Here is a 72089-nt window from a genome sequence, read left to right on the forward strand (position 1 = left end):
TTCCACACTTCTTCCTGTTACAGTTAGAGCTGCAGTATTTCTGGTCAGGTGATCTCTTCCTGTTACAGATAGAGTTGTAGTATTTCTGGTCAGGTGATCTCTTCCTGTTACAGTTAGAGCTGCAGTATTTCTGGTCAGGTGATCTCTTCCTGTTACAGTTAGAGCTGCAGTATTTCTGGTCAGGTGATCTCGTCCTGTTACAGTTAGAGCTGCAGTATTTCTGGTCAGGTGATCTCTTCCTGTTACAGTTAGAGTTCTAGTATTTCTGGTCAAGTGATCCCTTCCTGTTACAGTTAGAGCTGCAGTATTTCTGGTCAGGTGATCTCTTCCTGTTACAGTTAGAGCTGCAGTATTTCTGGTCAGGTGATCTCTTCCTGTTACAGTTAGAGTTCTAGTATTTCTGGTCAGGTGATCTCTTCCTGTTACAGTTAGAGCTGCAGTATTTCTGGTCAGGTGATCTCTTCCTGTTACAGTTAGAGTTCTAGTATTTCTGGTCAGGTGATCCCTTCCTGTTACAGTTAGAGCTGCAGTATTTCTGGTCAGGTGATCTCTTCCTGTTACAGTTAAGAGTTCTAGTATTTCTGGTCAGGTGATCTCTTCCTGTTACAGTTAGAGCTGCAGTATTTCTGGTCAGGTGATCTCTGAGGCAGCACACAGACCATCACAAAATGGTGGTTCAAGGCAAAAGATGTAAAAGGGCAATATTTGCTTAAATATATATTCCAGTTTGGTAGGATTCTTTAATATGACACTTAATATGATCTAAACTGTTGCTTAAGTGTTCATTTTGGGGGTAAAGTTTTCCTTTACTCATGAACCTATGATTAAGTTTCTGCTGTGATATGAAACGTGCCTTAACAGAACAAAATAAATATACTTGATACACGTCTGTGTGGGGGAATGGTCCTTTGACAGCCTGCTCAACTACATTATGGTCAGCTGAAGGTTCAGGGTGGTGCACTTGAACCTCCTCCTATACTCGGTGAGTTAACTTGGTGACCTTTCTCTATTTTAGTTGCATATACAATTCAACCAAACTTGCACAATGACCTCTGCAAAGAAACTAAACGGCAAGAGCACGTGCAGGAATTTCATTGAGTTTAGCGGACTAAAGCCCAACGCTAGCAATGAGCAAGGCCTCTATCTTCCTAAAGCGCAAGTTTGATTCAGGATCTGTTAACGGCCGAGACGACTGGATTTTACATGCTGTGCGGTTCTAAATTTTGAAAATATTATTAGTAAAAGATTCTGCAGAAGTATTCTAATAAAAAACCTTAAAGAAACGGAATTACCAGAAATATCTAACAAATATGCATAACGCCACGGGTTACAGTCTTGAGAACACTCGCTACACGAAAACGTCAAATCTTCTTCTTCAAATACTAAAAAAGAAAAATAACGACTCCCAAATTGGAAAAGATTCGTTGCCTTGTGCAATCGGCAGAATTGATCTCTTCAAGCTCCGGTTTATATTCCACAAGAAAAAAAACCAAAACATAAGTGAGGTTGAGGCGTTTCGTTATTAAATAGCAGAAGCATCCATTAAAATATAAAAAGTACAATTGTTGTTCAGTAACATGGAGCCGGGCGCAGAGGCAGAATTTTGTTTCAGAGCTTTTTGTGTTTGTCCTTTTCGGAATTCACTTCCCCATTGCGCTGGGATTTTTCCTCTTGGTTTCTGTGCTGTTTTTGCTGTCGGATCTCTTTGTAGCGCAATGTGATATCTCTGGGGATGAGAAGTAGAAGGAATTACGTAGGCAGGTGATATCACGTTTGAAATTTTGAATTCTCAATTTGACCCTTGATAAATCTGCCCCTTAATGAGTCATGTAACAAAAATGGAAATAAACTGGAAATTCTACCAATTGAAATTTATTTAAACAAAAAAAAAAAATCTAATTTTATAAACTCAGACGAACTGAATTTGATTCAAATTTTAAAAACTCGATGTCATATAGGCTGCAAACAACTCCAAATTGATCCCTCTCCTAATGACAAACTGCAATTTGGCAGGTTGGTGAATAGTCAAATTCAAGTTCTTCAAGGGCAAGAGTATGATAAATCTGGAAAATCAAATTCAATTTTTTTAAAAAAATTTCTAATAGAATTTGAATAACTGCCTATTTGAATTTTAGTTTGACCATAAAAAAAATTAGAAAATTCGAATTTCGAACTCTCAATTCGACCCTTGATAAACCTGCACTTAGTGAGTCATATGACAAAAATGACATCAGAACTCACCGTTTATAACTGATGACATCAGAACTCACTGTTTATAAAAATATAATTTACAGGATATTCATGGCTTTTGTGTATTATATATAGTGAATAAAGTACCCCCTATTGTAAAATATAAGGATATTATAAGTTACCGAGGAGTTCCATGACCATTTAAAATTACGAGGTCGAAGGCCGAGTGCTTTTTTACAGATCATGGAACTGAGGTTTTTTCGAATATCCTCATATTTTTCAACAAGGGCTCTTTATTTATTATAGTTATAAAGGCACATTTAATCAAAGGTCGAATTTCAAATTCATGCGAGTTTCAAAAAACTTCCATAAATTGGAAATTCGACCAATCGAAATGTATTAAAAAAAAATAGAATTTTATAAACTCGGATGAATGCAATTGACCTGAAAACTCGAATTGAATTGGATTCAAATTTAAAAAACTGCAAACAACTCAAAATCGATCCCAGGACCTCTCCCATTGACTTAAACAGCAATTCGGGAGGTTTTAGGTGGCTAATAATCAAATTTGAGTCCTTATGATAAATATCGAATTAAATTTTTAAAAAAAAAACTCTAAATCGAATTTGAACAACTTCCTAGAAGACAGAATGAAGAGAAACAGATTCTGAGAGAGGAAAAAAGAAGATAAAGTTGATTATATCAGAAACTGTACAGAATTTTTTATTGATTGTACTTATAAAGTTGTTAATTTCAGTAGGCTAAGGCCAATATTTTCATTTTCGTGATCGTCCCTCTTTAATGTACCGTAGAACCCTTTACTGTACAAAGCAGATGTATGCCTTATTGTAAAAGCAAGCAAAAATAACTCTTACCTAATGAAGAAGCGCCACACTGTCCATGCAAGGACCAGGACGATACCCAGAATCCAACATTGCGTGACATAAAAGGGTAAAGGCAAAGTTAGGGTGTACGGGTCATATTTTACAACGATGAGAAACTCGCTCACTGTTATAGCAGCCACCATCCAGGCCTGCTGCCCCAGCTTTTTATGGAATTTCCTGAAATGCAAAAAGTTTATTTTCCCATAAGTTCAAATTTCTATGTGGATATTTACAATTTTTTTTTTTTTTTTCAAACAATTCTGTTTATTCCTTTTCCTGGCACTGCCTGGTTGCTTGCTGGAAAACGCTCAAAGGATAAGTAAACCTTAAAAACAAGTGAATGCAAAATTGATGAGGGGTCAATTCTAAGCACTTTTGTCATTTACAATCATTAATTATTTATTTATTCCAAGTTATTAAGAGATACATGTGCTGTTAATATGAATGAATTGTGTTACAACAGCGCCACCTGCTGGTCATTTTCCCACCAGTCTGACCAGCAAGTAGTCAAGGAAGTTGTCAGGAGAAAGAAAGAGGCTGCTCTGATGTTCTTCTGCTTAGGAAAGATGTGAGAAAGGTTTCTAATTGTTTTCCTAAGCAGAAGAACATCAGAGCAGCCTCTTTCTTTCTCCTGACAACTTCCTTGACTACTTGGTCACAACAAGAAAGTAAAATACCTTCCCACCACTAATTTGCAAAAACAAATTAGGATTCAGTTCAGGTTCAGTATTCAGGTGAATCATTCGCAAAGGATTTGGGGGTTCGGCCGAATCCAAAATAGTGGATTTGTTGCATCCCTAATTAAAAGTTATAATTCGAATTTTTAAAATCATGAGATTAGGGGGCACATTTACTAAACTCGAGTGAAGGATTGGAATGAAAAAAACGTCGAATTCCGAAGGTTTTTTTTGGCTACTTTGACCATTGAATTGGCTACTTCGACCTCGGATCAAACAATTTGAACTAAAAATCTTCGACTATTCGACCATTCGATAGTCGAATTACTGTCTCTTTAAAAAAAAAAAACTTCGACCACCTAAAACCTACCGAGCACCAATGTTAGCCTATGGGGAAGGTCCACATAGGCTTTCCTAGCAATTTGGGATCGAAGGAAAATCGTTCGATCGATGAATTAAAATCCTTCGAATCGTTCGATCGATCGAATTGCGGTAAATCCTTCGACTTAGATGGATTTAACTTCGATGGTCGAATATCGAGGGTTAATTAACCCTCGATATTCGACCAATAGTAAATGTGCCCCTAAAAGTAGGGATGCACCGAATCCATGATTCGGTTCGGGATTCAGCCAGGATTTGGCCTTTTTGAGCAGGATTCGGATTCAGTCGAATCCTTCTGCCCGACCGAACCGAATCCGAATTTGCATATGCAAATTAGGGGCGGGGAGGGAAATTGCGTGACTTTTTGTCACAAAGTAAAAAATGTTTTCCATTTCCCACCCCTAACTTGCATATGCAAATTAGGATTCAAATTCGTTTCAGTATTCGGCCGAATCTTTTGCGAGGCTTTGGGGGTTTGGCCGAATCCAAAATAGTGGATTCAGTGCATCCCTAATTAAAAGTTATAATTCGACTTTTTAAAGTCATAATTATGAGATAAAGTCATAAGTCACCAGAATTTTTTTTTTTTGCTGGCCCCAATGCTTTTCCGTAGTATTCAGCTTCAAAGATACAGGAGATAAAAATAATCCTGGGAAACATTCTGTTGTGTTACAAAGCAAGTTTGACAGATCTTACGTGTGGCTTTCCTGAATTGCTCCACAAGATGGCACTGCTGCTATGGTCTAACAACAATACAGGGGCACATTTACTTAGCTCGAGTGAAGGATTAGAATGAAAAATACTTCGAGTTTTGGCTACTTCGAATCGATCGATTCAAACTAAAAATCGTTCGACTATTCGATTGTCGAAGTACTGTCTCTTTAAAAAAAACTTCGACCACCTACTTCGCCCCTTAAAACCTACCTAGCACCAATGTTAGCCTATGGGGACCTTTCCCATAAGCTTTCTAGGCAATTTTTGATCGAAGGAAAATCGTTCGATCTATGGATTCAAATCCTTAGATTCGAAGGATTTAATTGTTCGATCGAACGATTTTTCCTTCGATCATTCGATGGAGGTAATTGTGGTAAATCCTTCGACTTCGATATTCTAAGTCGAAGGATTTTACTTCGATGGTCGAATTATCGTTGGTTAATTAACCCTCGATATTCGACCAATAGTAAATGTGCCCCTAAGTGTTCAGAAGCGAGTCCACGAACTTATAGAGTATAAAAAAAGGCAAGTTATGAAATGAATAAAATGAATGAGACACGAGTGAAACTTACAAGTCATCCATAAAGTCGTAGATCTCTCTCATGGCTACGCCTCCTACATTCACGAAAAAGACTAAGCGCAACAAGACCAAGTAGTGTTCTGGCGGCATCCACAGGACAAATTTCAGGTAAAAAGTATTGAGCTCGGCCAATAAAAACTAGGGAGGAAGAAGACAACATGGAGTTTAGGTTTCAGGTGTAGGCTCCTCCAGAAGTCTTTCCCACCATCAATCCCATATCACAATACATAAGAAGCAATGCTATATGTAATTTAGGGTCGGGGCAGATTCTGGGAGATTAGTCGCCAGTGACAAATCTCCCCTTCTTCGGGGAGACTAATCTCCCCAATCTGCCTTCCGCTGGCTAAATTGAAAATTGCCTGGGGGCAGGCACTCGGAGCGATTAGTTTTCCGAAGGCATCCTCACGAGGCAATTACAGGCGACTTCAGAAAACGAAACGCTCCAAGTGCCTGCCCCCAGGCGATTTTTATTTTAGCCAGCGGAAGGCAGATTAGGGAGATTAGTCGCTGCGAAGAAGAGGAGATTTGTCGCCTGGTGACTAATCTCCCCCTGAATCTGCTCGTGTGGCCAGACCCTTAAGGGGCAGATTAAGGGAACAGACGCAAGCTGTGATTCGGGGAGATTAGTAGCTAGACATGTTGTACATGATGTTTTGTGCTTCTGTACCAGCCCAAGGCAACCACAGCCCTTTAGCAGTAAAGATCTGTGTCTCCAAAGATGCCCCAGTAGCTCCCCATCTTCTTTTCTGCTGATTCACTGATTCACATGCTCTGTGCTGCTGTCACTTACTGAGCTTAGGGAGCCACTCACAATATACAGTACACATAGAATAGAAATGTCACAATATAAGGCTGATTAGTCATTAAAGGAGACCTAAACATTAAAAATGAATAGGGCTAAAAATGCTTTTATACTGAACTTATTGCACGAGGCTAAAGTTTGAGCTTGTCAATAGCAGCAATGATCCAGGACTTCAAACTTGTCACAGGGGGTCACCATCTTGGAAAGTGTCTGTGACACTCACATGCTCAGTGAGCTCTGATTGGCTGTTGAGAAGCTAAGCTTAGGGCTCGTCACTAATTGTCCAGCAGAAAATGAGCTTCAGTAGCTTTCCTTCTCCTTTAAGAAACGGTCTGAAAACTTAAAACTATGGCTAAACTGTCTGTGCACAGTCTCCGATAATTAGTATTTTCAACCATGAAATAGCAGCAGCCTCAGCCAATGTAGAAGACAACAGAAATCCGTTTGCAATGATAAAAATCACTGGCAAATTTCTTCAGGAGCCTTACGTCCAAATGGAAAATTGCACAGGGGAGTGAGGCTGTGGGACTGATTCTAGGAAGAATCAACAGGTATTTTCTAGGGATGCACCGGATCCAGGATTCGGTTCGGGATTCAGCCTTTTTTAGTAGTATTCGTATTTGGCCGAATCCTTCTGCCCAGCCGAAGTGAATACAAATTTGCATATGCAAATTAGGGTCAGGGAGGGAAATCCCGTGACTTTTTGTCACAAAACAAGGAAGTAATAAATGGATTCCCCTTCCCACCCCTAATTTGCAAATGCAAATTAGGATTCGGATTCGGTTCAGTATTTGGCCGAATCCAAAATAGTGGATTCGGTGCATCCCTAGTATTTTCTCAGGCAGCCAGTGAACTTACTACAAATATGATTCCACAAACTGCCAACCAGCGCCGAAGACTTGAGGCAGGTTTCCATTCAAACTTTACCCAACTATAAGGTGTGAATTGAAAGGCGATTCTCTTCATTTTACCCCTGTAAGAATACAAAATACATACGTGGGTGTTAGATTTGTCATTTGCTCACAAAACCAATGCTAATACATATATTTATGTAATCAGTTCCTAGCAAGCTTGTGAACGTTAGTCTGATTAGATTAGTCAGTGATCCCCAACCAGTAGCTCGTGTGCAACATGTTGCTCTCCAACCCCTTGGATGTTGCTCCCACTGGCCTTAAAGGATAAGTAAACCTTTGAAATAAGTGAATGTAAAATTGAAGAGAATGCTATTCTAAGAAATTTTGCAATGTACATTCATTATTTATTTTGTTTTTATTCCAAGCTATTAAGGGTTACATGTGCTGTTAATATGAATGAATTTTGTTACAACAGCGCCACCTGCTGGTCAGTTTCCCACCAGTCTGACCACCAAGTAGTCAAGGAAGTTGTCAGGTGAAAGAAAGAGGCTGCTCTGATGTTCTTCTGCTTAGGAAAGATGTGAGAAAGGTTTCTAATTTTATTCCTAAGCAGAAGAACATCAGAGCTGCCTCTTTCTTTCTCCTGACAACTTCCTTGACTACTTGGTGGTCAGACTGGTGGGAAACTGACCAGCAGGTGGCGCTATTGGAACAAAATTCATTCATATTAACAGCACATGTATCCCTTAATATCTTGGAATAAAAACAAAATAAATAATAAATGTACATTGCAAAATTTCTTAGAACGGACCCCTCATCAATTTTACACTGACTTATTTTAAAGGTTCACTTATCCTTTAAAGCAGGAGCTTATTTTTGAATTCGAGGCTTTGAGACAAGTTTTGGTTGCATAAAAACCAGACGTACTGCCAAACAGAGTCTCAATGTAGGTTTACAATCCACATAAGGGCTACTAAATGGCCAATCACAGCCCTTATTTGGCAGTCCATGAACATTTTTCATGCTCCCCAACTCCTTTTACTTCTGAATGTTGCTCACGGGTTCGAAAGGTTGGGGATCCCTGGATTAGATGGTCAAACAAATTGTAAAGCAGAGTTTCAGGCTGCAGCTGAAAAGGTCAAACCTGCAATGTAACACCCATCAGTCTTGGGGTGACAATATATTGAGCAGCTGTAAGGACGGTGTGTAGCTGAATAGTAAAAACAATAATACAGCTATGGGACCTGTTATCAGGAATGCTCGGGACCTGGGGTTTTCCGGATAACGGATCTTACCGTAATTTGGGTCTTCATGCCTTAAGTCAACTAGAAATTCATTTAAACACTAAATAAACCCAATAGGCTGGCTTTGCTTCCAATAAGGATTAATTATATCTTAGTTGGAATCCTGTACAAGTTAACGTTTTCTTATTACAGAGAAAAAGGAAATCATTTTTAAAAATTTGGATTATTTGGATAAAATGGAGTCTATGGGAGCCATTCCGTAATTCGGAGCTTTCTGGATATCGGGTTTCCCGTATCAGGAAACTGACCTGTAAGTAGGGATATTCCAAAGTCCCTGCCACTTGTAAGGTTTCATGGACAGCCATTCCAGGGTCTTCATTCCACAATAGATTCCAAATCCATTACACACCAACACATCCATTATCCACTAAAATAGAAGAAAATAAATGATATGTGAGAAAACACAAAAAAAACTGTTGTTAAAGGGGTTGTTAACCTTTTAATCAACTGTTAGTATGACGTTCTGAGACAATTTGCAATTGGTTTTCATTTTTTACTATTTGTGGTTTTTGAGTTATTTAGCTTTTTATTCAGTAGCTCTCCAGATTACACGTCCAGCCATCTGTTTTGCTAGGGAGTAAATTCCCCTAGCAACCAGGCATTGATATGAATAAGAGACTGGAATATGAATAGGAGAGGCCTGAATAGAAAGACGAGCAATAAAAAGTAGCAATTACAACAAATGTGTAGCCTTGCAGAGCGTTTGTTTTTAGAGGGGTCAGTGACCCTCATTTGAAAGTTGAGAAGAGTCAGAAGAAGAAGGCAAATACCGTATATACTCGCGTATAAGCCGAGTTTTTCAGCACCCAAAATGTGCTGAAAAACTCAACCTCGGCTTATACACGGGTCATACCGTAGATATGCCCAGCAGTGCGACCCCCTGTGACCCGGCCCCAGCAGGACTGTCTGTGACGCCGCCCGGAGCAGGTCCAGGAGCTCCGGGCGGCGCGTCCTTCCCTGCCGGCGTTCGCTCCCAAAATGGCGGCGCCCATGGCCGCCACGTGGGTAGCGGCCGGCGCCGCTACCCACGTGGCGGCCATGGGCGCCGCCATTTTGGGAGCGAACGCCGGCAGGGAAGGACGCGCCGCCCGGAGCTCCTGGACCTGCTCCGGGCGGCGTCACAGACAGTCCTGCTGGGGCCGGGTCACAGGGGGTCGCACTGCTGGGCATATCTACGGTATCTACGCCGGCAGGGAAGGACGCGCCGCCCGGAGAGTGGACACAGTGAACCGTCCTGCAGCTCTTTCACAGGGCCCCTGGCGGCCATTGTTAAAAGGTCCTAAAGCTTGATTCCAAGTTTGCCAGCAGCAGAGTGCTATCTGTGGAGCTATACATGTACATATAAATTGCCTTGTCACTCCCCTTTCATTCTGTCATCATTACGCCAGGTACATAGGGCGGAGAACAATGCTGCCTGGCAAGTTCTTGCTGTTGTCAGATAGAAACATGCCAAGCTTGTGACTTATGGTGGGAGTCACAGGGAACTCCAACATTCAAATGTACTGGGTGCCAGTATGTGAGGTTCAATGGCTATTTATAACCTGGCCCACACTGATCCTTCTCAGGGTAAGCATATTTTTGCAGTGTCATGTTCCTGCTGATGGAATTATGGGGAGGCTCTTTTAAATAGTTTTAGATAGATTTTTATGCCATAAAACATGATTACACATTTACACATTCACATTTTGAAATCTGACATGGGGCCCCTAGGCTTATACACGAGTCAATACATTTTTCCAGTTTTCTTAGGTAAATTAGGTACCTCGGCTTATACACGGGTCGGCTTATACACGAGTATATACGGTAATGCAAAAACTATAAAAAAATAAATTAAAGTTTAGGAGCTTATACAACAAGGGGATTGCTAATCTCCTTAAAGGGATGCTGTCATGGGACAAAAAAAACTTTTTAAACATGCATCAGTTAATAGTGCTTCAGCAGAATTCTGCACTGAAATCTGTTTCTCAAAAGAGAGATTTTTATATATTTAATTTTGAAATCTGACATGGGGCTAGACATATTGTCCGTTTCCCAGCTGCCTCCAGTCATGTGACTTGTGCTCTGATAAACTTCAGTCACTCTTTACTGCTGTGCGGCAAGTTGGAGTGATATCACCCCCCCTCCCTTTCCCCCCAGCAGCCTAACAACAGAACAATGGGAAGGTAACCAGATAGCAGCTCCCTAACACAAGATAACAGCTGCCTGTTAGATCTAAGAACAGCACTCAAGAGTAAAATCCAGGTCCCACTGCGACACATTCAGTTACAATGAATAGGAGAGACAGCCTGCCAGAAAGCAGTTCCATCATAAAGTGCTGGCTCTTTCGGAAATCACATGACCAGGCAAAATGACCTGAGATGCACCTACACACCAATATTACAACTAAATACACTTGCTGGTTCAGGAATTAAATTTTATATTATAGAGTGAATTATTTGCAACAAACAATTTAATTTAGAAATAAAACCATCATAAAAATCATGACAGAATCCCTTTAACATTTTCATTTACTGGCTGCATAAACCACTACAGCAGTAGAGGGAGGCCGTTAATAAAACGGTAGTGAAAACAAAGGGCTCTCCAGAGAAAAACAAAGCCTATTAGCACGTTGGCAATCCCTGCAGGGACATTAGCGGAGCCTCTACACACAACTGTGCCAGTAAGGTTAATGAGAGAGTTCATTAAAATGCAGGGTGTTCCAGGGCGCTTGATGCAGCCAAGGGGTCAGGAACATTCTACTCTGTGCTTGGGCTTCCCAGTTTGTAATAAGGCCTTAGTTATAAAATGGTGTCCTGGGTAAAATCCACAAACATTTATGATGCACAAGTATAGCAGTAGTGACAGGACTGAATGGATGTTTACCAGCTTAAAGGAGTTGTTCCCCTTCAAACAACTAGTTGGTTTCTGATAGATCACCAGAAATAATGACTTTTTCCAATGACATTCTATTTTCTAAGTGACACCGTTTTTCTAATATTAAAGTGTAAAGTGTCATTTTTCACCTTCTAAAGCAGCTCTGGGAGGGGGGGTCGCCGACCCTGTAAACTGTTCTAAATGGATACATTTAGTTGATACATTTCTTATCTGTGTCCCTGCTGAGCAGAATCTCTGGGTTTCATTACAGGCAGCTGTTAGAATTGATACAATCGTTGCTGATACTCCAGAGATGCTGCTCAGAAATGGATCAACTAAATGTTGCAAAATTGTGACAGTTTAGAATCGGAGCCTGAATTACTGAGCTGCCAGACTCAAACACCAGAGACACGAACATTCAAAAAAATAAATAAATAATAAAAAAGTGTTTGGAAGGGGAACAACCCCTTTAAAGGGATTCTGTCAGGATTTTTATGGTGTTGTTTTTTTATTTCTAAATGAAACTGTTTACACTACAAATAATTCACTCTACAATATAAAATGTCATTCCTGAACCAGCAAGTGTATTTAGTTGTAATATTGGTGTGTAGGTGCATCTCAGCTCATTTTGCCTGGTCATGTGATTTCAGAAAGAGCCAGCACTTTAGGATGGAACTGCTTTCTGACAGCCTGTTGTTTCTCCTACTCAATGTAACTGAATGTGTCTCAGTGGGACCTGGATTTTACTATTGAGTGCTGTTCTTAGATCTACCAGGCAGCTGTTATCTTGTGTTAGGGAGCTGCTATCTGGTTACCTTCCCATTGTTCTGTTGTTAGGCTGCTGGGGGAAAGGGAGGGGGTGATATCACTCCAACTTGCAGTAAAGCAGTAAAGAGTGACTGAAATTTATCAGAGCACAAGTCACATGACTGGAGGCAGCTGGGAAACGGACAATATGTCTAGTCCCATGTCAGATTTCAAAATTAAATATATAAAAATCTCTCTTTTGAGAAACAGATTTCAGTGCGGAATTCTGCTGTTAGGGAGCTGCTATCTAGTTATCTTTCCAATGTTCTGTTGTTCGGCTGCTGGGGGGAAAAGGAGGGGGTGATATAACTCCAACTTGCAGTACAGCAGTAAAGAGTGACTGAAGTTTATCACATGACTGGGGGCACCTGGGAGGTCTAGTGTCAGATTTCAAAATTAAATATAAAAAAATCTGTTTGCTCTTTTGAGAAACAGATTTAAGTGCACTATTCTACTGGAGCAGAACGGATACATTTTGAATTTTTTTTTTTTCCCATGACACTGCGATACAACAACAATGCAAGGAATAGGGCCAGGGCCCAGAACCCTAAAGGTAAGCGCATACACCTGTAAAATTGCTCATCTGGTGAGGTTGCCAAATGAGCAAATTGTTGCCCCATATGGCCACCTATATGCTTGACTATAACAGACAGGGCCTTGGGGCAGTGTTCAATCATAATAGACACCATTGCAGACCGCTGGGAAAGGACCACATCAATAAGTCAATGTGGTCCTCACCCAAATGGTCTTTTTAAACTGCCCAATAGATATCTGTAAGGGAGGCTTTTGGGGCTGAACAGCTGCCAAATCAGTCTGAAGTTGCCAAATTAGCCGCATAAACTGCCAGGGTATGGTCAGCTTAAAGGGGATGTTTACCTTTGAATTAATGATGTAGAGAGTGATATTCTGAGACAACATGCCATTGGTTTTCATTATTTATTGTTTGTGGTTTTTGAGTTATTTAGCATATTATTCAGCAGCTCTTTAGTCTGCAGTTTCAACAATCTGGTTGCTAGGGTCCTATTTACCCTATTAATCATGCACTAATATGAATAAAAGACTGGAATATGAATAGGAGAGGCCTGTATAGAAAGAAAAGTAATAAAAAGTAGCAATAACAATTAATTTGTAGCATTACAGAGCATTTGCTTTTTAGATGGGGTCAGTGACCCTGATTTAAAAGCTGGAAAGAGTCAGAAGAAGAAGGCAAATAATTCAAAAACTATAAAAAAGAAAAAAAAAGAAAAAACGAAGACCAATTGAAAAGTTTCTTTGAATTGGCCATTCTATAACACACTGAAAGTTAGCTTTAACCAATGAAGAGCCGAGGAGAAGGAGTAGGTTTAGAGAGGATAAGTACTGGTTAACTACTTACATGATCCCACCAGCATTCACTGAAGTTTGGCAGCTGGTGTTCCAAGCTGTATTCCAAGAATTCAAACATCACACTGATGATCATACACATCCACCAATCTCTTATCACTAGTGTCTAGGGCAAAATAAAGACGAATAAGAAAACAAAGGTTCTGTGTAGACAGAAAATGGGTTTTATGAGAGCAAAGAATCACATGGAGATAAGCGTGACACACACTAACTAGTTATTAACTAGTGGTATAAATATATACAGTAAAGGGAGACACAGAAAGCTACAGTTCAAGGAATATCAATTCTGAATTAATGAGGAAACTAATTCGGGGCAAAAGAACAAAAACCATACGAGTTTCTAACATGAGATCTGCTGGCACATATGTTTCTCAAGATACTGGGGCTCATTTATAAACACTGGGCAAATTTGCACCTGGGCAGTAACCTATGGCAACCAATCAGATAATTGCTTTCATTCTTCAACCTGCAGCTGGCTGAAAAAAAGCTAATCACTGATTGGCCGCTATGGGTTACTGCCCATGTGCAAATTTGCCCATTGTTTATAAAGGAGACCCAGTAAACCTTTAAAATAAGTGAATGTAAAATTGAAGAGAATGCTATTCTAAGATATTTTGCAATGTACCTTCATTATTTATTTTGTTTTTATTCCAAGATATTAAGGGATACATATACTGTTAATATGAATGAATTGTGTTACAACAGCGCCACCTGCTGGTCAGTTTCCCACCAGTCTGACCACCAAGTAGTCAAGGAAGTTGTCAGGAGAGAGAAAGAGGCTGATGTTCTTCTGCTTAGGAAAGATGTGAGAAAGGTTTTTTATTTTTTCCTAAGCAGAAGAACATCAGAGCAGCCTCTTACTTTCTCTTGACTACTTGGTGGTCAGACTAGTGGGAAAATGACCAGCAGGTGGCGCTGTTGTAACAAAATTCATTCATATTAACAGCACTTAATATCTTGGAATAAAATATAAATAAATAATGAATGTAAACGACAAAAGTGCTTAGAATAGCCCCCTCATCAATATTACATTAACTTATTTTAAAGGTTTACTTATCTTTTAAGAATCAGTAGTAGTAGTCAGTAGTAGGTGATCACAGGGGTTCCCACGGGAGACCAATAACTTACTTTTATATACCAGCCAAGAAAATGCGCCGGAACAAAGCCATCCATTTTATCCTAGGGAGCAGAATGAAAACAGTTAGCATAACGGCTACAATAATACACACAGGATCTGAAAAACACTGGTCAAAGAATTATATACCAAGGAATAACAGATTAAAATGAGTGTATTTTACCATCAAAGGGGTGCTTCACCTTTAATAGACCAGTACCATAACTTTTTTTTTTACTTAACGAAAAAAAAACCCACCAAGACAGTTTTAACTTTTAATTCGCAAAGTCTTTATTACAAAATTCTCTGCTTGCGCTCCTCTTCAGAAACGGCGACATGGGCGACGCTTGATTTCTCCTCCCTGCCTTCTATAGGAGATAGCCAGGGAAGAGAAATCGAGTGCCGCACAATGGATCGTCGCCCATGTCGCCGTTTCTGAAGAGGAGCGCAAGCAGAGAATCGCTAAGTAATTTCTTAATAAAGATTTTATAGTTTACACTGCCTTGGTGTTTTTTTTCCGTTAAATAGAAACTACTGGTCCTTTAACTTAACTTTTAGTATATTATAGGACAGCCAATGCTTAGTAACTTTTCAATTGGTCTTCATTATTTATTTGTTATAAATTTATAATTATTAGCCATCTTTTTCTGACTCTTTCAAGCTTTCAAATAGGGGTCGCTGACACCCATCTAAAAACACATGTCCTGTTAAGCTACATATTTATTGTAATTGCTACTTTTTATTATTCTTCTTTCTTCTTGGACCCTCTCCTATTCATATTCCAGTCTTTTATGCAATTCAGTGCATAGTTGCTAGGGTAATTTGCATCCTAGCAACCAGATTGCTGAAATTGCAAACCGGAGAGCCGCTGAATAAAAAGCTAAATAACTTAAAAAGCACAATTAATAAAAAATTAAAACCAATTGCAAATTGTCTCAGAATATCACTCTCTTCATCATACTAAAAGTTAATTCAAAGGTCAACAACCCCTTTAAGGCAGAGACAGACGAGAAGATTCGTTTTCCGAAGTCCCCCGAAGTTTGGAAAACTAAGCGTTCCGAGTGCCATCCCACACTTATACTTCTGGTCACAGAGAACCTCAAAGGAGCTGATAAAGCTAGATACCAGCACAGTGAGAAGCCTCTGATAATAAGCTGCTCAAAGGCTGCCACTCTAGATAAGGGAGGGTTGTGTTTGTTAATAGGTAGATAGGGAGCTCCACTTTAAGTAATGAAAATATCATGTAGTGTTGCCCTGCACTGGTAAAACTGATGTGTTTGCTTCACTACTATAGTTTATATAAACAAGCTGCTGTGTAGCCATGGGGCAGTCATTCAAGCACATGATACACAAAAGATAACAGATAAGTTCTACCAAAATGTATATAAACAAGCTGCTGTGTAACCCTGGAGGCAGCCAACCAAGCACAGGATACACAGTAGGTAACAGATAAGTACTACTATAGTTTATATAAACAAGCTGTGTAGCAATGGCGGAAATTGAAAAAAGTTTATATGGCACAGGTTAAATAGTGGATAACAGATAACACCATTATGTTCTACAGAGCTTTTCTGCTATCTGCTGTGTAACCGGAGCCTTTTCTCCTTTGAATGGCTGCCCCCATGGCTACACAGCAGCTTGTTTATATAAACTATAGTAGTACTTATCTGTTATCTACTGTGTATCCTGTGCTTGAATGGCTGCCCCCATGGCTACACAGCAGCTTGTTTATATAAACTATAGTAGAGTTTCTGAAGCAAACACACCAGTGCAGGGCAACACTGCATTATATTTTTATATTGCAAAAATTGCATTATATTTTTATTACTTTAAAACACTTTATTTGTTGAGGTTCCTGTTCCTTTAAAACAGAATAATATACTTACCCAGAGATTGTGGTACGGATCCGTTTTGTTAGCAGGGTCATAAATTAGGCAGTTCCCGCCATAATCTCTTTCAGGCAGCGGAACACCCAATTTGGGATCTATAAACTTCATAAACTGCCGCCCATCATGGACAGTCTGAAGAGAAAGGAAAAAGCCAAAAAAAGTCCATACAGAATGAGTTTTAGTTATACCTCTGTAGTATAAAGCTCAAATTAAATGCGGAGTGTTTCATTCAGAGCAGAAGAAATCACATACAAACTAATATGGTAAATGTGTTTCCGGGCAGACTATTCACAACTTCATCAGGTTTCTTTATGGCTACACCTACATAAGTCTAAACCACAGTGTACAATGCAAAGTAATGAAACACCACCCCAACATAGCCAGGAATTTGTCAACAATGCAAGTGCAATAGGCAAAACATGTTAAATAGTCACAGGCCTACCACAACTATAATGGAATAGATTTTATAACTACAGTTATTGGACCTATTATCCAGAATGCTCGGGACCTGGCGTTTTCCGTTATTTGGATCTTCATACTAGGGATGCCCCGAATCCAGGATTCGGTTCGGGATTCTGCCTTTTTTCAGCAGTTTTTGGATTTGGCCGAATCCTTCTGCCTGGCCGAACCAAATCCTAATTTGCATATGCAAATTAATAGGGATGCACCTAATCCACTTTTTTGGATTCGGCCGAACCCCCGAATCCTTTGCGAAAGATTCGGCCCAATACCGAACCGAATCGGAACCCTAATTTGCATATGCAAATTAGGGGTGGGAAGGGGGAAAAAAATTACTTCCTTGTTTTGTGACAAAAAGTTTACATATGCAAATTAGGATTTGGTTCGGCCAGGCAGAAGTATTTGACTGAATCCGAATCCTGCCCGAATCCCAGGTTCGGTGCATCTCTACAAATTAGGGACGGGGAGGGAAATTGCGTGACTTTTTATCACACAACAAGGAAGTAAAAAAGACTTTCCCCTTCCCACCCCTAATTTGCATATGCAAATACAAGCATACAGAGGCATACCAACGTATAACCCTATAGCACAACAATGAATTAGCACAACAATATTTGGGATGCATCGGATCCAGTCGAATATAGAATCTTTTACAAAGACTGCTTGTTCGACTGCTTAGGATCCGGTGGCTGCTGGTTAACGTTTATGGTCTTACCTGGAAAAGAATAAAGATGAGGAAAAGCTCATACACCACACTGACACACAGCCAGAATCTCCAATAGGCTAAAAAAAAAAAAAAAAGAAAACATGATACATATTAATTTCCATTCTTGTAATTGCATTCAAAGCCATATTTGCTGCATGTAGAAAGTAAAAAAATATTCAGACTTTGGAATGAAACTTGATAATTAGTAGGGATGCCCAGAAACCACTGTTTTGGATTTGGCCAAACCCCGAATCCTTCGTGAAAAATCCGGCCGCAGGGGAAAAACATTTTTACTTCCTTGTTTTGTGACAAAAAGTCATGCGATTTCCCTCTCCGTCCCTAATTTGCATAAGCAAATAATAATTAGAAATTGGTTCGGCCTGGGCAGAAGGATTCGGCCGAATCCGAATCCTGCTGAAAATGTCCGAATCCGGAACCAAATCCTGGATTCGGTGCATCCCTGATAATTAGACAGTTATAAAAAACATCCTGCAGAATGCTTTTGTCTAGTTACATTAAACTGGAGATGGACAGATGGCAGCAAGGTAAGATGCAAAACAAAATTACCCACACCCCTGCGTATTTATTTATTTTAAAGCGGAGGGCACTGTTCCCTTCTGTACAAAAGACTCTCACTTAAAGGAAAACTATACCCCCAAACAATGTAGGTCTCTATAAAAAGATATTGCATAAAACAGCTTATGTGTAAAACCTTGCTTCATGTAAATAAACCATTTTCATAATAATATACTTTTTTTTTACTAGTACAGGTACGGGACCTGTTATCCAGAATGCTCAGGACCTGGGGTTTTCCGGATAACGGATCTTTCTGTAATTTGGGTCTTCATGCCTTAAGTCTACTAGAAATTCATTTAAACATTAAATAAACCCAATAGGCTAGTTTTGCTTCCAATAAGGATCAATAATATCTTAGTTGGGATCAAGTACAAGCTAATGTTTTATTATTACAGAGAAAAAGGAAATCATTTTTAAAAATTTGGATTATTTGGATAAAATGGAGTCTATGGGAGACAGCCATTCCGTAATTCGGAGCTTTCTGGATATCGGGTTTCCGGATATGGGATCCTATACCTGTATGTGCCATTGGGTAATTATTAATAGAAAATTGCCATTTTAAAAAATAAGGGCAGCCCCCTGGGATCCTACTATTCACGGTGCACACAACCAAACTAAACAAACCAAACATGTTAGGTCACGAGCCAATAAACAGACAGAGTTCTGTCTTTTGCTTCCACACTTCTTCCTGTTACAGTTAGAGCTGTAGTATTTCTGGTCAGGTGATCTCTGAGGCAGCACACAGACCATCACACAATGGTGGCTCAAGGCAAGATTTTCTTTAATATATAGACCAGTTTGGTAAGATTCTTTAATATGCCACTTAATATGATATAAATTGTTGCTTAAGTGTTTATTTTGGGGGTATAGTTTTCCTTTAAAAAAAAAAAAAAAAAAAAAAAAAAAGGCCATGGTGTGTTGGTTATTTATTGGACAGCAGTCTTACGGTGGCCATAAACCGATATAGCCAAACAAACGGATCTCTCCCTGATATGCCCACCGTAAGGTGGGCAATATCAGGCTGATCATAACGATGAGTAAACGGACGGTCGGATTGTGGCACCACATCAACGAACAGATACGATCCGATGGAATTACCAATTGACATCTGCCCGACTTTCGGCCAGATATCGGGGAAGCCCGTCGGAGGGCCCCATACACAGGCCAATAAGCTGCCGACTTGCCAGCTTTTATCGGCCTGTGTATGGCCACCTTAAAACTGCCATTTTTTTTCACTGTGGTCCAACTGGGGAGAGCATCACACTGTTTGACCGGAGGGCAGAGCAAATGTCTGTACTATATGAGGTGCCCTACATAGTATTGCTGTCTCTTTATTTATTCAGGCCTACAGCTGGAATGATCAGAACAGAAAGGAGTAAAAATAAATAAATAAATTAAAAAATATTTTGGTGCACTGGCAGATTAGATTTTAAAATATTCATACTGAAAACATTATGAAAATGTTAAAAATAATTACGTTTCTGGCAGTTACAATGGCACAATTCATTTTTGGCCTATAGTAAGTCAGGTTGAAAAAAAGACACAAGTCCATCAAGTTCAACCTTTTAACTTTATTTTAACCTGACTGCCAGTTGATCCAGAGGAAGGCAAAAAGCACCATTTAAAGCCTCTCCAATTTGCCTCGGGGGGGGGGGGGGGGGGGAATTCCTTCTTGACTCCAAACTTACAATGGGACCAGTCCCTGGATCAACTTGTACTATGAACTATCTCCCATAACCCTGTATTCCCTCACTTGCTAAACACCATCCAACCCCTTCTTGTACCTATCTAATGTATCAGCCTGTACCACTGATTCACTTCCCAGCTCTCCCTGTAACACCCCTTTCCCTCCTCTAATCTCATTGGCTCCCTCCTGTCTGCTGGGAGGAGCTACTGGTGAATAAAGCATCTGACCCTTCCTTATACCTATCTAATGTATCAGCCTGTACCACTGATTCACTTCCCAGCTCTCCCTGTAACACCCCTTTCCCTCCTCTAATCTCATTGGCTCTCTCCTGTCTGCTGGGAGGAGCTACTGGTGAATAAAGCATCCGACCCTTCCTTGTACCTATCTAATGTATCAGCCTGTACCACTGATTCAGGGAGACAATTCCACATCTTCACAGCTCTCACTGTAACAAACCCCTTCCCAATATTTAGGCGGAACCTCTTTTCTTCTAATCGGAATGAGTGACCTTGTATCAGCTGGAAAGACCTACTGGTAAATAAAGCATTAGACAGGGCACTATATAGATATAGAAAGTGCCCTTAAAGCGATACAGACACGTTCCTATTAAAATCATAGGAGCATGTCCATATCTAGGAGGTGCTGCAGGCCGAATATTTTCAACTAAGATACCCCCCCCCCTCCCAGCTGCAAAACTTCGATAACCCAACCCTCCGACACTGCTAAATGATCTTCCGCATTGCTTCAGTGACGATGGGCTGGGGTGGAGCGATTCTTCCATAGGTTGAAGTTCTGTTTTCATTTGTAATTAGCCTATGGAAAGATCTCTCTGTCCCTGGCCAACCTCACAAAAACAACGCAGAAGATCATTTATCAGTGTTGGAGGATTGGGTAATCGAAGGTTCACGGGGCTGGGGGAGGCTTTCAGTTGAAAATATTTGCCGTGCAGCAGCTCCTAGATATAGATCAGATTCCTATGATTTTTTTTATAGGAAAGTGTTGGTATCGCTTTAAGTTTCATGCCGATTGCTAAGTTTGAAATGGATTCGTTTTAAATGAAACATACCTGGGTGAGGTCTTGAAAATGGTCCATCCTTAGCTTGGGTAACTCCAAAACACAGGAAAACCAATATGCTGGCAATAATGCCTCTGAGAAGAGAGAATATTTAAGACAAGATGTTATGGTTATAATAAGCACAAGTGTGAATATAAAATCAGACTGGAAGGGTCGCATATACATGCTGTGGGTCTTTTAATAAACTAATGATTATACTTCTGTATACGACTGGAACATGGCAAAACCTATTTAAAGGGGTGGTTCACCTTTACATAAACTTTTATATAAATTAGGAAAACCGGGCAGGATTCCCTATGACTGACACGGAGCTCAGCCATTCACCGCGTCATAGCCCCGCCCCAGACATCACAGCCGCCCCCGTCCGGTCTCCATCAGACTTAAAGATAGCAACCCAAACATAATTAGTGCATCACAAAATTAAGTACAGGTATAGGATCAGTGATCCGGAAACCAGTTATCCAAAAAGCTACGAATTACAGAAAGGCAGTCTCCCATAGACTCCATTTTATCCAAATAATGAAAATTTTTAAAAATGATACATTTTTCTGTGTAATAATAAAACAGTGGCTTGTACTTGATCCCAACTAAGATATAATTAATCCTTATTGGAAGCAAAACCAGCCTATTGGGTTTATTTAATGTTTATATGATTTTCTAGTAGACTTCAAGGAGTGGTTCGCCTTTAAAGTAACTTTTATTATGTTACAGACGACCAATTCTAAGCAACTTTTCAATTTGGTTTTCATTATTTATTTTTTATAGTTATTTGCCTTTTCTTCCGATTCTTTGCAGCTTTCAAATGGGTATTGCTGTCCCCATCTAAAACAACAAATGCTCTGTAAGTCTACAAATGTAAAGTTATTGCTTTTTATTACCGATCCTTCTATTCAGGCTCTCTCATATTGATATTCCAGTCTCTTATTCAAATCAATGCATGGTTGCTAGGGTAATTCGGGCCCTAGTTACCAGATTGCTTAAAATGCAAATTGAAGAGCTTCTGAATAAAAAGCCAAATAACAAAACCTTCAATAATAAAAAAATAATTGCAAATTATCTCAGTATAACACTCTTTGAGTTATCTCAAAGGTGAACAACCCCTTTAAGGTATGAATAAAGATCTGTTATCTGGAAAACTTTTGCCTTGTTTTCTGGTTTGGGGAGTTTTTTTACTTTAAGGGTAGGACTTCCAGGACACTTTACGCGCGATCCGACGCACTGCACAAAAACTCAGGCGTCACTTCGGATGCAACAGAAATAAGGTAAGTAACAAAAAAGTCGGATGAAGTCACAGCGTTCATCCGATGAGACACAACTGTCGGATGCAGACGCTGCACCTGAATCAGACAGTCGTGTCGTATCAACGCTACAACACCATCCGACAGTGCATTCACTTACCTTATTTCCATCGCATCGGATTTGACGCCTGCGTTTTTGTGCAGCACATCAGATTGCTTCGAAATCGTCCGTGGAGTTCCTCCCTAACTTGACTTAGTGACTGACGGCAGCACCAAGGTAATCAATTAGCAGCAGCCATGACCACCAATGTGTACCGGTAAGTACGACTATAGTTTATATAAACAAGTTGCTGTGTAGCCATGGGGGCAGCCATTCAAGCACAGGATACACAGTAGATAACAGATAAGTACTACTATAGTTTATATAAACAAGTTGCTGTGTAGCCATGGGGGCAGCCATTCAAGCACAGGATACACAGTAGATAACAAATAAGTACTACTATAGTTTACATAAACAAGCTGCTGTGTAGCCATGGGGGCAGCCATTCAAGCACAGGATACACAGTAGATAACAGATAAGTACTACTATAGTTTATATAAACAAGCTGCTGTGTAGCCATGGGGGCAGCCATTCAAGCACAGGATACACGAGTAGATAACAGATAAGCTCTGTAGTATACAATGTGATTCTTCAGAACTTCTCTGTTATCTACTATGTATCCTGTGCTTGAATGGCTGCCCCCATGGCTACACAGCAGCTTATTTATATAAACTATAGTAGTACTTATCTGTTATCTACTGTGTATCCTGTGCTTGAATGGCTGCCCCCATGGCTACCCAGCAGCTTGTTTATATAAACTATAGTAGTACTTATCCGTTATCTACTGTGTATCCTGTGCTTGAATGGCTGCCCCATGGCTACACAGCAGCTTGTTTATATAAACTATAGCAGTACTTATCCGTTATCTACTGTGTATCCTGTGCTTGAATGGCTGCCCCCATGGCTACGCAGCAGCTTGTTTATATAAACTATAGTAGTACTTATCTGTTATCTACTGTGTATCCTGTGCTTGAATGGCTGCCCCCATGGCTACACAGAAGCTTGTTTATATAAACTATAGTTAGTTTTCTGAAGTAAACACACCAGTTTTGCCAGTGCAGGGCACCAGTGCAAAATATTGTCTTTTCTTTAAAACACTTTCATTTTTGGTGTTACTGTGGGTAACATACTGTATATACAGAACGACAAAGGCAACATCACATGTTCTAATGAGAAAAATGCTATTTGTATTATTTGTGATGAAAGCACATTGTTTTTGGAAACAAAAGCATTACAGCAGTACTAGCAGAGCGTTGAGCGTTTCAAGACAAAACAAAGCTGTACCTTTTTGCATTGTACGCTGTATCTTGAGGTGTTTCTTCAAGTAAGGTGACGTATACGAGCGAACACGTGAGGATAAACAGTACGGTTAAAGTATGAGCTCTCCTATAAAAAAGTAAGGTAAGTTCAGAAATCTGAAAACATTATGGAACAATACATAAATATGTAATGGTTTTAAATGTTTTATTCAGAGCCTTATACTTTGTAACACTAACGATATTACACACATTAGGAACATTTACATAGCTGATGTGGTCATAAAAGAGCATAATAAAAATACATTGTTTTGTTAGGTACAGGTATGGGACCTGTTATCCAGAATGCTGCGGACCTTGGGTTTTCCGGATAACGGATCTTCCCGTAATTTGGATCTTTATATATTTAAGTCTACTAGAAAATCGTGTAAACATTAAAGGGGAAGTCTAAAATAGAATAAGGCTAGAAATGCTGTATTTTGTATAATAAACATGAACTTACTGCACCAGAAGCCTAATCAAACAAATAATTTATGCTTTCAAAGTTGGCCACAGGGAGTCATCAGCTTGTAACTCTGTTATACATCTTTACAAGACCAAGACTGTGCACATGCTCAGTGTGGTCTGGGCTACTGCTTAGGGATCGTCATAAATGATCAAAACAGCACAAGTCAAATAATATCTGCCAGAAGCCGATACAGCAAGACTGATTAATAATCAGAATATACAGACTGCACTGGGTCCTGTGTTGTCATGTCATCTAATGTGGATTTTATAGTTTTTGTTTTGTTGAATACAAACTTTCTCCAACTCTGCAGAACCAGTGGCTGCAGCAAAATAATCCTCCAAATAGAATCCCAGTTTATCTGTTTAAATCTGGCTCCATGATCTTTGTCCCTGTAGTCGGAGTTGAAAACCCTAAAGGGGATCTAAAGGTAAAAATAAAATCCAATACAAATCTCTGCAGAGTCGTCGACTGCTCTACAGGGAAACAAACAAAGCTGCTTGAGTTCTGCATGGCTGGGAAGTAAGGCGGGGGCTCCCCCTGCTGTTAATAAGTATGATTGTTTCCCTGCAGAGCAGTTAGGGACCGTCTGACAATTCCTATCCACAGCAGTAAATGAAGGGAGCATTTCACTGCATACAGTCAGGCTTCTTATAAAAACTGTACACATTTATTAATTAAAGTACGGTATATTGGAGATAGGTTTCTTTTTCATTAAAGAAAGTAAAAATGGGATTTTATTTTATTTTTTTTGCCTTTACATACCCTTTAAATAAGCCCAATAGGCTGTTTTTGCTACCAAAAGGGATTAATTCTCTCTCAGTTTGGATCAAGTACAAGGTACTGTTTTATTATTAGTGAGAAAAAGGAAATCTTTAAAAATCCGGATTATTTGGATAAAATGGGGTCTATGGCCTTTCAGTAGTTCTGAGCTTTCTGGACAACGGGTCCCATACCTGTACCCGAGAAAGGCCAAAATCCTGCTTGTTGAAAACCAGCTGGCACAAAAAGGGTTAATATAAGCACCCCCTAGTATGACTGCAACTACAGATTCCCTATTTTGCGCTAAAGCAGATTAATTACATTTTATATAAGATAATCTGCAAACTGCTAAGCCTCTTCCAGTTTAAAAGGACATAAGGTGTACGTTAAGATTAGTGCCAAGTATGCTTACATTTTTTTTTTTTTTGATGCAAGGTTCAAAAATGTCTCATCATGTTCTGGATACCACTTTAGACTAGAGGTCCCCAATCTTTATTAACCTACCGTATGAGCCACATTCAAATGTAAAAAAAACCTTGGGGAACAACATACTGTAAACATGCAGAAGGATCCTGGGGGTTCGATGTATGGGCTGTGATTGGCTATTGGTAGCACCTATGTGGACTGGCAGCCTACAGGAGATTTTTTGGCAGCTGTTGTGCAACTAAAACTTGCCTCCAAGCCAGGAATTCAAAAATAAGCATTTGCCTTGAAGCTGCTGTGCAACATGTTGCTCGGGGGCCACTGATTAGGGATCACTGCTTTAGACAGAAGATGTACATATGGATTTTGCATAAGTCAAAATTCCAAAGGAACCATTAAAGGGGTTGTGCACCTTCAAATTAACTTTTAGTATTATGTAGAGAGAGATATTCTGACACAATTTGCACTTGGTTTTCATTTTTTATTATTTGGGGTTTTCAAATTATTTCACTTTTTATTCAGAAGCTCTGCAGTTTGTAATTTCAGCAATCTGGTTGCTAGGGTCTAAATTAACCTAGCAACCATGAATTGATTTGAATAAGGGTAAGGGCAAACGGGCAGATTCGGGGGAGATTAGTCGACTAATCTCCCCAAACTGTCTCCCATCGGATTAAAATGTAAATCGCCGGCAGAATGGCAATCAGTGCGCTTCGTTTTCCGAAGTCACCCTAAGTTGCCTCACGAGGCAACTTTGGAAAAGAAACGCCGCGAGTGCCATTCCGCTGGCAATTTTTCGTTATAGCAGGCGGGAAGGTAGGGGAAGGCAGTTCGGGGAGATTGTCGCCCTGAAGAATTTGTTGCCGGGGCGACTAAACTCCCCGAATCTGCCCGTGTATCCTTACCCTAAGAAACTGGAAATTGAATAGGAGAGGATCTGAATAGAAAGATGAGTAATAAAAAGTAGCAATAAGTATACATGTGTAGCCTTACAGAGCATTTGTTTTTACGTGGGGTCAGTGACCCCCATTTGAAAACTGTAAAGGGTCAGAATAAGAAGGCAAATAATTCAAAAACTATAAAATTGAAAAGTTGCTTAGATTCAGCCATTCTATAACATACTAAAAGTTAACTTAAAGATGAACCACCGCTTTAAAGGGGTGGTTCACCTTTGAGTTAACTTTTAGTATGAAGTAGATAGTGATAGTCTAAAATTTCTGCGTTATTTAGCTTTGTATTCAGCAGCTCTTCAATTTGCATTATAAACAATCTGGTAACTAGGGTCCAAAATTACCCTAACAACCATGCACTGATTTGAATAGAGACTGGAATATGAACATGAGAGGACCTTACAAGAAAGATGAGCAATAAAAAGTAGCAGTAATAATAAATGAGTAGCCTTGCAGAGCATTTGCATTTAGATGGGGTCAGCGACGCCCATCTAAAAAGCTGGAAAGAGTCAAAAGAAAAAGGCAAATAATGATAAAACTAAAAAAAAAAAATAATGACAACCAATGGAAGTTGCTTAGAATTGGCCATTCTATTACACACTAAAAGTTTACTTAAGGGCAGAGACACGTGAAGATTCGGGGAGATATAGTCGTCCGGCGACAAATCGCCTCTACTTCGGGCGACTAATCTCCCCGAAAAGCTTTACCGCCGACTAGAATCGAAATCACAAGCCGGAATGGCACTCTGAGCGCTTCGTTTTCCAAATTCGCCAGAAGTTTCCTCGTGGGGCAACTTCGAAAATTGAAGCGCTGAGAGTGCCATCTCGCTGGCGATTTATATTCTAGCCGACGGGAAGGCTTTTCGGGGAGATTAGTCGCCCGAAGAAGAGGCGATTTGTGGCCGGGTGACTAAATCTCCCCAAACATTCGCGTGTCTCTGACCTAAAGGTGAACCACCCTTTTAAAGGCAAGCAGTGGTCTTTCTATTCGTGGTATAATCTAAAGTAAGCAGTTTCTGAATTGATCCAATCAAGCAAAGCAATCCGTATTTCCCACAAACTGTAAACCAGCTCAGTATTGCAGAGGCTTCACATGCTGTCCTGGGTAGCCCCAGTCTTTCCGGGTCTATTACCAGCTGACATATAAACGTTCATTTTTTGCTGCTGAACTTTCATCTGATCCAGTGTACCATTTTCATTGCTAAGTGCTTATAAACAAAGGAATGTAAAAGATGTAGCAAACTCGCAGAACACGGAGGCGGCACGTGCAGTTCTACAGAGGTTTGAACAGTAAACCGACAGTGAAGCTTGTTCATTGTACTCGGACTAGAAGAGCTCCCTTGTTAGAGGAAAAATTGACCTTGTGATTGTAGACAAAAACAGTTGTGACAAAATTATAAAGTGAATCTTAAAGGATAAGTGACCCGTTAAAATAAGTGAATGTAAAATTGATGAGGGAGCTATTCTAAGAAATTTTGCATTGTATATTCATTATTTATTTTGTTTTGATTCCAAGATATTAAAGGGATCCTGTCATCGGAAAACATGTTTTTTTTCAAAACACATCAGTTAATAGTGCTACTCCAGCAGAATTCTGCACTGAAATCCATTTCTCAAAAGAGCAAACGGATTTTTTTATATTCAATTTTGAAATCTGACATGGGGCTAGACATATTGTCAATTTCCCAGCTGCCCCCAGTCATGTGACTTGTGCCTGCACTTCAGGAGAGAAATGCTTTCTGGCAGGCTGCTGTTTTTCCTTCTCAATGTAACTGAATGTGTCTCAGTGGGACATGGGTTTTTACTATTGAGTGTTGTTCTTAGATCTACCAGGCAGCTGTTATCTTGTGTTAGGGAGCTGTTATCTGGTTACCTTCCCATTGTTCTTTTGTTTGACTGCTGGCGGGGGAAAAGGAGGGGGGCGATATCACTCCAACTTGCAGTACAACAGTAAAGAGTGATTGAAGTTTATCAGAGCACAAGTCACATGACTTGGGGCAGCTGGGAAATTGACAATATGTCTAGCCCCATGTCAGATTTCAAAATGAAATATCAAAAAAATCTGTTTGCTCTTTTGAGAAACGGATTTCAGTGCAGAATTCTGCTGGAGCAGCACTACTAACGGATTCATTTTGAAAAATATTTTTTTCCCATGACAGTATCCCTTTAAGGGATACATGTGCTGTTAATATGAATGAATTTTGTTACAACAGCACCACCTGCTGGTCATTTTCCCACCAGTCTGACCACCAAGTAGTCAAGGAAGTTGTCAGGAGAAAGAAAGAGGCTGCTCTGATGTTCTTCTGCTTAGGAATAAAATTAGAAAACTTTTTCAAATTTTTCCTAAGCAGAAGCAGCCTCTTTCTTTCTCCTGACAACTGATAATAAATATACAGTACATTCAGGCCCGGACTGGCAATCTGTGGGTTCTGGCAAATGCCAGAGGAGCTGCTATAAGGTCCCATAGAAAGTAAGTATTTAGTGGGCTGGTGTGGGCTGTTTGGGCCTCTATGTGGGCTGATTGGGCCTCTGTGTACCTGAAATGCCAGGGCCTATTTAAATTCTCAGTCCGGACCGGAGTACATTGCAAAATATCTTAGAATAGCATTCTCTTCAATTTGACATTCACTTTTTTTAAAAGGTTTACTTATCCTTTAAAAAAAACCACAGTAAGCATATAAATTTAGTCAGTTGCTTATAATCCATAGCTCGGTCCACGGTGGGGCTTGCTCAACTAAGGCCAGGGCAATACAGGCCAATAAAGCTGCCCAAACATAAGCAGACATTTTGCTTACTAATGTGGTGGGCTAAACCAGGGTGGATGCAATCATCTGAGCTCTGGGTTAATAATCGGATCACAAGGAAGGACGTGCATCATTTTTGTTCCACTCCAATAAATCCTGTCTATTGGAGGTTACAGAAAAAAAGCACGACTATATAATAATTAAACACGTATGGTGGAAATTTCAAGGTTTATGGTAGGACTCTGAACCCCCTTTTTCAAGCACCAAAAATATATTGTGTGTTTTATTTTTAATGTAGAAACTGAAATGCAGGGCAGACATACAAGTAATATTATCTCCACAGGTATCTTAAACCAGAAACCAGAAGATTAATATTTAGTTGTAAAGGAGGAACGTTTCCTGAAATACAAGATTCTGCTTGTCAGCCATGAAGAAAAGTAATGCAGAGAACTCGAACTATCCGTGTGTTCTTGTCTTCTGGCCAGAATTACTGAAAAATAAATAACAACCCTGTCAAGATGCAGAGCCAGAGATTTCACCACCAAGTCGTCTTGTGTAAGGCACGGTGTTCTTGGCTAAATCAACTGCATCACATATGCGGAGTGGAATTTAGGGGTGGGGGGTGTTGCCCTTTGACACAAACCCAAAAAAACAAACTATACAACAGAAAGAGATTGTATACTGTACTTCTGCTCCAAAAGGAAAACACATAAAAGATTGAATTCAATTATGGTGCAAGCTACAGTCCTGTATCGAGTGGAGTAACAGCAAAAACCTGTGGATCCCTGTGGGTTGCAGGTAGAAGTTTCAGGAGTGGGTATAGACACGGGTCGGAGGTTCTCCGGGTTTGCGGGTCTTCTCAATAGCTACTTTTTTTTCTGAGCACTTCCAGTTTTACACCTTTTTCCCCCCGATCACGCCTACTTCTAATGATGTCACTTCCGGTTAACAATGACAGCACTTCCTGTTTCTTAATGGTCAGCGGTTTGCGGGTCGGGTTGCGGATAAGGTACTTGCGGGTTGGGTAGCGGGTCCAAGCGGGTAAGTATGTGGGTTGCGGGTTGGGTTTAACAAATTGGTTCCGCGCAGGATTCCAGTGTAAGCAGGATAGCTCAACAGTGTCTAGGGGTGCTACAACCTCAAGTGGTGTATCTTGTTACTGGTCCCTTTCTAAAACTCACTGCACCTGCAAAATAATTAGCAATAACAGGGCACAGGCTAAAAACATCTAATCAGAATCCAAAATTTTTTCACTGTTTTCTGAAAACCACTCCAACCATATCCGCACTGACTTTTACCCCCTATTTATCAATACATTTTCTTGAAAGGGAAAAGACTCAATAAAATCTTTAAAAAAAAAAAAAAAATCTGAAGCGTACGATTTTTTTGAATTTGTCTCAGAAAACTGACTTTTTTTCGGATTATCGCCTGAAAACCACGAAATCTTTGATTATTGAATGCAACCCAGAGCAGATCAGGATATCTTCCCATTGTAAACTAGGGATGCACCAGGATTCGGTTCAGGTTTCGGCCTTTTTCAGCAGGATTTGGATTCGGCCGAATCCTTCTGCCCGGCCGAACCGAATCCTAATTAGCATAAGCAAATTGGGGTGGGGAGGGATAATATTTTTGTCACAAACCAAGGAAGTAAAAAAAATGTTTTTCCCTTCCCACCCCTAATTTGCAAATGCAAATTTTGGATTCGGATTCTGTTCGGTATTCGGCCAAATCTTTCACGAAGGATTCAGGGGTTCGGCAGAATACATAAAAATGGATTTGTTGCAGCCCTAAAATTCAATTTTCCCAATGTTAACATTATGCAAAGTCATCCCCGGGCCTTTGTAGATACAATCTATGTGAGTATAGCTGGGAGGCAGCGCTACCTTTAACCACAACTACAGCATAAGAACATTCCATAGTCAGGTGGTTATGGCAGAGTTCCAAATTTGTCTAAAGTATCACAGCTTTTATGAAAATCTTAAAATCAATCTCTCCTAAAGGGGACGGCCATCCTTTTATTTAGTCTTTTGGTACTTTACAGTAATATTTGAAACAATGCTCCAGAATTATATTATGTATGGAGAGAGAGAGAGAGAGAGAGAGAGAGAGAGAGAGAGAGAGAGAGAGAGAGAGAGAGAGAGAGAGAGAGAGAGAGAGAGAGAGAGAGAGAGAGAGAGAGAGAGAGAGAGAGAGAGAGAGAGAGAGAGAAAGAGAGAGAGAGAGAGAGAGAGAGAGAGAAATAGAAAGAGAGAGAGAAAGAGAAAGAGAGAAAGAGAGAGAGAGAGAAAGAGAGAGAGCGAAAGAGAAAGAGAAGAGAAAGAGAGAAAGAAAGAGAAAGCAGCACACAAATGATAGGTCTAGCTTTAAAGCGATTGTTCACCTTCCAAATACTTTTTTCAGTTCAGTTGTTTTCAGATTGTTCCCCAGAAATAATGACTTTTTAAAACTACTTTCCATTATTTATTTTTTACTGTTTTTCCAAAATCTAACTTTATGTTCCTGTCTCTGCTGTTTGAGTCTGGCAGCTCAGTAATTCAGGCGCAGACTCTGCTACAATTTTGCAACATTTACTTGATACATTTTCAGATTCTGAACTGTTACAATTTTGCAACATTGAGTTGATCCATTTCTCAGCAGCATCTCTGGAGTATTGGCAACTATTGTATCAATTCTATCAAGGACAAATACTAAATGTATCCATTAAGAATAGTTTACAGGGTCGGCGACCCCCCCTCCCAGAGCTGCTTTAGAAGGTGAAAAATGACACTTTACACTTCAATATTAGAAAAACGGTGACATAGAAAATAGAAAGTTATTGAAAAAGTCGTTATTTCTGGAAATTTATCTGAAAACAACTAGTTGCTTCTGCTTTTCAAAAAAATAAAAAAAATCTAAAAAAAAGACTTGTGTATGTGCCAATTTCATAAGAGATCAGTAAATATTGACCTTGATTGACCATTTTGTACTTAAAAAAAAGAATAATGCAGGTTCCAACTGTAAGAATAAGGTGGGGGTAAAAGGCACACCAACGTCTGTAAAGCAGCATACAGTATATCGGCGTATAGGATTTATTTGTAGGGATGCACCAAATCCAGGATTCAGTTCGGGATTCAGCCAGGATTCGGCCTTTTTCAGTAGGATTCGGATTCGGCCGAATCCTTCTGCCCGGCGATCGGAATCCGAACCCTAATTTGCACATGCAAATTAGAGGCGGGAGGTAAATCACGTGACTTTTTGTCAGAAAACAAGGAAGTAGAAAATGTTTTCCTCTTCCCACCCCTAATTTGCATATGCAAATTAGGGTTCGGATTCTGAGTTTTCTGGTTAGCAGATTTTTCCGTAATTTGGATCTTCATCTTTTTACCTAGAACATCATATAAACATTAAATGAACCCAATAGGCTGGTTTCTGTTCTAATGAGAATTAATTATATTATAGGGGTAAATTTATCAAAGAGTGAAATTCCGCAGCTCTCCATTCATTTCTATGGGATTTTGAAAGGTGTTTTTATCAATGGGTGAAAGTGAAATTTCGCCCTTTGATAAATACGCCTTTAAAAACCCCATAGAAATGAATGGAGAGTGGCGGAATTTCACTCTAACTTCACTCTTTGATAAATATACCCCCTTAGTTGAGATCAAGTACAAGTAACTTGTTTTATTGTCACAGAGAAAAAATAAATTTAAAAAAAAATCTTATTATTTAGCTAAATGGGGGCTATGGGAGACCATTCTGTAATTCTGAGCTTTCTGGATAACAGGTTTCCGGATAACAGATCTCATACCTGTATGTAAAAGGGCCATTTCAATATGAAAATGTTCAATGGCGGACACTATTAGAGAAATGTATTTTTTTTTTTCACAACAAAGGCTTTATTTATATAATATTGCAATATTATTTTGAGAGAGACCCGCAGCATTCAGGGGGTATAGGTTTCCTTTGAAGTGTTAGGATGTTCCATGATGCAGTGTGAGGGTAAAAGCAAAAGTGGCAATTTTGCCCCTTTATAGGTCCCTGGTATGGCCTCATCTGGAGTATGCAGTACAGTTTTGGGCTCCAGTCCTTAAAGGAGAACTAAACTCAAAAAATGAATAGGGCTAAAACTGCCATGTTTTCTATAGTGAACTTATTGCACGAGGCTAAAGTTTGAGCTTGTCAATAGCAGCAATGATCCAGGACTTCAAACTTGTCACAGGGGGTCACCATCTTGGAAAGTGTCTGTGACACTCACATGCTCAGTGGGCTCTGATTGGCTGTTGAGAAGCTAAGCTTAGGGCTCGTCACTAATTATCCAGCAGAAAATGAGCTTCCCTGGCTGTAATATAAGCTGATGCTACAGGTTTGCTGATTATTCAATTCTGATGCTAATTGCACTGGTTTCTGTGCTGCCATGTAGTAATTATGTGTATTAATTACTAATCAGCCTTATATTGTGACATTTCTATTCTATGTGTACTGTATATTGTGAGTGGCTCCCTAAGCTCAGTAAGTGACAGCAGCACAGAGCATGTGAATCAGTGAATCAGCAGAAAAGAAGATGGGGAGCTACTGGGGCATCTTTGGAGACACAGATCTTTACTGCTAAAGGGCTGTGGTTGCCTTGGGCTGGTACAGAAGCACAAAGCATCATGTACAACATTTCTACCTACTTCTTTAGTTTAACTTTCCTTGTCCTTTAAGAATGATATAAATGAGCTGGCGCTTGTGAGGGGACATGATTAGACTTTACAAGTACATTAGAGGACATTATAGACAAATAGCAGGGGACCTTTTTACCCATAAAGAGAATCACTGCACCATAGACATGGGTATATATCATTTGTGTGAGTGTATAGAGGGGTCAGAGAGTGTGAGAGTGTGAGAGTGTGAGAGTGTGAGAGTGTGAGAGTGTGAGAGTGTGAGAGTGTGAGAGTGTGAGAGTGTGTGTGTGTCTTTCTATTCAGGCCTCTCCTATTCATAGTCCAGTCCCTTATTTAAATCACTGCATGGTTGCTTGGGGAATATGGACCACAGCAAACAAACTGCTGAAATTGCAAACTGGAGAGAGGCTGAATAAAAAGCCGAGGGCTCTTAGACACGGGCGTTTTTTTGTTGCGCCTTCTTCCGTTCAGCTGCAGGAGAGCACAGGAGTAGATGCACTCAATTATTGCGTACACAGACGCATATAAGCGGCAAACGCAGGTGGAATGCAATATGCTGCGTCTCACCTGTTTGGTGCTTACATGCGTCTACTCCAGTGCTCCTCTGCAACTGAACGGAAGAAAGCGCAACAAAAACCGCCAGCGTGTAAGAGCCCTAAACAACTCAAAAAGAACAAATAATAGAAAATAAAAACCAATTGCAAATTGTCTCAGAATATCCCTCTCTACATCATACTAAAAGTTAATAACCCCTTTAAAATCAGGGGATGTAAAAAGGAGGTTTCACCGTCAACCCAATAGGCTGGTTTTGCCTCCAATAAGTATTAATTATATCTTAGTTTGGATCAAGTACAAGCGACTGTTTTAATATTACATAGAAAAAGGCCCAGAGTAGGAAAACCGGAAGATAAAGGCCACGTACTTTTCTGTGTATACGAGGGAACACAATTACTGTACGTTTTCCCTTTCAGCAAAGCGGAGATGACTTCTTTGAGCAGAGCACATTAACAGTTAAATCAATATCAGTGTATGCAGAGCAATTAGCTGCTCTAGTCTGTACGATAAAAGGCAATTAACGTGGTTATAGAACGAGGTTGTAAAATTCAGAATCTTGCTGATTTCAGAAAAGGCACGTGCATCACATGACTCAACTCTAAGCATTATAAAACGGGTGCAAAACTCCACCTACTATAGTATAGGACATACTGGATTAGGGGCTCAGTAACTAAATCAAATTGTTGCAATCATTCACTTAAAGGGATACTGTCATGGGAACACATTCAGTTACATTGAGAAGGAAAAACAGCAGCCTGCCAGAAAGCATTTCTCTCCTAAAGTGCAGGCACAAGTCACATGACTTGGGGCAGCTGGGAAATTTACAAAATGTCTAGTCCCATGTCAGATTTCAAAATTGAATATAAAAAAAAATCAGTTTGCTCTTTTGAGAAATGGATTTCAGTGCAGAATTCTGCTGGAGCAGCTCTATTAACATTCATTTTGAAAAAAAAATTTGTTCCCTTGACAGTATCCCTTTAAGCTGGCCATAGATGTTGAGATTTTTAAAAGATCCGATCGTCATCGTGAGACCACGATTATCTCGGAACGATCGTACGAATTGTACGCATCCGCAACCAGACCCGCAACTGCCTTATCCGCAACCCGACCCGCAACTGCCTTATCCGCAACCAGACCCGCAACTGCCTTATCCGCAACCCGACCCGCAACTGCCTTATCCGCAACCAGACCCGCAACTGCCTTATCCGCAACCAGACCCGCAACTGCCTTATCCGCAACCCGACCCGCAACTGCCTTATCCGCAACCCGACCCTCAACTGCCTTATCCGCAACCCGACCCGCAACTGCCTTATCCGCAACCCGACCCGCAACTGCCTTATCCGCAAACCGACCCGCAACTGCCTTATCCGCAAACCGACCCGCAACTGCCTTATCCGCAAACCGACCCGCAACTGCCTTATCCGCAACCCGACCCGCAACTGCCTTATCCGCAACCCGACCCGCAACTACCTTATCCGCAACCCGACCCGCAACTGCCTTAGCCGCAACCCGACCCGCAACTGCCTTATCCGCAACTGCCTTATCCGCAACCCGACCCGCAACTGTCTTATCCGCAACCCGTCCCGCAACTGCCTTATCCTAAACCTGACCCGCAACTGCCTTATCCGCAACCCGCAACTGCCTTATCCGCAAACCGACCCGCAACGGCCTTATCCGCAAACCGACCCGCAACTGCCTTATCCGCAACCCGACCCGCAACTGCCTTATCCGCAACCCGACCCGCAACTGCCTTATCCGCAACTCGACCCGCAACTGCCTTATCCAAAACTCGACCCGCAACTGCCTTATCCACAACCCAACCCGCAACTGCCTTATCCGCAACCCAAACCGCAATCCACCGATCACCATCAAACAGGAAGTAATGTCGTTGCAAACCGGTGACATCATCATAAGTGGGCGGGGACAGAGTAAAATATCCCACCCAGAGTAAAATATAGACAATATAACATTAGATAAGAAATTTAGAGGAGACCCTCAACCTGACCTGGAACACGCAAACCCGCATCTATACCCGCACCTGAAAATCCTACACTCATTATGCGGGTTATGCATTTTTTGCAGGGTACCCAACCCGCTGCAAGACTCTAGGCTGTGGTTCCCACAGTTTAAAGCAGCAATATAAGCAAGAAAAATGAAAAGATAAAATGAAAGATAAACACACAATTATTTGAAAGCGAAAACAAAAGACTGACTTTCAGGGAGACCAAGAAAAGAAAGCAGATCCACATAATGTAACGAGTGCAAGGCGCAGCCTGTTAACATGATGTGGTTTTATCCAGAACATTAATCTTTATCCACTTAATCCAGACTACTGAAAGCATTACTCTCCTCCTGCTAATTCATTCATGAGGAGGGGGAGGCTCTAAATGAAGTCTGTATGGGCAAATTAGAAGGTACTTCTAATAAATAAATGATGATGATCAATAAGGCAAATAAGCTGCAGCAAGCATTAGGTTAATGTGGGACTACAAAGTCCCAATTATAGCCTTATACACAATAGCACAGAGCACCATTGTAGCCCTATTTTCTATCTATATGAGGGATGCCTGTAATGACCAAGGTCACAGATCAAAGTTTTAATTGTAATTCCTTTACTACAAGGACACCCATCCGGTTGGTTGGCTTTTCTGGAAGGGAACAGGGCAGTGGAGATACCTGTAGCAATAGCAAGCTCCACTAGGGCCCAGCTGGTGGAGTCTTAAAGGAACTATTCAGTATAAAAATAAAAACTGGGTAAATATAGTACATAAAAAGTGTTTTCAATGTAGTTAGCCAAAAATGTAATGTATAAAGACTGGAGTGACTGGATGTGTAACATAATAGCCAGAACACTACTTCCTGCTTTTCAGCTTTCTCACTGAATAGTTATGTCCCATGTGGGCCCCCTTATAGTCACTGACTAACTCAGCGTTAGAGAGCTGAAAAGCAGGAAGTAGTGTTCTGGCTATTATGTTATACATCCACTCACTCCAGCCTTTATACATTACATTTTAGCCTAACTAACTATATTAGATACATTTTTTTTTTTTATTTTGCATATGTATTATCCATTTACCAGGTTTTTATTTTAACACTGAACTGTTCCTTTAAGTGTTAAAATGGATCAGGAAAAGCCCGACCCGCACATCACTAATATGCACATACGTCAACCAATCAGATCTTTCATTTCATTGTTCTACTAGCATCTGGTTTAATAAAGTTAATCATGGTTGCTATGGATTACTGCCCAGATGCAAATTTGTCCAGTACAGGTACGGGATCCGTTATCCAGAAAGCTCTGAATTACAGAATGGCCGTCTCCCATAGACTCCATTATAATGAAATAATCCACATTTTTAAAAAACGGTTCCCTTTTTCTCTGTAGTTATAGAACAATAACTTGTACTTGATCCCAAATAAGATATAATTAATACTTATTGGAAGCAAAACCAGCCTATTGGCTTTATTTATCGTTTACATGATTTTCTAGAAGACAAGGTATGAAGATCCAAATTACAAAAAGATCCGTTATTCGGAAAAAACGCAGGTCCAGAGCATTCTGGATAACAGGTCCAATACCGGTATTGATAAATGGGCCCCATTATGTCACCCACAAGTCAAATAACTAAGGGGCCGATTCACTAACTTCGAGTGAAGGATTCGAAGTAAAAAAACTTCGAATTTCGAAGTTTTTTTGGGCTACTTCGACCATCGAATGGGCTACTTTGACCTTCAACTACGACTTTGAATCGAAGGATTCGAAGTAAAAATCGTTCGACTATTCAACCATTCGATAGTCGAAGTACTGTCTCTTTAAAAAAAACTTCGACCCCCTAGTTCGCCATCTAAAAGCTACCGAAGTCAATGTTAGCCTATGGGGAAGGTCCTCATAGGCTTGCCTATCTTTTTTTGATCGAAGGATATTCCTTCGATCGTTGGATTTAAATCCTTTGATTCGAAGGATTTAATCGTTCGATCAAAGGAATAATCCTTCGATCGTACTATCTGCGCTAAATCCTTCGACTTCGATATTCGAAGTCGAAGGATTTCAATTCCCAGTCGAATATCGAGGGTTAATTAACCCTCGATATTCGACCCTTAGTGAATCAGCCCCTAACTGTCAATCACTAAATTGCCGATTCATGTTTCTGAGTGACGAACGCCTATCATATAAACTCAAACAAAATCAACAAATCAGAGAATATCAGGAGAAATCCCAGCGTTTTGCCCATTGTGGGGCTACTAATCTACAAACACTCGCAATTACTACAGCTACTAGTGCTAAAAACATAATTATAGGATGTGTAATGTAGGAATCGAAGGACTGAATTAAATTGGAGGAAATTCCCACGATCACAAGTGCATGTCAGAAGAAAAACTACATGAGAGGTCTCCCAATCAGAGGTCCAACTTCAAGGGAACAATTGATTCTCTATTTGCGTAACTGAAGGATATGGGTCAGCGGCCGTCATGCTAATTTTGGTTTTAGTGCACATAAAATATATTCTACCCAGGCGCACACACATTATCCTACAGCAACCAAAAACTTCCAGAGAAGTCAAGTCAGCTTTTGGGGAGAAATGAGAAGATTATAAAAAATAAAAAAAAAATAGCGGCAAGCAGCATAATATTTAATAATGAAATGAAAGTGGACAGCAAAGTTACACACTTTAAGGGGCAGATTTACTATCGGTCCGAATGGTAAATTTTTGAATTTTTGTATATTTGGTCAAAACTCACAAATTCTAATTTAAAACCACCGACTCAAATTTGAATTCGAATGCGAGATGCATCGAATCCAGGATTTGGTTTAGGATTCAGCCTTTTTCAAAGGACTCCGATTCGGCCGAATCCTTGTGCCTGGCCGAACAGAATCCAAATCCTAATTTGCATATGTAAATAAGGAGAGGGAAATCACGTGACTTTTTATCACAAAACAAGAAAAATTCCCCACTTTTTCCTATCACACCCCTTATTTGCATATGCAAATTAACATATGGATTGGTTCGGTTATCGGCTGAATCCCATAATCCTTTGTGAACGATTTGGCTGTATACCAAGCTGTATTTGAATTTGCATATGCAAATTAGGGGAGGTCCTTGTTTTGTGATGAAAAGTCACGTGATTTCCTTTCCCACTCCTAATTTTCATATGCAAATTAGGGTTCGTTTGGCCAGGCACAAGGGTTCGACCGAATCCAAATCCTGCTGAAAAAGGCCGAATCCTGAGCCGAATCATGGATTCGGTGCATCCCTATAAATCTCACATTCGATTCCAAATTTGAGTTGGTTGTTTTAGATTCGAATTTGTGATTTTGACCAAAGAAAAAATATATATGAAAATTCAAATTTATCATTTGAACCTTAATAAATCTTTTCTGTCCACTTTAATCTCATCATTAAATATTTGGTTGCTTGCCGCTACAAAACAAATAAAAATAATGTTCCCACTTTTTCCTTTCCCATCCGTAATTTGCATATGCAAATTAAGATTGGGTTTGGTATTCGGGAGACTATTTCACAAAAGTGCATCCCTGGGGATTAATCGCACCTCGACCCTGGATACAGTTCTAAATCGACAATTCAATTGGCAGAGGTCAGTTGAACCATTTGAAGATGTTAATTGCCTTCCTGGCATTCGAGTTTTATTTCGGAGGAAAACTAGATTTGGGGGTCGTTCCCTATTAGCTTGAACATTAGACATTCAAGTTTTTACTGGAACAAGATAGAGCAGACGCACACCCACGGCAATCTCCTGAAGATAACGCCTGGTGCTCAGTAATAGAGGGTACGGCAACCTCCAAATTTAGTCTAGAAGCAAAGATACCGGCACACAAGGCTTGCTTGCAGGGAAACCCTTGCGTTAATTCAAAAGTGCGGAAGTGCAACGTTTCGGGGACACGCCCCTTTCTCATGTATGCTTGAGAAAGGGGCGTGTCCCCGAAACGTTGTACTTCCGCATTAAAGCAAGGGTTTCCCTGCAAGCAAGTCTTGTGTGCCGGTATCTTTTTTTCTACATTCAAGTTTTTTCCATAAAGAACCTGCCATTCAAGTTGTGAGTTCATTCAAATTTATTATAATTTTAAAAATTTACATAACTTTAAAAGTCGACCTATGATAAATAACCCCCTAAGAGTTAAGGGCTAGTCCACAAGGGGAGATAGCCACGCGTTTGCGGTCGCGGCGACAAAGCGCCGCGCCAGTCGCCGCGACCGGCGCAGGCGACAGTTTTGTATGGGCGCCTATGTAAAAACGCCTGTGCTAACCACACGAGGCGATGCGCTTTTCAACAGTCGCCTGAAAAAGCCTGGCGAGGCATTTTCAGGCGACTGTTGAAAAGCGCATCGCCTCGTGTGGTTAGCACAGGCGTTTTTACATAGGCGCCCATACAAAACTGTCGCCTGCGCCGGTCGCGCGACTGGCGCGGCGCTTTGTCGCCGCGACCGCAAACGCGTGGCTATCTCCCCGTGTGGAATAGCCCTAAGAGTTAAAGGAGAAGGAAACCTAGTCAGTGCAAAAACCCTCCCCCCCCTCCCGTGTGTTGCCCACCCTCCCTCCTCCCCCCTGGCCTACCCGTCCCGCTGGGCAAATGCCCCTAACTTGTTACTTACCCTTCTGCGCAGGTCCAGTCCACGGAGTTCATCGACGACATCTTCTTCCAAGCGATCTTCTTCCTGCTTTGACTGGCGCATGCGCAGTAGGAGCATTTCGCCGGTACGATCTACTGCGCATGCGCCAAAACTTGGTGACTTTTGGCACATGCGCAGTAGATCCGTACCGGCGAAATGCTCCTACTGCGCATGCGCCAAAACGCCGTTCAAAGCAGGAAGAAGATCGCGTGGAAGAAAATGGCGCCTGTGAACTCCGTGGACTGGACCTGCGCAGAGAGGTGAGTAACAAGTTAGGGGCATTTGCCCAGCGGGACGGGTAGGCCAGGGGGGAGGAGGGAGGGGGAGCAACACACGGGAGGGGGGAGGGTTTTTGCGTCAACTAGGTTTCCTTCTCCTTTAAAGGGGTGGTTCACCTTTAAGGTAACTTTTATGTTATAAAATGATCATTTCTAGGCAACTTTTCAATTGGTTTTTACTATTTATTTTTTATAGTTTTATACTTAGTTATCTTTTTCTTCCGATTCTTGCAGCTTTCATATGGGCGTCGCTGACCCCTTCTAAAAAACAAATGCTCTGTAAGGCTACAAATGTATTGTTATTATTACTGATCCTTCTATTCAGACTCTCTGCTCTTCATAGTCCAATCACTTATTCAAATCAGTGCATGGTTGCTAGGGTAATTTGGGCCCTAGTTACCAGATTGCTTAAAATGCAAATTGAAGAGCTATTGAATAAAAAGCCAAATAACTCAAAAACCTTCAATGATAAAAAATGAAAACAAATTGCAAATTATCTCAGAATATCACTCTCTACATCATACTAAAAGTTATCTCAAAGGTGAACAACCCCTTTAAATGATTGGCAGTTAACTAAAAATGTAGGCATTTCGTTTTCAGCTCAAAAAAGACCTGCTCTGCCCTTCAAAACAGAAAATATGTGTAAAAGGTTGGCCTGCCCTTCTTGCTGCTTCCAAATTTGTCCTTTTCCAAGTAAGCCCAGCAAACTCCTCCAGCATAATTATTATTTGCAGTAAAACCCAAATTGGGAGGAGGGAGTTTCAGAGTTAGAATGCACGCACAAATTCACGTGCTTGGGATGTAACCTCAAAAGTAGAATAGAACATCACAAAAGAAATTATCATTTTTATACATTTTAAAAAGTTAGCAGTAATAAAAGCAGTACAGGTATGGGACCTATTATCCAGAATGCTCGGGACCTGGGGCTTTCCGGAGAATTGATCTTTCCATAATTTGGATCTTTACACCTTAAGTCTACTAGAAAATCATATAAGCATTAAATAAACCCAATAGGCTTGTTTTGCTTCCAATAATTAATTATATCTTAGTTGGGATCAAGTACAAGTTACTGTTTTATAATTACACAGAAAAAGGAAATCAATTTTAAAATGTGGATTGTTTGGATGAAATAGAGTCGGCCTTTCCGTAATTTGGAGCTTTCTGGAAAACGGAACCCGTACCTGTAAATGACCCGAAACATGCCGTGTAGTAGCCCTAAATAAACACAAGCACAGCGTTTTTTGCTATTGAGAAGTGCTCTCCTCATTGGTTAATTCATTCCCATACCTGTATATGCCTGACCCTTGCTATTCTCTATGTTGGTGACAAAGCAAAGGATGACATTCGCTACATTGCTGCAAAAGACAGAACCGGCAATGCAGAAAGGATCAGCTAAACGCCGCTTTAAGTAGGAAATAAACTTACAAGTACAGGTATAGGATCCCTTATCCGGAAACCCGATAGCCAGAAAGCTCCGAATTACAGAATGGCTGTCTCCCATAGACTCCATTTTATCCAAATTTTTAAAAATGATTTCCTTTTTCTCTGTAATGATAAAACAGTAACTTGTACTTGATCACAACTAAGATATAATTAATCTTTATTTGAAGCAAAAGCAGCCTATTAGGTTTAATGTTTAAATTAATTTCTAGTAGACGTAAGGCATGAAGACCCAAATTACGAAAAGATCCGTTATCTGGAAAACCCCAGGTCCCGAGCATTCTGGATAACAGGTTCTGGATACATTTAAAACCACTCAGGTTTGTGAATGAATCTATATAGGAAAGTTGCTCAGAAAGATAATGTTTCGTTTAGGTTACGTTTAGGCAAATGTTTGGGTTCACATTAAGGGTAGGACTACACGGGCGTATTAGGCACGATCCGAGACGCTGTACGAAAACGCAGGCGTCAATTTGGATGCAACGGAAATCAGGTGGGCAATAGCATTGTCAGATGGTGTCGCAGGGTTGATCCGACGCAACACGAATGTCGGATGCAGGCGCTGCGCCCGCATCAGACAGTCGTGTCAGATCAGCGCTGCATCTTCCATCTCATACCTTATTTCCGTCGCATCTGCGTTTTTGCACAGCGTGTCGTATCGCGGCGAATACGCCCGTGTAGTCCTACCCTTAGGGTCCCTTTACCCCCCAACATCACAATCGGATTGTTGAAAGTACTGTAAGTAGCAAGTAAAGCAACTGGAGCAAAGGATTCATTTATTTCAATTTATATCAATATGCAAATGTGACCTTGGAAGCATTGAGAGCAAAGTCATGAGGACTAGGTGGGAAGAGCCAGAGGAGCAATAACACAGTCACTTGTAGAGAACAGGAATAACACTGCCCACGCCACACAGATCTCATGAGGAGGAGGGGGAGGCCTGAATTCACACGCAATACTTGCTACACCGCAGGCCCTGTCATTCCAACTCTCCCAGGAAGGGACCAGAATGTCATTGCCCTTGAACTTATTGACTGATAATAAAACAGGCCAACACTGTGTTTATCCCACTGCAGAGCCTAAGGGTAGGACTATACGGACGTTTTCAGCGCCATCCACCGCGATAAGACAAAATATCAGCGTCAAATCGCATGCGACGGAAATCAGGTAGAGATAGAAATGTCGGATGAAGTCGCAGCGTTGACTGCGTCTGTGTTGCGTCGGATCAACGCTGCAACTTCATCCGACATTTCTATCGCTTACCTGATTTCCGTTGCATGCGATTTGACCCCGGCATTTGTCGGATCGCGCCGAAAACATCCGTGTAGTCCTACCCTTAGGGTAAACTTATTAATAACCCACAAACAGCTTAAGGGAACACTAACACCAACAAAAATTGAAGTAGTTTAAAGTAATGAAAATACCATGTATTGTTTCCCTGCACTGGTAAAATTAATCTGTTACTGATTCAGAAACACTACTATAGTTCATATAAACAAGCTGCTTTGTAGCAATGGCGGAAATTGGAAAAAGTCTATATGGCACAGGTTAAATAGTGGATAACAGATAACACAATTATGTTCTACACTTATCGGCTGTGTAACCTGAGCCTTTTCTCCTTTGAATGGCTGCCCCCATGGCTACACAGCAGCTTGTTTATATAAACTATAGTAGTACTTATCTGTTATCTACTGTGTATCCTGTGCTTGAATGGCTGCCCCCATGGCTACACAGCAGCTTGTTTAAATAAACTATAGTAGTACTTATCTGTTATCTACTGTGTATCCTGTGCTTGAATGGCTGCCCCCATGGCTACACAGCAGCTTGTTTATATAAACTTTAGTAGTACTTATCTGTTATCTACTGTGTATCCTGTGCTTGAATGGCTGCCCCCATGGCTACACAGCAGCTTGTTTAAATAAACTATAGTAGTACTTATCTGTTATCTACTGTGTATCCTGTGCTTGAATGGCTGCCCCCATGGCTACACAGCAGCTTGTTTATATAAACTATAGTAGTACTTATCTGTTATCTACTGTGTATCCTGCGCTTGAATGGCTGCCCCCATGGCTACACAGCAGCTTGTTTATATAAACTATAGTAGTTTCTGAAGCAAACACACCAGTTTTACCAGTGTAGGGCAACACATTATATTTTTATTACTTTAAAACATTTTAATTTTTTGATGTTACTGTTCCTTTAAAGGGGTGGTTCACCTTAATGTTATAGAATAGCCAATTCGAAGAAACTTTTCAATTGGACTTCATTATTATAGTTTTCTGCATTGCTTTACACATAATAAGCCAGATTCAATTCACTGAGAATTTTCTTATGGCTTAGCTCCTTTAAAGGAGAAACAAACCCTTATAAAAAAAAAAACCTACCCCAGATAGACTCCCCTCCCTCCTCTCCCCACAGCCTAGCTGCTACCCCGGGCAAATGCCCCTAACTTTTTACTTACCCTTTGGTGCAGATTCAGGGATCGGAGTTCACAGCAGCCATCTTCCAGGTCTTCGTGTCTTCCGGAAGATGGCTGCCGTGAACTCCAATCCCTGAATCTGCACCGAGAGGTAAGTAAAAAGATAGGGGCATTTGCCCAGGGTAGCAGCTAGGCTACGGGGGAGGAGCAAAGGGAGTCTATGTGGGGTAGGGGGTAGAGTTTTTTTTAATAAGGGGTTTGTTTGTCCTTTAAAGGATCAGTAACATCAATTAAAAAAAAAAACCTTGGTATAGAAAAAAAAAAAACCACAAGGACAAATGAAACTTTTAAATCACAAAGTCTTTACGAAAATAACTTACCGAAGCTCCGCGATCCATCGTGCGGCGCTCGATTTCTCCTCCCTGGCTATCTCCTATAAGGAAAGCAGGTAGGAGAAATTGAGCGCCGCACGATGGATCGACTTTTCTGAAGAGGAGCAGAAGCGTAGTTTCGGTAAGTTATTTCTCAATAAAGACTTTAAAAGCGATTTAAAAGTTTAATTTGTCCTTGTGGGGTTTTTTTTCCGTTCTACACTAACAATTTTTTTTTTTGTTTCAATTTATGTTACTGGTCCTTTAAGTAAACTTTTCAATTTTTTTAGTTTTTGAATTATTTGCCATCATCTTCTGACCCTTTCCAGCTTTCAAATGGGGGTCACTGACCCCATCTAAAAACACAAATTCTCTTTAAGGCTACAAATATATTGCGATTGCTACTTTTAATTACTTATCTTTCTATTCAGGCCTTCCTTGATTCATATTCCAGCCTCCTATTCAAATCAATGCATGGTTACTAGGGTAATAAGGACCCTAGCAACCAGATTGCTTATCATGTAAATTGAAGAGCTGCTGAATACAAAGCTAAATAACTCAAAAACCTTAAATAATAAAAAATGAAAACCAATTGCAGATTGTTTCAGAACATTACTCTCTGCATCATACTAAAAGTGAACTCAAAGGCAAACAACCCCTTTACTTACTTTCATCAGGAATGTTTTGTTGGTCATATCATTATTAAGAAGCAAATAATACGGACATATAACTAAACATCACTGTGGCTTTTTACACCAAAGACAAACAGTCCCAGCCGGGAATTGATTAGTGTGGTTTAGCCCCAAGGCTAATGCCACACACACACAAAGATGCAGCCTCTTTATTGCGGTACATTTAGACTTGGTTGGAAACACAGCAACAAATCCATGCAGGACTCAGGACAAAAGTGGCCAAGTAATGCACTCTACTCAGAATAGCAGGAGAGAAAATGACTTGGGCTTTTCATCAATGAGGGAATGGCAAACACATGGCACCATTCGGCATCAAAGCAAAGCATGCTGGAAGTTGTAGTTCACAGCAGCTAAAGGGCCCATCAGACAAAAGCAAGAGCTTTGGTATTTTCAGGCTGTGGCTTATGCTGAAAGGAGGGGCCACAGTAAGGGAATAGGGGGTCCCTGGCATTGTTGGGCTGTTCTGAATCTGGAATTTGGCTTGGGGCTTCACTTGTTGCAAGAGGGAGATCTGGCCAAACTGCAAGTGCTTAAAGGAACAGTAATACCAAAAAACAAGAAAAATACAAGAGCAGCCCAGGTCTGAAGTTAGAGATTAAAATCACCAGAGAGCCTAAGGTGACACACGATAAATTCCTGGGGAGATTAGTCGCCCATCGATAAATTGGCTCTTCTTCAGGTCACGAATCTCCCCTAAATGTCTTTACACCGGCTAGAATGTAAATCACCTCTGGGATGGCACTAGGATTGCTTCGTTTTCCTTAGTCGCCCGAAGTTTCCTCGTAAGGCAACTCCAGAAAAAGAAGCGATCCGAGTGTCATCCCGCAGGAGGCAGTTTGGGGAGATTAGTCGCCCCGAAGAAGAGGAGATCTGACACTGGGCGACTAATCTCCCCGAATCGCAGAGTGTCGCTGACCTAAAGAGTTAATAGCCGTGAAATGGCAATTTGTTAGGGTGGTGACAAACGCTAAGATTCTGGGGAGATTAGTCGCCCCGAAGAAGAGGAGATCTGACGCTGGGCGACTAATCTCCCCGAATCGCAGAGTGTCGCTGCCCTAAAGAGTTAATAGCCGGGAAACTGCAATTTGTTAGGGTGGTGACAAACGCTAAGATTCTGGGGAGATTAGTCGCCCAGCGTCAAATCTCCTCTTCCTCGGGCGACGAATATCCCCTAAATGCCTTCCGGCCGGATAGAATGTAAATCGCCAGTGGGATGGCACTCGGATATCTTCGTTTTCCAAAGTTGCCTTGCGAAGATACTTCAGACGACTTCGGAAAACGAAGCACTCATTCTAGCCAGCGGGAAAGCAGGAAGGTAGTTTGGGGAGATTAGTCACCCGAAGAAAAGGAGATTTGTCGCCGGGTGACTAATCTCCTCGAATCGCAGCGTATCTCTGCCCTTACCAGTTCCCTTGGACATGTGACTATTTTTGTAACGGTATGTACAAATATGGTGCATCGTTGGAACTACAGCAGCAGCTGAAGGATACTGGGAGTTGCAGTTGAACTACAGCAGCAGCTGAAGGATACTGGGCGTTGCAGTTGAACTACAGCTGCAGCTGAAGGATACTGGGAGTTGCAGTTGAACTACAGCAGCAGCTGAAGGATACTGGGAGTTGCAGTTGAACTACAGCAGCAGCTGAAGGTTACCGAGAGTTGTAGTTGAACTACATCAGGTTGGACAGCTCTGGTTCCACACAAGGAGCCCCCAGATGAAGGGGTCACAGGGCAGAGAGGGGAGTGGGCGGGTAGTTGTAGTACAGAGAAGAGTTACTGTCAGTGACCCCCAGACCCCATTCAGTCCCCCACTCACTACATGACGTTCGTGTCCCAGCAGGGCCCAGTCACAGGGGCAGGAGGGCCCAATCACAGGGGCAGGAGGGCCCAGTCACAGGGGCAGGAGGGCCCAGTCACAGGGGCAGGAGGGCCCCACTAGATCTCTAGAGTCTCACCAGAAGAAAGTGTTGGTTCCATCATCAAACACCTCAGACTCCGTGCTCCTCCGGATCTCGCCTCTGTGAGGGAACTTATTTCCCAGACTCCTGCTCCCCCGGGCCTCCAGCTCCTCACAGCACAGTCCGTCCAGGGAACACTTCCTCCCGGCAAACACTCTCCTCCCGTCGGAACGAAGCATGACCCACAGCCGACCCACAGCACCTCCCGGCTCCTCTCTACAGATACACGGTCTCACCCGATACCCTGCGAGCGGCGCCTTTCCTCGTGCAGAAGCAGAATCAGCCTGTCTGTCAGCAGTCACATTCCCTACTCCATGAGGAGAGCAGCTGGGCGGGAATTAGCTGTGACGTCACCTTGCACACGCCCCCTCAGGATTGTTGCCGGCCCAGCTGCTCAATCGAGAAATAGAATCGCTTATAGCCCCGCCCTCTAATATCACGGGATCCACCTCAGCTCCCGAACATTCCTTGTGCCTAGTGTCTGTTTAGGTTTCACAAAGTGCGCGCTGAAGGGATTCTTCTTGAGCCGGCAGGGATTTATTAAGGCAAGGAGCCGCTGAGGTAGCGAGGACAATTAGTCCTACTGTGTGGTTTTTGCTTCAACGCCGGTAGGCAGTGAACTATTATTCTGTCAGAATCAGGACACCACATCCAGTCATGTGACCTGACTACTGGCTCTGAGGGGGATCATTACAGTCATGTGACCTGACTACTGGCTCTGAGGGGGATCATTACAGTCATGTGACCTGACCACTGGCTCTGAGGGGATCATTGCAGTCATGTGACCTGACTACTGGCTCTGAGGGGATCATTGCAGTCATGTGACCTGACTACTGGCTCTGAGGGGATCATTGCAGTCATGTGACCTGACTACTGGCTCTGAGGGGATCATTACAGTCATGTGACCTGACTCTGGGGGCAGGATTGCCAGCCAAAGTCAGCTACTAAACCAGCCCACAAGTAGCCAAGAGGCACTTCAAAAGTAGTTCAAAAATTAGGGTTGCCACCAGGCCAGTATTTTAAAAATGATTATTAATAGGGAAAAAAGATATATATAGTAAGTAGTGCAGGATGTTTTGACTTCAAATTATCGGGTCAAAACCGGACAGGTGGCAACACTAATAGTAAGGCCGGTATTTCTTTCCAGAAAAGGCGGCAACCCTACCAAAAATAGCACAATACGTGGTGTAAAAAAAGCCTAAAAAATAAATGAATATATGTGAAAATACGCCTTTTTCAAATGTTCACTGTTTCCCATATTTTTCCATGAAGCAAAATGGGACAGATTCGGGGGGGCCCAGGAGGTATAATAAATAAATATTGGTAAAACAGCTCAATCTCTAGACATTTTGGTGGCCAGCAGATGTTTGGCCCCAAATTGTCTGAAAATTGAGGAAAGTCAATAGAAAATGTGAGAGTGACCGGAGACCAGGGCCCAAAATCTGGTAACTCCCGACTTCTACACAAGTCAGTCCCATAGCATGCTGGGTATTTTAGTCTCACATTCAACTTCTCAGTTGGCAAATTGTTAAACGAAAACGACATTACCCAACATGCATTGGGAGACACAGACTTGACACATTAGTGCAAGTGAAAACTTTGGCTGGTTTCCAAAGTACAAACCAGCCAAAGGCCCAAAAAAGTAGCCCAAATCCGTACCTTGGCTAGTTTGTACTTTCAAAACCCACCTGGACATTAAATTAGTAGCCCAATTTGGCTGGAAACCTGCCAACCTGGGTTCATTACTGATTACAGTCATGTGACGCCTCCTCTGCCCACCAATTAGGGTTGCCACCTGACTGGTAAAAATGATACTTGACCCCAATGTTATTAATAGGAAAAAATCTAAATATATAGGAAGGTCTGTGTTTTTTTGCAATAAATGGGCAACCCTACCACCAATAGAGCAGTGTTCTAGTAAATTTAACCGTCTTAAGGTGGCCATACACGGGCCGATAAAAAGCTGCCTACAGACCGTGTCGGCAGCTATTGGCCCGTGTATGGGGGCCCCCGACGGGCTTCCCCGATCGAGATCTGGCCGAAAGTCGGCCAGATCTCGATCGGATGGGATTAAAAATCCCGTCGGATCGCGGCCGCATCTGTTCGTTGATGCGGTCCCGCGATCCGACCGCCCGTTTGGTGAACGCTAGGATCCGATCGTTGGGCCCTAGGGCCCACGATCGGATCAGCCCGATATTGCCCACCTCAAGGTGGGCATATCGGAGGGAGATCCGCTCGTTTTGGCGACATCGCCAAACGAGCGGATCTATCCGTGTATGGCCACCTTTACTCTCTTTTAGCTTCACACTCTGACCCGGCAACTCAACAAAAACAAGCCCCACCCCAGATCCTGCCCACACCACAGTAAAATGGCCGCACAGACATCAGCGCTAAAAGCAGTAAAATCACATATAAGTTCTAAAAAGCCATTGGTAGTCAGGGCACCCTACAAGTTAAAAGAACTTTAGTGGCCTGGGCCCCCTTATAAGTTAAAAAAAAAACAATGGCGACCAAGTTACATTTTTTTTTACTTTTTTTCTTCCTTACATAATGCGGTGAGCAGATCACCCACCAGCTTCTGATATATTTCTTGATGTTTAGAGTGAGGGCACACTGGGCGATTCGGGGAGATTTAGTCACCTGGCCACTAATCGCCGAGACTTTGCGGCGACCAATCTCCCAGAACGCCTTCCCTCACTCTGCGCCTGGCTAAAATGAAAAATCGCCAGCGCTAATCACACGCGGCAATTCGTTTTCCTAAGTCGCCCGACTTCGGAAAACAAATCACCGCTTGTGATTAGCCGACTTCGGAAAACTAATCGATGCGTGTGATTAGCGCCGGCGATTTTTCATTTTAGCCAGGCGCAGAGTGAGGGAAGGCGTTCGGGGGCCCTTGGACGACTTCGGAAAACGAATCGCCGCGTGTGATTAGCGCCGGCTATTTTTCATTTTAGCCAGGCGCAGAGTGAGGGAAGGCGTTCGGGGAGATTGGTCGCGGCAATTAGTCGTCAGGCGACTAAATCTCCCCGAATCGCCCAGTGTGCCCTTACCCTTACTGTACAAATGAAGTGACTTATGAAAAGGTCAGAAGTTGTCAATGGGATGATAGATAAGCAGCTTCCTCTGTGCAAGTGTAATAATCGCTTTATTGCCCTGTTATCACAACACATAAACATAACTTTGCCTGATAGCCCCGTAAGCACCAGCTTCCAGTCAAGTGATAACGTTATGTATTTTCGATTATATCAGCAGACCTGTATGTTTAATACATACAATAATATTAAATACAGTCTTGTAGTAAGATGACTTTGAATACCACTTGCACCATCCAGTTAAATTGATGGAGACAGTAGGGCTCATTTATCAACACTGGGCAAATTTGCCCATGGGCAGTTACCTATAGCAACCAATCAGTGATTAGCTTTTTTAAAGCCAGCTGCAAGTAGAACAATGAATGCAATCTGATTGGTTGCCATGGGTTACTGCCCATGGGCAAATTTGCCCAGTGTTGAAAAATGACCCCCACAGATGCAGATTTACCTAAGATTTTCTCTTTTTATGAGAAGTCCCCAAATTTCTGAATTTTTGAAAAAAATTTGAAAGCAAAAGTTGAGCAAATCTACATTTATCTCTTTATAAGTCCTTAATTAAAACCTTCTCAGAAATAAGGTTTATTATCACTATATTTTCTTTTCAATGAACAGTAATGATTAAAGGCAACTAAATGCTGTACTTGCACAAAGCACTCCTACTCTGTATTCTTGTTCCTGTAGAATCAGCGGACGCTGCTTAAAGATACAGTAACACCAACGAAAAATAAAAGTCTTTTAAAGTAATGAAAATATAATGTACTGTCATGCTGCACTGGTGAAACTCTTGCATTTGCTTCAGAAACTTTAAAATGGTTTATCTAAATAAGTTGCTGTGTAGCCGTGGGGGCAGCCATTCAAAGCTAAAAAAGGCACAGGATACATAGCAGATAATCTCTGTACTACCCAATGGCATTATTCAGACTTATCTGATATTACTGTGTATCCTGTGCTTGAATGGCTGCCCCATGGCTACACAGCGCATTGTTTATATAAACGTATAGTAGTACTTATCTATTCTACTTGTATCTGTGGCTTGAATGGCTGCCAATGGACACAGCAGCTTGTTGATTATAAACTATAGTAGTATTTATCTTTATCCTACTGTTATCCTGTGCTCGAATGGTGGGCCCAGGTACAAGAGCTGTTTATAAATAAACTATAGTAGTATTATCTGCTATCTACTGTGTATCTGTGTGATTGGCTGCCCATGGCTCACAGAGCTTGTTTTATATTAAATTTTAGTAGTACTTATCTGTTATCTCTGTGTTATTCTGTGCTTGATGGCTGCCCATGGTACACAGCAGCTTGGTTTATATAAACTATAGTAGTACTTTCTGTTATCTACTGTGTATACCTTGTGCTCGATTGGCTGCCATGGCTCACAGCAGCGTTATATAAACTATAGTAGTTCTTATCTTGTTTCTACTGTGTATCTGTGCTCGAATGGCTGCCCATGACACAGATCCTTGTTTTATATATTAGTAGTATTTATCTGTTATTACTGTGTATCCTTGCTGGAAATGGCTGCCACCATGGCCTAACAGCAGCTTGTTTATTAAATATAGTAGTAATTATCATGTTTCTAATGTGTATCTGTGTTGAATGGCTGCCCCATGGCTAATCACAGCAGCTTTGTTTATATCAACTACATGAGTACTTATCTGTATCTGTATGTGTATCTGTGCTTTGAATGGGCCCACATGGGCTACACAAGCAGCTTGTTTATATAAATAGCATGTATACTATCTGGTTATCTACTGTGTGTCTGTGCTTAATGGCTGGCGCTGCATGCTACACAGGGCAGTTTTGTTTCTTAATCTATTAGTTAGTACTTATCTGTTATCGTTGTGTATCCTGCTTGAATGGCTGCCCGATGCATACAGAATGAGTTTGTTATAGTAGGAACATATAGTAGTGACTTGATTAATCTGTTATCTACTGTGTAAATCCTTGTGGCTTGATAATGCTGACCGCATGGCTACAGCACTTTTTATATAAATATAGTAGAACTTATTGTTATTACTGTGTATCTGTGCTAATGCTGCCCCATGGCTGCACAGCAGATTGGTTTAAATATAAAATAGTATATTATCTGTTATTACTGTGTATCTGTGCTGATGTCTGTCGCCCCATGGCTGCACGGGCAGGTCTTGATATTATTATATTCTGAACGATAGTGTACGTTCTTGTTATTTACTGTGTGTACCTGTGGCTGAATGGTGCTATGGTGCACAGCAGTTGTTTATAGTCACTATAGTAGTATTATCTGTTATCTACTGGTTCCTGTGCTTGATCGTCATCGGTGATTGGCTAATCAACGGCTTGTTTTATATAAACTAGTAGTATAGTTATATCTGTTATTCGTACTGTGGTATCGTGCTTGAATGCTGCCTTGGCTCACAGTCGCCATGCTTGTGGTTTAATCAAGTAAGAATTATAGGTACGTACTGTATCGTGTTATGCCGGTACTGTGGTTGCTGTCTTGAATGACTGCCGTGGTTATAAGCGTTCAGATTATACATTATTAACAACTAGTAGTAGTTAGTGTATCTGTTATCTACTGTGTAGTCTGTGCTGAATGGTCGATCGACACAGCAGCTTGTTTTATAAACTATAGTAGTATTATTCGTTATCTATGTGATATCTGTGCTTGAGGTGCCATGGGCTATCCAGCAGTTGTTTATAAAACTATAGTAGTATGTATTGTTATACTGTGTATTCTGTGCGGTGAATGGCTGCATGGAACAAGCACGCTTTTATTATAGAATATGTATACTTATCTGTTATGCTACTTGGTATTCTCTGATGCTTGAATGGGCTGCTGCATGGCTACACAGCAGCTTGTTTATATGATACTTATGTAGTTTATTGTTATCCTTACTCGTGTATCTGTGTCTTGTAAGTGGCTGCCCCGCAGGGTACAGCATGAGCGTGCTTATATTAAGGTCTATGAGAGTACTGTATTTGTTTACTTACAGTGTACTGTGCGTTGAATGTGCGTGCTGCACCATGGATGCGCAGACAGTGTGTTTTATATAGGAATATATGTGGTGTACTTTCTGTTTATTATGTGTATGCCTGTGACTTGAACTGAGCTGACCATGGCTGCCAGCATTGTTTTAATGAGAAGACCTATAAGTAGTATAACTTATTTGTTATAACTGTGTTATCCTACGTGCTCTTGAATGGCTTAGGTCCATGGGTGAAAGGCAGCTTTGTTTTATATTAAATATAGTGGAGTAGTTATATGGTTATCTTATTGCGGTCGGTTATCTAGTGGCTTGAATGGGCGCTCCATGTACACACATTGTTTATATAAACTATATGTAGTACTTATCTGTTATCATGTGTATTTGCTGAACATGGCTGACCCATAGGTAGCAAAGCAGCTTGTTTAGAAATAACTAAGTAGTAAGGCTTGTCTTGTTAATCGTATGTGTACTTGCTGAAATGGCTCTTCATGGCTTGGCAGCAGCAGTTGTTATTATAAACTATAGGTAGGTTCATTTAAGGGTATCTTTGATCTTACTTGTATCCTGTGTCTTGGAATGGCTGCCCCATGGCTACCGCAGTTGTATAGTAATATAACACGTATAGTAGTGAGTTATTTTATGCTACGTGTGTATCGGTGCTTGAATTGTGCCTCCATGGCTAACAAGCAGCTTGTTTATGATAAATAATAGTAGTACTGTATCTTGTTCGTTGTGACCTGTGTTTGATGGGTGCGCCATGGCTAATCAGCAGTTGGTTATATATAACTAGTAGTACTAGTATTTTTACGTGTTATCTGGTGCTTGAATGGTGCCCATGGTACACAGGCAAGTTTGTTTAATAAACTATATAGTTAAAGCTTTTGTAGTTTTTTATCCGTAAGACTGTGGTTAAAGCCTGTTTTTTTTTTTTTTGGTGCGGTGTCTGTAAATAAATGGCTGGCGGCCAGGCTAAAGCAGGGTTGTTTTTATATAGATTAACCAATATAGTAGTACTTATCTGTGTATCTACTGTGACTTGTGCTGAATGGCCTGCCCCATGCTACACAGCGCTTGTTTATATAAACTATAGATAAGTACTCTATCTGTCTATGCTACTTATCCTGGGCTTGAATGGCTGCCCCATGGCTACACAGCAGCTTGTTTATATAAACTATAGTAGTACTTATCTGTTAATCTACTGTGTATCCTGTGCTTGAATGGCTGCCCCATGGCTTCACAGCAGCTTGTTTATATAAACTATAGTAGTACTTATCTGTTATCTACTGTGTATCCTGTGCTTGAATGGCTGCCCCCATGGCTACACAGCAGCTTGTTTATATAAACTATAGTAGTACTTATCTGTTATCTACTGTGTATCCTGTGCTTGAATGGCTGGCCCCCATGGCTACACAGCAGCTTGTTTATATAAACTATAGTAGTACTTATCTGTTATCTACTGTGTATCCTGTGCTTGGAATGGCTGCCCCATGGCTACACAGCAGCTTGTTTATATAAACATAGTAGTACTTATCTGTTAATATGTGCTTGAATGGCTGCCCCATGGAGCAGTTGTTTATATAAACTATAGTAGTGTAGAAAACTGGCGTGAAAGTAAAAGAACTCACTGAAATCAACATTCCTTTATAAAAACAAACCATTGCACTTACTGCACAGCTGTTAAACAGGGTGATGTGGGGACAATAATGGTAATTGCTAAAACAAAACGTGGTCTAAATGATTTTTAACGGAATACAAAGTGCTTTTCTTCAGATACAGTAACAACGGATACTGTTACAAGAGAATGCTGTGATCCCATACACCATGGAAAGTCAAGCGTTGGATTTGGACCGTTTAAAAAAACGGAGGCTGACGTCGTGTTGACTTGCGGCTGTTCTGTGATTGAATAATTCACAAGGCGAGTTCTGGGAGAAAGCGAATGTGGGCAGCTGTCTGTGTGGGAGTCACCCTGATGAAGGGCACTGTGCTTGTGGCAAGGTAAGAGCACTTGTGTTTGTGAGAGAGGCGGCACAGCAACAAGCTATTTCCCAATGAAAGGAAGGGATTGAATCCTAATATCCAATTCATGTGTATAAAATATACAAGTTAAATTACAGGCAAGGGATCTGTTATCTGGAATGCTTGGGAACTGGGGTTGTCACTAAAGGGCGAATTTTCGACAGCGAAGGCTCTGCCACACTTCACTCCAGGGGGCAAATTCACTAAGATTCGTAGTTGCGCCAGGCGCAACTTCGCCACACTTCGCCAGGCGTAGTTTGGCCAGCGCTCCGCAAATTCACTAAAATCCGAAGTTGCGCACAGGGGTAGCGTAAGGTTGCGAAGTTGCGCTAGCGTTGATTCGCTAAGTGAAGCGAAGTTACGCTAGCGAAGGTTAATTTGCATACGGCGCCAAATTCAAATTTCAATGGAGGAATACGTATCAGCACTACAAATGCCGAGAAAACCTTCAAAACATCAAATAAAAATTTTATTTTGCCCTACACATGTGCCCACTGTCTAGTTAAGTTGCCATGAGTCAGGAAATGTAGGGGGGAAGGAGGGGAGCCCCAAAATTTTTTTCGATCTTTTTCAGCCTATCACCCATAATGTAGAAAACACGCCAGCGATCTTTGGGACTTAGAAAAAATTTTGACTTTTTTGGAAGCAATCCCTATCTACTCTATTGCGCTTCGCCAGGTCTGAGGGGGCGAAGGAAGTCTAGCGTAAAAGGTAGCGTTCAGTACACTGCGCAAGTTAGTGAATTTGCATAGTTACGTCCGTAGCGAAAATTCGCCAGGCGTAAGGGTGCGAAGTAACACTAGCGAAACTACGCCAGCGTTCGTTAGTGAATTTGCGCAGTAACGAAAATGCCAAACGCTAGCGAATTAACGCTAGCGTTCGGCGCTTAGTGAATTTGCCCCCAGGTGTAAATTCATTACCACTACACTTGCTTGAGTGAAGGAATATAGGAAAATAGAGGAAAAAAAACTTTCGAATTTCGAATGTTTTTTTTTGGCTACTTCGACTACGACTTTGAATCGAATGATTCTAAGTAAAAATCATTCGACTATTCGACCATTCGATAGTCGAAGTACTGTCTCTTTAAAAAATTCTTCGACCCCCTAGTTCGCCACCTAAAACCTACCGAGGCCAATGTTAGCCTATGGGGAAGGTCCCCATAGGCTTCCTAACAATTTTCTGATCGAAGGAAAATCCTTCGATCGATGGATTAAAATCCTTCGAATCATTAGATTCAAAGGATTTAATCGTTCGATCGAACGATTATTCCTTCGATCGTAGGAATAGCGCTAAATCCTTCGACTTCAATATTCGAAGTCGAAGGATTTCAATTCGGCAGTTGAATATCGAGGGTTAATTAACCCTCGATATTCGACCCTAGGTAAATCTGCCCCTAATTCACTAAAATTCGAAGTTTCACTAGCGTTAATCCGTGAGCGCGAGCATTTCAAAGCGAACTTTTGCTAGCGTTCTGCCTAGCGAAACTTCGTTAGTACTCTTACTCTTAGGTCAATTCGAATATAGGTCATATATACGTCTTTATTAGAGATGTTGGTGCAAGTGCTTGAAGTGGCCACTCGTTATATATATATATTTAACAGTTAAAACTTTTAAACATAATCCCACTTTAAAAAATGAACAAATCCAGCATTTTTTTTTAATGACTTTTCAGCATACGGGAAATGATGTCGCAGACATAAGATAGAGGAGGATGTAGCCTCATTTTTTCAATTCGCCAGGGCGAATCAGACTCTGGCGAAAAGGGTAACATAATGGAAACTTCACACTCTGATGAATTCGCGGACAGAGCGAAAACTCGCCTGTTGAAACAGCGAGGCACCCGTCTTTTAATGCTTAGAGTTGAGTCATGTGATGCTCATGCCTTTTCCGAAATCAGCAAGATTCTGAATTTTACAACCTCGTTCTATAACCACGTAAATTGCCTTTTATCGTACAGACGAGTGCAGCTAATTGCTCTGCATACACTGATATTGATTTAACTGTTAATGTGCTCTGCTCAAAGAAGTCACCTCCGCTTTGCTGAAAGGGGAAAAGTACGTATAGACAGAAAAGTACATGGCCTTTATCTTAATGTGTTCCTACACTGTGCCCAGGTCTGGACTGAGAATCAAAATAGGTCCTGTCATTTCAGGTACACAGGGGCCCAAACACCAGCCCAATAAATAGTGACTGTCTATGACAATTTATAGCAGCCCCTCTAGCATTTTTTTCTACAACCCATAGATTGTCAGTCTGGGCCTGACTGTGCATTCTCTGCATTTATACATTAGTGCAATCAGGGACCTCTTCAGGGAATGGTTTAAGCACCTGACACCAGTTGCTGACACAAGCATTCCTCCCAACATTTTCAAAATAGAAAGAGGGACAAAAAGAGAAGGGTCGGACTGCTGTCACAGGCAGGGCAGCCATCAGGGGGGGACAGGGGGGAGAGTTGTAGGGGGCCCCTAGGGTAAGGGGGGCCCCGGTCACGCCACACTTACTTGATTAAGCGGGCCCCCCCATCTTTCTGAGAGCTGCTGACTTCGGGAAGGCATGGATGTTTAAGGGGCCCTGGCCATCAATTTTCTTATAATGTGGGGGGGGGGGCCTGGCCACCAATTTTTTTTTTTTTTCTCATGTGGGGTCCTAGCCACCAATATTTTTTAAAGGGGGGCCCTGGCCACAAATGTTTTTTTATGGGGGCCCTGACCACCAATATCTTTTTATTTTTTATTAACATGTGGGAACCCTAGCCACCAATATTTTTTTTTATTTTACTGTGTGGTGGGGAGAGCGGACCTGTAGGTTGGGCTTGTGGTGGGCGCAGCCCAGGGGGCCCAGGAAATTTTGTCGTACGGGGCCCTGTGATTTCTGATGGCAGTCCTGGTCACAGGCCCCCCCCTGGCAGTCCCCAGGGCCCCCTCCTGACCTCCAGTCCGCTGCCATGAATGTGCCGTGTGCGCTCAAAAGATGCGACCCAGGGCCCCTAACTTCCAGTCCCCTGCCCACATCCATGAACACGCAGAAGACGCGCATGCGCAGAAGTCACGGCGCGGCAACTGCTTTATCTTTTCTAGGGGAGTGGGTCTGGGGCAGCGAGTCTGGGGGAGCGGGTCTGGCCCGGCGGGGGCCCGGACTGGCAATCCGTGGGTTCTGGCAAATGCCAGAGGGGCTGCTATAAGTTGCCATAGAAAGTCAGTATTTAGTGGGCTGGTGGGAGTTGTTTGGGCCTCTGTGTGGGTTGATTTGGGCCTCTGTGTACCTGAAATGCCAGGGCCTATTTTAATTCTCAGTCCAGCCCTGCGGGCCCACCGGGTTATTTCCCGGTGTCCCGTCGGCCCAGTCCGACACTGGAAAAGAGTTGCCGCACGGCATCTACGGTTAGTAGATTTCCCTAAGAGAAGATGTAGCGATCTGTCATGGCTCTCATCAGTGAAAGGGAAATAATTCAAAAACTATAAAAAAAAAAAAAAAAGAAGGCCAACAGAAAACGTGCTTAAAATTAGCAATTCTATAACATACTCAAAGTTAACTTAAAGGGCATGGAAAGGCAAAAAAATAAAATCCCATTTTTACTTTCTTTAATGAAAAAGAAACCTCCGTTATATTTTAATCTAAAAAATGTGTACCGTTTTTAAAATGTGCGCCAGAGTGCAAATTCGCCAGGCGTTAGGGAGCGAAGTGCCGCTAGAGTCTATGGGGCAAATTCACTATGCACCGAACCGCCTAACGCTAGCGTCAATTCGCTAGCGTTGGGCATTTTCGTTACTTCGCAGATTCACTAACGGACGCTGGCATAACTTCGCACACTTACGCCTGGCGAATTTGCGCAACGGATGTAACTACGCAAATTCACTAACGCGCGCAGTGTACTGAACGCTACCTTTTACGCCAGACTTCCTTCGCCACCTCAGACCAGGCGAAGCGCAATAGAATAGATAGGGATTGCTTCAAAAAAAGTTAAAATTTTAAGTCCCAAAAAACGCTGGCGTGTTTTCTATATTATGGGTGATAGGCTGAAAAAGATCGAAAAAATTTTTGGGGCTCCCCTTCTTCCCCCCTACATTTCCTCACTCATGGCACCTTAACTATACAGTGGGCACATGTGTAGGGCAAAATAATAATTTTATTTGCTGTTTTGAAGGTTTCCCAGGCTTGTGTAGTGATGCTACATATTCCTCCATTGAAATTTGAATTTGGCGCCGTATGCAAATTAACCATCGCTAGCGTTACTTCGCTTCGCATAGCGAATCAACGCTAGCGCAACTTCGCAACCTTACGATACCCCTGAGCGCAACTTCGGATTTTAGTGAATTTGCGGAGAGCTGGCCAAACTACGCCTGGCGAAGTGCGGTGAAGTTACACCTGGCGCAACTACGAATCTTAGTGAATGTCCCACTATCTCCTTCGCTAGCGAAGTTACGCCAGCGACCATTAGTAAATTGGAGAAGTACCAAAATGACGTCACGCTGGCCTGCGTTAATCACTTCGCCCTTTAGTAAATTTGCCCCTTAGTCGGGGATTTTATATTTTGGCAACAGGTGCTCTTTAAAAATACATGAAGCAGTTGAAGGGATTTTGCTGTTCCGCAGTAAGTATTGGCAGCACTGTGATACCGCACTGCTGTGTATCTGAACAAAAACACCAACTTCAGCATTTCTCTCTTTTTCCTCCGGGATTTACCTGCTGTAGGATATAAGGATGTGCTAGAGCTCATGGATTACTGTTTGATAAGATAATTAAGTGCTTACTGCTTTGTGCCAATTTGTCAGTTATAATATAACCTACTATAACCAATTGATAACCAGTAAGTAATAAGACCAAGGTATTAAATTATTATCTTTTTAATCAGTCTGTTATCTAGGGAATGGCAATTATTCTTCTTCCCTCCGTCCGTATGACGGTGCCCATATGGAAATCTTTCCCATAGCAACGTTCTCTCCGGAATGAAGGTACACAAACAACCAAAGGGTTTTTTTGTCACCATCTGCAAGCATCGATCTTTTCTATTCCCTTTCTTGTACATTTCACTATCTTGAACTCAAGCATTTCATGGGGATCTATTGTCTGGCTTGTATGTGAATTCCCAGCCTTGTGCATTTAGACCAGTGATCCCCAACCAGTAGCTCGCGAGCAACATGTTGCTCACCGACCCCTTGGATGTTGCTCCCAGTGGCCTCAAAGCAGGTGCTTATTTTTGAATTCCCAACTTCAAGGCAAGTTTTGGTTGCATAGAAACCAGGTGTTCTGCCAAATAGAGCCTCCTGTAGGCTACCAGTCCATGAAGGGACTACCAAACAGCCAACAACAACCCTTAATTGACATCCCCATGGAATTTTTCATGCTTGTGTTGCTCTCCAACTCTTCTTTACATTCAAATGTGGCTCACGAGTAAAAAAAGTTTGGGGACCCCTGATTTAGACACATGAAAAGCTCTTGGCTGGTCGTATGAATCAGCTATGACTTACTTCAGCTTGGTTTCAGCCGTGTAATTAACAGAAACTGTAAGTTCCAACTCGAAAAAATCATACTCAAATCAAAAAACTAATTTTTTTGATTCTCTGCCCGAAAACACAGATGTTTTCGGATTATATATTTAATAAATAATCCTCCGTAATGTATTTATATAGGTTGCCAAACTATTCGATGGCCGAAGTATCATGGAGTCACCCTTATTATATCATGCTAATATGTACGTACAGATTCTTAACTGAAAGGTTGGAAATTAAATGCCTTAATTCAGATCAGCTAAACACTGATTTGATGAAAAAAACTATTTACATGCAGCAGAAAGGTTCCTTTTAAGTGTCACGGTTGGCACCCTAATTCAGAACCGATGCTAAGCACCCTGTTCTCAGCCTTTCACCTCGGGAGGAGCCCTTGGCTAATCGGATGCTGCCAGGTCTTATAAAGAGAGGTGCAAAGCGAGGGGTTCTGAACAAGCACAGGGGCACTACTGTAAATGCAAGGTCTTTGGGCAGAAGGTCGCAGTACAAGGTGTTAAAGAGTAGTCAAAAAAAGTCAGGTAGGCAAGGGTCAAACCAGGAGATCAATCAGAAGGATATAGAAGAATCGAAGTCAGATATCAGGCAAGGGTCAGGATACAGAAGTCAGAATCTTCAAAAGCCAGGCAAGGGTCACAACAGGATCAGAAAACAGGAATACATATAGCTCAATGCTCAGAAGCACCAGGAACGAATCTTATAACAGGCAAGGACTTGTAGCCCTAATGAGCTTTATATACATTTCAAATTTCGCGCCATTGCGTGCTGGCGTCATCACGCCAGCGCCTTTAAATTATGCAGAGGCGCGCGCCCTAAGGAACCGGCGCCTGAAGGGGAACAACGGAGCAGCATGGCACGCCGCACCGCTAGACCACCAGGGAGGTAAGTCGCTACATTAAGTTTAAGCATAATAGAAATATGAAAAATTGCTTGTTACATTGACAGTAATGCATGTATTTTACTTTTTCACATGTTTTGGGTGGTGTCCAATTCTGGATATTATTAAAAAAAACACACACACACTGACATTTGATTACCTCGGTGTTGATGTCAGTCGCTAAGTAGAGTTAAACTAACTGCCCCAAACAGAAAACTGGGCAAAAGTCTAGTCCATAACCAATACCCTCTATATGCTGCTGGCAGAGCTCTTATTGGTCATTGACTCCTGGATATTCTATGGACAGACCTTCCTATCAGGGCTTGGTCTTTGCAAATAGAGTACAGCTATGGGACCTGTTTTCCAGAATGCTAATATTAAAGAGATTGTGGGTCAAACTAGTTCAAAATTCATACAGCGGTAGAATTCGGGGGCTTATTTACTGAACGGCAAAGTGTCCGTCGCTAGCAAAAATTCACAGAAATTCCATCCACGGGGACATCGCCAATTTACTAACAGACGTAGAAAGAGACTGTCGCTACTGTGCTGTTTCGCACCCTATCGCTGGGCGAATATTTTTCTCAGGCGAAGGATCGTTACCCCACAAATTTTTCAAAACATTACCCCTTTCACCAAACTCTGCTTCTCCAGGTTAGACCTGGCAAACGGATAAGATGAAGCTACATCCTCCTCAATCTTATGTCAGTGACATCATATCCAGTATGCCGAAAAGTTATTGAAGGGGACCTGTCACCCAGACATAATAAGCTATATAATAAAAGTCCATTTTAAATTAAGCATGAAATCCAAATTCTTTTTTTTTTTTTTTAAATTCATAGCTGTTGTAAACTCATTTAAAAATCTCAGCTGTCAATCAAATATTGTCTGCCCCTCCTCTATGCCTTAGGCAATTACTTTCACTTTCCATTCAGCACTTCCTACATGTCACTGCTCTCCCCACATTCCCCCGTTCTCTTCACAATTTAATTGTGTAACCAGGACATGGGGATGGACATCAGGTCCCCCATTCTGGTGCACAAACAAGATTCTGAGATGATACAAGACTTGTCTTAATAAAAGTGTAGGAAACTTCAGGCAACTTCGCAAAACGAAGCGATCGGAGTGCCATCCTGCTGGCGATTTACATTCTAGCTGGGGGGAAAGCAGTTCAGGGAGATTAGTCGCCCGAAGAAGAGGCGATTTGTTGCCGGGTGACTAATCTCGCCGAATCTCCACGCGTGTCTATTAGAGTCTGATTTTTTTTCTGGTTGGAGTTTTAAAGGGGAAAACACAATTTTTTCATGGAGAAAAAAAAATAGAATTTTTGTGATTTATTAAATCCCGAGGCTGCTAAAAGTCTTCAGTTTTTTTTCAGGCATCAAAACGTACGATTCTGATTTTTTTCACGATTTTATCGAGTGCTTTCTCTGCTTGTTTGTTTGGATAATAGTCCCCGGTGAAACATTCCCATTATCCCAATAGCTAAGTGTAGGGCTTCCTGTTTATAACTTGGGAGGAAGGCATTTAGGAAACCAACTTCCTTCCTGCTCAGCATAGTTAAGGACATTTGTATGTCACAGAATGTTTGACCGTTCCATGCGTAAACTAATGACTTCTAAGTGGAGTTTGTGCTGCAACAGTGGTAAACAAAGTATTTGTAGCTAGGGATGCACCGAATCCACTATTTTGGATTCAGCCGAACCCCTGAATCCTTAACGAAAGATTCGGCCGAGTACTGAACCGAATCCTTATTTGCATATGCAAATTAGGGGTGGGAAGGGGAAACATTTTTTACTTCCTTGTTTTGTGACGAAAAGTCACGTGATTTCCCTCCCCGTCCTTAATTTGCATATGCAAATTCGGATACGGTTCAGCCGGGCAGAAGGATTCCTGCTGAAAAAGGCAGAATCCCGAACTGAATCCTGGATTTGGTGCATCCCTATGTGTAGCTTTAAGGTAGTTTGATATAATTAGTCAATTTTGTGGTGCACCGAATATGTTCCTGTTTTGTTTAATGAGTTCCACAGGTTCATGTTCATTTCTACTCTTTTAAGTACTTTCTGAAAGAGAAGGAAAGCTTTAATCATTGAGGAGTGGCATACGTTAGCGCCTCCCTCTGCACCACCTTGGGGTACTTTTCTTATCACTAATGTTTAACATTATTTATTCAATATAGGCAGTATATAGCTGAGCTCATAGGCGGAAAGTCACTTTTACCTCCTCTGTCTGCTCTCTCCTCTGCTATGGCCAAAAAAAAAAAAAACCCAAATATTTTTATATTACAGACTTTACGTTAAATCAGATTGATTTCTATCTGCAGCCTCTTTCTTTCTCCTGACAACTCCCTTGACTACTTGCTGGTCAGACTGGTCAGAAACTGACCAGCAGGTGGCGATGTTGCAACAAAATTCATTCATATTAACAGCACATATTAACAGCACATATGTAATATGTAATATAAGTAAACCTTTAAAACAAGTGAATGTAAAATGGATGAGAGTGTCATTCTAAGCCTGTTTGTCATTTAAATTCATTATTTATTTATTTTTTATTCCAAGATATTAAGGGATACATGTGCTGTTAATAGGAATGAATTGTGTTACAACAGCGCCACCTGCTGGTCATTTTCCCACCAGTCTGACCACCAAGTAGTCAAGGAAGTTGTCAGGAGAAAGAAAGAGGCTGCTCTGATGTTCTTCTGCTTAGGAATAATATTAGAAACCTTTCTCACATCTTTCCTAAGCAGAAGAACATCAGAGCAGCCTCTTTCTTTCTCCTGACAACTTCCTTGACTACTTGCTGGTCAGACTGGTGGGAAAATGACCAGCAGGTGGTGCTGTTGTAACAAAATTCATTCATATTAACAGCACATGTATCCCTTAATATCTTGGAATAAAAAATAAATAAATAATGAACATAAATGACAAACAGGCTTAGAATGACACTCTCATCAATTTTACATTCACTTATTTTAAAGGTTTACTTATCCTTTAATATCTTGGAATAAAAACAAAATAAATAATGTATGTAAATTACAAAAGTGCTTAGAATAGCCCCCTTGTCAATTTTACATTCACTTATTTTAAAGGTTTACTTATCCTTTAACAGCACATGTATCCCTTAATATCTTGGAATAAAAACAAAATAAATAATGAATGCACATTGCAAAATATCTCAGAATAGCATTCTCTTCAATTTCGTAGGGTACACTGCCCTCTTGTGATGGTTTATAGGAAATGAAGACGCCACACTTGTTTTCTTTTGTTTAAAATGTTTTATTGAAACAGTTGTCAACAACTGATATCTCTAATTTATGTAAGACATTTCCTTTTTAATTATTAAATTAAAAGTCATGTAAAAAGGCTGCATGTTTTTCAGTATAACCTTGTTCAAAATTTGCTGGAAATGATGTTTTCTATTAATAAAAGCTTAAAGGGGTTAACTTTCAGTATGTTATAGAATGGACAATTCTAAGAAACTTTTCAATTGGTCATCATTATTTATTTTTTTATCGTTTTTTGAATTATTTGCCTTTTTCTTCTGACTCTTTCCAGTTTTCAAATAGGGGTCACTGACCCCATCTAAGAAAGAAATGCTCTGTAAGGCTACAAATGTGTTGTTATTGCTACTTTTTATTACTCATCTTTCTATTCAGGCCTCTCCTATTCATATTCCAGTCTCTTATTCAAATCAATGCATGGTTGCTAGGGGAATTCGGACCTTAGCAACCTGATTGCTGAAATTGCAAAACGGAGAGCTGCTGAATAAAAGCTAAATGCCCCAGTAGCTCCCCATCTTCTTTTCTGCTGATTCACTGATTCACATGCTCTGTGCTGCTGTCACTTACTGAGCTTAGGGACCCACTCACAATATACAGTACACATAGAATAGAAATGTCACAATATAAGGCTGATTAGTAATTAATACACATAATTACTACATGGCAGCACAGAAACCAGTGCAATTAGCATCAGAATTGAATAATCAGCAAACCTGTAGCATCAGCTTATATTACAGCCAGGGAAGCTCATTTTCTGCTGGATAATTAGTGACGAGCCCTAAGCTTAGCTTCTCAACAGCCAATCAGAGCCCACTGAGCATGTGAGTGTCACAGACACTTTCCAAGATGGTGACCCCCTGTGACAAGTTTGAAGTCCTGGATCATTGCTGCTATTGACAAGCTCAAACTTTAGCCTCGTGCAATAAGTTCACTATAGAAAATATGCCATTTTTAGCCCTATTCATTTTTAGAGTTTAGTTCTCCTTTAATATATAGGTGGGAGCACAAAGCAACCATGTAAAATGAGGGAAAACTTAAAATCAGGGGATGTAAAATGAGGGTTCTACTGTATATCCATTGCAATAATAATGGTAAATATATATATATATATGTAATGTATATAGTGTATATGTGTGAGAGTAATCGGAGATTATGACCGGCTGATCTCCCTGCTCCAGGCTAATGAAATTGCAGAGTCGCCCTCTCCCCGGGGTGCTGCTGCTGCTGCTGCCGAGGATGCTCCGGCGTTACTCTTTGCTTTCATTTCAGGGGTGGGACTTCTGCAGTCAGTAGGAGGGTTTGAATGAATGCAGTATGAGGCATCAGCACAGATTCCCAAAATATCTTTGCTCAGTTACTCACTGCCCAGTCTTGCAGGATTCCCACACGAGAGCAGTCGCTGGAGCAGAGAATCCCTAGTCGGTCCCCCAGCCTGTGTCCTGGGATGTCTCATCACTCGCTCAGCCACTGGGATATTGCCTGGAATGAGCTGAGAGCTCAGCAGCACTTTGGGCATTGACTGCAGCAAACTCTGGCCAAGGTAATCTTTCCACTTATCTACTGATCTGTTGCTATTTCTACATATATCTACATATTTCTCATTCCCTACCTGCTCATACTAGGCTGCAGCTACACAGTCACATATATACTGGACCAAGGACAGCGCTCTAGGATTTTTTTAGCCAAACAAAAAATGTAAATATATATAAATATAATATATAGAAGTATTACAAAGTACTAGCGAATATTGCTGCAACTCTCTGCACTATATAAATGCACCCACGTCATATCTAGCGTTGGGGCAACACTCACTGGCATACTTTTTTTCCTCAGTCACGATTGTATTCACGCACATGCATATGGAGAGAATGTTATTTACAAATGCAAATTATACTTGATTATTGAGAAAGAACACATTTGACAAATGTCGATTTCATCAATAGCTTTTACGACACTAAGTCCTATTGTTTTTCATAATATTCACAGATGCTTTCTCTCTGTCCCTCTATACATACACACTAGGGATGCACCCAATCCACTTTTTGGGATTCGGACGAATCCCCGAATTCTTGACGGGAGACTGGGGTGCAGAGCCCAAAATCTAGTAACTCCCGACTTCCCATTGCATGTTGGGTATTGTAGTCTTACATTCAACTTTGCAAATCGTCAAACAAAAACATTACCCAACATGCATTGGGAGACACAGGCTTGGCACATCAGGGCAAGAAAAAACTTTGGCTGGTTTCCAAAGCACAAACCAAACTAAAAAGTAGCCCAAATCCATAAATTGGCTAGTTTGTACTTTCAAACCCCTTCTGGGCTTTAAATTAGTAGCCCAATCTGTCTGGAAAACAGCCAACCTGGCAACTCTGCCTGTAACTGAAGACAGCAAGAGGGTCCTTCAGATGCACCAAATCCATGATTCGGTTCGGGGGTTCGGCCGAGATTCTGCCTTTTTCAGCAGGATTCTAATTTGGCCGAATCCTTGTGCCTGGCCAAACTGAATCTGAATCCTGATTTTAAAATGCAAATTAGGGACGGGGAGAAAAATCACATGACTTTTCATCACAAAACAAGGAAGTAAAAAAAGTTTGCTCACGCTTTTTCCTTTCCCGCCCCGAATTTGCATATGCAGATTAGGTTCGGTATTCGGCCAAATCTTTCCTAAAGAATTCGGGGATTAGGCCAAATCCATAATTGTGGGATTCGGTGCATCCCTACTCCAAAGTGTATACTCTCTGTTTCACATTAAACATTCTTTGTCTTTACCATTACCATTTAAACAAGACAAAGTCAATGCGCGTCCGATTAATGCGGTGAATTTTCGCGGCAGTTTCACAAATTTATTAGCCGGCGGCGAAACGTGGAAATTCGCCTCAAATTCATGCCTGACGAATTTATTCACCCATCACTACCACTGAGTTCATGTACAAGTCAATGGCAGAGGTCCATTGAACCATTTAAATATGTTAATTGCCTTCCTGAAATTCAAGGGTTTTTTTCGGAGGAAAACTCGATTCGTAGCATTTCGAACTTCAAATTTTCGGGTCGGGACTATTCGATCAAATATTAGACATTAAAATTAGTTCTTAAATAAATCTCCCAGTCAAATTGTGAGTACAGGTAATTTAATAAATGGGTCTCTAAATATTTTTTTTTAATTTTTATTTCTTTTTTTGTGCTTGTTTTCATGATGTCAGAAGATGCTTCTTGAAGCAGTAAATTAAATCCTGTTGCGCATTCATGATATTAGAAGGGAAAAATTGCTAATATACCAAATCAAAACAGTTCGTAATGTTCATTGCAAAAGTGCTCAGCAGAGCACACCTAGAGGCCCATTTATCAAAGGTCAAATTTCGAAATTCATGTGAATTTTTTTTTACAATTCGAATATACTAACAATTCGACTGGGAGGTTATTTAAGAAATAATTTGAATGTCGAATGGTTTCCGACCTGAAAATTCGAATCCTATTCGATTTGTATTAGATTCGTACAAATAGAGTTTTTCTCCCGAAAAAAAACTTGAATGTCAGGAAGGCTATTTAACGTCTCCAAATGGCTCAAAGGAACCTCTGCTTGTAAATGAACTCGACAGATGGTGAATATTCAAATTAGTGAAGCACTCAATCCAAGATTTAGTTTGGGATTCGGCCTTTTTCAGCAGGATTCGGATTCGGCCGAATCCTTCTGCTCGGCGAACCAAATCCAAATCTTAATTTGCATTTGCAAATTAGGGGCTGGCAGGGAAATTGTGTGACTTTTTGTCACAAAACAAGGAAGTAAAAAATGTTTTCTACTTCCCACCCCTAATTTGCATATACAAATTCGGATTCGGTTAGGTATTTGGCCAAATCTTTCGTGAAGGATTCGGGGGTTCGGCCAAATCCAAAAAAGTGGATTCGGTGCATTCCTAATCCAAATAAAGACTGTTTCCATGGTTGGATAGGGGGATTAAAATTCGGATTCGGTACGGTATTTGGCTGAATCTTTCGTGAAGGATTCTGGGGTTCAGCCGAATCTAAAATAGTAGATTCGGTGCATTCCTAATTCAAATTAAGACTGTTTCCATGGTCGGATAGGGGGATTAAAATTCGGATTCGGTTTGATATTTGGCGGAATCTTTCACAAAGGTTTCAGGGGGTTCGGCCAAATCCAAAATAGTCGATTTGGTGCATCCCTACTTCAAATTTTGACACTGGAAAATTAGAATTTACTATTCCACCCTTGATAAATCTGCCCTACTAGAGAGATTTTACATAAGCGTGGGGAGTTCGTTCCCTTTAGGGCTATACCAAATTCAACCAATTTGTGTGGGTGTAAAAATTGATGAGACTGAGCGGGTGGCTGCTGGGAGGGACTGGGGCACCAGACATTGGCCATTACTGGTTATTAAATACAAGATATAAAGATTTGCAGCCTGGATGCAGTGGCTCTAAATCCTAATTTCAATAAGCCAGATATGTTCTGTGTTTCACTGTACCTTGGCCATAAATCCAATTGTGCGCACATAGCAATTTTCTTTAATTGTATCACAATCGGAATCTCCTCCAATCAATATCTTGCTGCCTAACTAGAATCCTGGAGCTCATTAGGCCATTTAAAAGGAGATGCTAAAATTAGCGGCCGATGCAGACTGGGAATTCCTCAGCCGCACAATCTGTTATGTAGAAAGGCGCCTGGATACTGAGATAGGGAGACAGAGAAAATAATATCAGAGCACAAGTCACGTGACTGGGGGCTCCTGGAAAACTGACAATCTAGCCCCATGTCAGATTTCAAAATTAAATATAAAAAAAACCTGTTTGTTCTTTTGAGAAACAGATTTCAGTGCAGAATTCTGCTGGAGCAGCTCTATTAACTGATGAGTTTTGGAAAAAAAAAAACCATATAGCTATGACAGTATAATTCTATAAATGTAAAGTTTGGAAATTGTGCTTCCTGCACAGAGATAACTCATAGCAGCCAGCCTTCAGCAGAACAACTGATTTAACCCACTAAGTGCCACCAAGCATTATAGAAAGTCAAGCAATCCATTAACTTGCCAGGGTTGCCACCTGGTTGGTATTTCACTAGCCTAACTGCTTTATCACTAAGGAAGTATGTGCCTGTCCATTCCTCAACTCCATAAAATGTTTCACTGTCAGACCCTACTTTAAACCCTCCATTCTCTGACCTTCCCCTGCACCACCCATTCCCTACCCCATGATGTCACAGACCCGCCCATTCCCCATCCAACGATATCAGTTTTCTACCCATTTCCCTCTTCCCATAACATTTTCGATTAGCACCTCTCCCTGCAGGCCGATAAAAATCCATTTGTCAAATGCAAAGAGATCCTCTGCACTCAACCCATTATCAATATATTAAGGTCATTGAGATATTTTGTGCCTTAAGCTACTAAAAAATGCCTTACCCTTTAAACAAAACAGGGATTGTTTGTCCATATATTGCAATATATTTAAGCTGAACAACTACGTCAAAGTCATCCCATATCTGGCCAGTCATACTGTAAATTTTCACCTGATTCATCATAATCTATTTGTATGGTGGAACCCGAGGCCTTTTTGAGAAGAAGTCAATTGACTACAAGGTAAGTATCACATTTCTCTTGCTAGCCATACATATTAAGATCCATCTGCACGATTTGGCCATCAATTTGCTGGACTACAGCAGGTTGATTTTGGATCAAAATATGGGTCTATATAGACCCATTGAAAAAGGACCCATCAGTGGTCCCATGTGGTCCTCAGAGGTGGGCCAAGCCGACCAAGAGTGGTGTCAAGTAGGGGCAGCAGAAGGAGGAGCAAGAGAGTCCGGACTAGATTTAGGCAGAAGACTCTTCTAAAGGGACCTGACCTACCCTCCCCCCTATTGTTGCACCCTATGCAGGTGCATCTTCTGCCTACTCCTAATTCTGGTCCTGGCTCCTCTCCAAGAGATGTTTTCTAACCTGCCCAATAGATATCTTCTGATTATTGCAAACATAATAGTCAGACAGGCTACATACAAGGGCCAGTAGGCTGCCAACTTGGTCTGGAGGGGCTATGGCCACCTCTAAGTCTATCCACATGACTATAATAAATGGCTCTTAGCATAAAAGAGACTCACAATATCTTCTTTACCTGGATGCTGTTCACTGCCCTACAGAAGGATGAGTTTGAGCAATGATTCAGCCCCATAATGTAATTATAAATTGCATATCACTGTTGTCAAGGAAACTATTCAGGAGGGACACAAAGCTATAGAGCATTATATAATATCTGGTTGTGTCATTGTATAATCCTCTGTTCACCAAGCACATCCTAATGTTTATATAGTATTAGTATAATAATACAGGTGTGTGACTTGTTATCCCAGAATACTCAGGACCGTTCCATTATTTGGATCTTAATGTCTTAATTCTAGTGAAAGACATTAAATAAACCCAATAGGAGTGTTTTTAATCCAAGCACAGAAGTGA

The 72089-nt window shown here is 41.2% G+C and overlaps 2 protein-coding genes across 2 annotated transcripts in view; one reads left to right on the plus strand and one right to left on the minus strand.

The window, feature by feature from the left end:
* Positions 1 to 1078: 1078 nt before the first annotated feature.
* On the minus strand, positions 1079 to 48654 carry ptdss2.S (phosphatidylserine synthase 2 S homeolog). The gene is made up of 12 exons (XM_018260100.2): positions 47885 to 48654; positions 23558 to 23659; positions 20927 to 21009; positions 17607 to 17674; positions 16430 to 16564; positions 14558 to 14608; positions 13422 to 13535; positions 8635 to 8753; positions 7087 to 7201; positions 5419 to 5564; positions 3066 to 3251; positions 1079 to 1726 (listed from the first exon to the last, which is right to left on the minus strand). The coding sequence occupies exons 1-12, from the start codon at positions 48064 to 48066 to the stop codon at positions 1609 to 1611; spliced, it is 1419 nt and encodes a 472-aa protein (XP_018115589.1). The 5' UTR covers positions 48067 to 48654; the 3' UTR covers positions 1079 to 1608.
* Positions 48655 to 66802: 18148 nt separating this feature from the next.
* LOC108714929 (synaptotagmin-12) overlaps positions 66803 to 72089 on the plus strand; it is a 22040-nt gene continuing 16753 nt past the window's right edge. The window contains exon 1 of the mRNA XM_018259804.2: positions 66803 to 67168. The gene's annotated coding sequence lies outside the window, so the exon portion shown is untranslated. The remainder of the gene's footprint in view (positions 67169 to 72089) is intronic.

Source organism: Xenopus laevis, chromosome 4S (assembly GCF_017654675.1).
Source record: "Xenopus laevis strain J_2021 chromosome 4S, Xenopus_laevis_v10.1, whole genome shotgun sequence".
Taxonomy (NCBI): domain Eukaryota; kingdom Metazoa; phylum Chordata; class Amphibia; order Anura; family Pipidae; genus Xenopus; species Xenopus laevis.

Excerpts from the sequence above, each read along its gene's own strand:
- ptdss2.S (XM_018260100.2), bottom strand. The coding sequence starts at position 48,066 with ATGCTTCGTTCCGACGGGAGGAGAGTGTTTGCCGGGAGGAAGTGTTCC. Across the intron at positions 7,202-8,634 it reads TGGAATATCCCTACTTACAG|GGGTAAAATGAAGAGAATCG; the intron begins GTCAGTTTCCTG and ends GTATTCTTACAG. Across the intron at positions 1,727-3,065 it reads GTGTGGCGCTTCTTCATTAG|AGATATCACATTGCGCTACA; the intron begins GTAAGAGTTATT and ends TCTCATCCCCAG.